We start from the raw sequence: 67,028 nt of genomic DNA, 5'->3' as shown, positions 1-67,028 counted from the left end.
TTGCGCTTTTGGCTCCATCCTTTCCCTCCCTCTGCCAGGCTGCGTGAGGCAGGGCAGTATGAAGAGGACCAATAGATAGCTTCGGGAGCGGGAGGGGCTGGTGGTGGCAGATAGTAAGAGTATGTGTGCGCACAGTGTGTGGGTGTGTGCATAAGAGCAGAACATGAGAGAGCTTGGGCAGCAGGCCAGGTCCTAAAGCCCTGGAGCTGGATTGAACCTGGTGTGGGGGAGCAGTGCTGAAGAGTCTGTTTGTGGGTGGGTCTAAAGGTGAAACACAGAATGATCCTCAGAGGTGCCCGCTGGAGAGTTTTACAATAATAAAGATAACAGATCTTAGATGGGAGAGTTAGCACAACCCACAACAGGCCTCAGCAGGAGGGCTACTCCAAGTTCGAGGCCAAGCCTGCTCTGCTGTCTGAGTTGTCCAGGCCAGCCTAGGGTATAGACGGAGATCTTAGCAGGAATGCAATGGTAGAAAGGAGTGGGAAAGAATTAGCCGCCGAAGTAAACGAGACTAAGGTCATAGCCTGGGTGTGGGGTGCAGGCAGAGGGGCGGCTCCTCTCCAGGCAACCCAAGAGGTAGTTAATGGCAGGGGCGCGTCCCTGGGGGTGGGGTCTATCGAGAAAGGGTAGCATTCATTACAGGGCAGCAGGATTCCAGTGCCCACTGCCCTGTGAGGGTGGGAGGATAGTCCAGCTTTGGTGGTCTCCCTGGCAGGAGGAAGGGAAGGATGACTATGTGAAGGCCCTGCCTGGACACCTGAAACCTTTCGAGACCCTGCTGTCCCAGAACCAAGGAGGCAAAGCCTTCATCGTGGGTGACCAGGTGAGCAGCTGCTTCATTGCCTTATAGATAAAGCCAGTTGTAAAATGGAGCAGAACCACCGGAGGAGGGGTGAGGTGGGGTGGGGTGGGGTGGGTCGGCTCTCTGCTCCCCAGCCCCAGACTGCTCCCACCTGTTGATATCAGCACCCTCCACCCTTACAGATCTCCTTCGCCGATTACAACTTGCTAGATCTGCTGCTGATCCACCAGGTCCTGGCCCCTGGCTGCCTGGACAACTTCCCCCTGCTCAGTGCCTATGTGGCACGCCTCAGTGCCCGGCCCAAGATCAAGGCCTTCCTGTCCTCCCCTGACCATTTGAACCGTCCCATCAATGGCAACGGCAAGCAGTAATGTAGGGAGAGACCGGAGCTGCCTGTCCTCCTTTCCCCAGCACTAATAAAGTTTGTAAGACAGAAGAGGTGCTGCAGGTGCTGTTTCCTGGGCAGGGGACTCTGTTAGACTGGCAAAGGGCAGAGGACCAGGAAGCTTGCACCCTAGAGTGGGACCAGGGCATATTCCTGCATAATGTTTGCTGATCTTTAAAACAGGAAAAAGGGAGAATAGGAGGAGGGATAATGTAACTTCTAGTGAGGAGAGCCTTGTGCTAATTGGCCAGTCAGTCCCAGTAGCAGGCAACAGAGTCCTTGACTGCTAGCCAGAGTCAGTTCCCTGGCCTGGGACAGGCTGAGGCACATGACCCCCAGACTGGCCTGGGAGGGGTCACGGACTCTGCAGCAGGGCTTTGCTTGGCTTGCTGGTGATGCGTGAGTTTTGTTGCACACTATACATATTTACAAGCCAAGGTGTGTTAGCAAGAGTTCTCAGGCTAAGTCAGAGACCAAGGAGAAGGTCAACTTGATCTCCAAACACCTCCAAAAACCTTTTAGTGGTTTTTGTTTGTTTCTACTAGGCCTGACAGTCTTAGCAGGAACTGAGCCCTGTGTGGTAGCCCGTACCAGTAGTCACAACTCAGGCGCAAGATAACCTTGAGTTCAAGGCCAGCCTGGGCTACAGTGAAACCCCGACTCAAACAGGGGTCAGTGTGTACACGTGTGTGCTCATGCACGTGCAGAGGCAGGTGGGGGAAGGGAGTAACCTGCTCTACAGTTCTCTGCCTTATTCGCTTGAGACAGGATCTCTCTAAAATAAAGCTCGGCTGGTAGCCAGCAAGCCCCTGTCTCTGCCACCCTCCTACCCTGCACTGCAGTTACTGAGGATTCAAACTCAGATCCTCATGTTCAGCAAGTGCTCTCATCCCCGCAGCCATCTCCCCAGCTCCAGTACTGATCTCTTGTATCCCAGCTGGCTTCGAGCTCCATGTAACCAGGACTGACTTAAGCTCCCAGGCTCCTGCCTCCACTTCCCAGTGCTGTGATACAGGGGTGGACCTTCGTGCTCAGACTGTTCGTGCAGATTTCCCTTGGCCTCAGCATTCTGTACTTGGTGATGAAAAGGACATTTTCTCCTTTTTAGTCTTTGTTGTTGTTGTTGCTATAACATAACGACCAGCGGTAGGTACTCGAGATTGGTGCCATACTCCAACTGTTGAGTCACTACTATGTTCTGACTTGTTTGAGACAGTGGCTTTCAGGTGGGGAGGTTCCACTTGGAGTGTAATTGCAGATTCAGGATGACTTGGCATTTCCTTTGTTCTTATAAACATGCCAAAGATCCCAGAACAAGGAAAAGTGCAATACTGTCACCAGACTCCTTAAAAAGAAGCACAACTGTCATGGGAATGACCTCACCAACCTGTCATCAAACATCTGGTGTGGGCATCCAGGGACCAACTGGCAGAAAACCTCCGTGTCCCCTGAGCTCCATGGCCCCATCCCCACTGCCTGACGAGGTCCATTTCAGAAGTTTTCCCCCCTTCTGGACCCTGGGTCCTCACCTTGGGGATCCTGCACTTGGGTAGCTGAGCCCTACAGTCCTCTTCAATGGGCTCTGTTAAGCCACCTGTTTGTCACTCTGCGACTGTGCTAGCTCTTAGCTGGTCCTTCAGTAATTCCTCTTTGACGTCCACAGCCTCTAAGGAGCATTCTGAGAATCCATATTATTAATTAGGACAAAAAGGAAAGAGGCTATTGCCAACTGTCGCAGGAATCTGGGATTGCCAGGTAAATCACAGCAGGGACAACGCTGGGTATGAACCATTATTTCCAGATGTAACGCCTGCCTGCCTTACTCTTGATATAGTTTGCACCACTGTACTTTATGTGAGCCGGGCAAGGGCCTGGAGATTGAAAGAATGCGTGAGACCTAGGTCATTGGAAAGGAGATCAGCCGAATGCTGTTTATTCAAGCTTAGAATAATCCTTATACACCTAGCTGCTGCACAAGGAATTTCCCCCAGGCAGGTCGGAAATTGCCACACCCAAGATGGAGTAAACTGCCCTATAGCTAATCACCAGGCCCGGCAGAGGGAACACAAGAACAAACAGGAAACTGGCTGGCCAGAAACTTCTCAAAATGAACCCTGGGAGCAGGGGTAGACCCATGGGCCCTACAACTGGATACACTCTAACACCTTGAAGAAACTCATGTCTGTCTACAGGAAAGAGGCTTGTTTCATTATTTGATACACTCTAACACTGAAAGAACACACATCCATCTACAGGAAAGAGGCTTGTTTGGGCTCAGAGTTCTGGAGTTGGGAAAACAGTATCTGATTTCTCTCAGCTTCCAGCAAAGAAGGTGTACACCCGAGCAAGGACACTAGTTTCATGGGAGTCCAGAAAACTAATCCCCACAGAAAAAGCATTCCTGAAGGGTCTGTCCCAACACCTCTTATTGGCCCCAGTACTTCTTTTTCTTTCCTTTTTCTTTTTTCTTTTTTTATTTTTCAAGACAGGGTTTCTGTATAGCCCGGACTGGCCTGGAGCTCTCTGTAGACCACGTTGGCTTCAAACTCTGAGATTCTCCTGCCTCTGCCTTCTGAATGCTGGGATTAAAGACGTGTGCCACCACTAACCTATTTCCTGATACCGTCATATTGGCAATTGGATGTGATTGTGAGTTTTAGTGGGAGAAACCACATCAAGCCACAGGGTCTTCCATAAAGGGATTTCATGGCCTTTTTCTTTTCCTTTCCTTTCTCTTTTCCTTTCTTTTCTTTCTTTCTTTTTTTAATAAAAGATTTACCTTTATTTTATGTGTAGGAGTATTTTCTCAAGTGCTGGTGCCCATGGAGGACAGCAGAGGGTGATGGCTCTCCTAGAAATGGAGGTACAGGTAGTTAGAGCTGTCCCATGGTGCTGGAACTGAACCTGTATAGAAAAGTGCGATGGTGGCGAACGCCTTTAATCCCAGCACTTGGGAGGCAGAGGCAGGCGGATCTCTGTGAGTTTGAGACCAGCCTGGTCTACAGAGCTAGTTCCAGGACAGGCTCCAAAGCCACAGAGAAACCCTGTCTTGAAAAACCAAAAAAAAAAAAAAAAAAAAAAAAAAAAAAAGAAAAAGAAAGAAAAAAAAGAAAAGCAGCCAGTGCTCTAAGCCGCCTCTCCAGATCCTTAAAATGATTGTAGCGCAAAATAGTCAACGGGCCTGAGTTGTGTCTGGGCACATGCAAAGCTCCTTTATCCCCTGTGCAAAATTTCCTCAGAAATCTCAAATTAAAAGCTGAATTGTTCCTGGTAGTGGTGGTGTAGCACGCCTATAATCGAGCACTTGGGTAGCAGAGGCAGGTAGATCAAGACCAGCCTGGCCTACATAATAAGTTCCAGGACAGAGCCATACAGAGAGACCCTGTCTCAACAAAAAAAAAAACACAAAAACAATGACAAAAAGCTGAGCTGTGCTGAAGGGAGGGCAGAGTCTGGTGAGGTGGAGTAGCATGAGGATGAGTGAAAGGGAGCTCTGGGAAAGTGACTCTCCTCCCTGGGATCTGGTCAGTCCTATGGAGCCCCGGGAAACCCACCCTTAGCTCCTGGGAGCTGGTCCATCCTACTAAGCTGAACTTCTTATGAGAAGGCGAGTGTTTATCCTGTCCCTCCAAACATACGGATCAGAAGTTGGAGACAGTGTGAACACTTGGCTCCACACCCATGAGGACCAGAATTTGGATCTCTGCTGTTAGGAGGTGAGCCAGGCATGACCTATATGCACTTGTAACCCTAGTTAGAGAGGGCTTGAGGTCAGGAGGATTGCTGTGGCTCTCTGGTTTCCAGCCTAGCCTAAGAACTCCGAACTCTAGCTTCAAGGAGAGACCCTGCCTCAAAGGAATAGAGTGACGGAGGAGGAAGCATAATGCCCCTTTTCTGGCCTGTTTGTGAACACAGGCTCCCTTCCTCAGATACATTTGTGTACACACACACACACACACACACACACACACACACACACACATACACACACACTTACTTTTCTAGTTGTTTTAGTTTTCAACACAGGGTTTCTCTGTGTAACCCTGGATGCCCTCGAACTAGCTCTGTAGACCAGGCTGTCCTCAAACTCACTGAACTCTACCTGCCTCTGCCTCCCCAGTGCTGGGATTAAAGCCTTACACCACCACCACTCTGTGATTTATTCATTTTTATTGTATGTGCACTGGTGTTTTACCTGCATATGTGTGTGAGGATGTTAGACATCCTGGAACTGGAGTTACAGACAGTTGTGATCCACCATGTGGGTGCTGGGAATTAAATCTAGTCCTCTAGGAGAGCAGCCAGTGCTCTTAACCACTGAGCCATCTCTCCAATCCTACTTATTTTATATGTATGGGTGTTTAGCCATATGTATGTCTGTGGAAACCAGAACAGGGCATTGGATTTCCTGGCTCTGTAGTTTAGGATGATTGTGAGCTGCCATGTGAATGTTGAGAATTGAACCCAAGCCTCCAGCTCCTGTACATAAGTAAATAAAATAAAATTTTAAAATTCAGACTACTTCAAATAGAAGAATGAGGTTACATTACATTTTTCTTTTTTGTTTTAATTATATTTGACTTGGGACTGCAGAAATGGTTTGATAGTTAAGAGTACTGGTCCCAAATTCTGGGACTACAGATGTGTGTCAGCCACGAGCTGCTAGGAAAGCTCTTTCCTATGTCGGGGAGGAGGCAAAGGCATTCCTGAGGCAGATGCAGAGGACACAGTTCCCACTATCTAAGAGGTCATCTCAAAGGCAGCCCAAGAAAGCAAACACCATGGTACCACATGCCACAAAAACACCATTTGGGAGACTGAAAGCGTCCAAGTTAGGGATGGGTCAATTTCCAGCACCAGATGGGGGTAGGAGGAGCCAGTGAAGACAAAGATGAGATGGGCGTAGGAGCCAGTGAAGCCTGAGACTGACCCTTCAGACGGGGGCATCGCCTCATGACAAACTCCCCAGAGACTTGACACAGGTGAATATATTATCCCTGGACCCAGGTTGTTCTGCTGGCCATATGACCTGGGCCAACTACTTCTCCTCTTTGAATGACAGCTCTACATGTGAACTAAGGGAAACAGAAACCCACTCCGATTCATTTTATTGGTGGACCACAGCAAAACTTGTCCACACAGATGGAGGCCAGGCAAGAAGCCCGGCTTTTTAGTCTATTGTAGACATAGTTTCCTATGGGCTGCCTGCCAGTCTGCAAATAATGACATGGAGACTTCTTATCAATTATGAAAGCTAAGCGTGTCTTAACTAGCTCTTATAACTTAATTAACCCATTTATATTAATCTACATTCTATCACGTGGCGTTACCTCGCTTTCATCTTGCACCTCCTGTTTCCTCTCTGGCGTCTCCCATACCCCTAGATTCATCTCCTACTTCCCCTCTCTCTGTCCAGAAGTCCCAGCTATACCTCCTGCCTAGCTATCGGCTGTTCAATTCTTTATTAAACCCAACCACAGCAATATGTCTTCACAGAGTGTACAAATACCCCACAACCGTCTACGTGGGCTGGAGCCACAAGCTCTTGGGATCACTCCTGATTCTACCCTGTGATTCCCCTCCGCGTGACCAGTGACACAGAAGACAAAGAACAATGACCACATCTGTATGAAAAGGACCAACAGAAGCAAGAGTCCTCATGACAGAGTCACCCAAATTCTCCCAGCAACCTAAATTTAGAAAGAGAGAGACAAGGAGAGCTTTGTGTATGTGTGTGTGTGCGTCTGAATGAGTGTGTGCATGTGTGTGTAGCCCAGAGATTGGCACTTGTACCTTATCTTTCTCACTCTCCACTGTTTGGGTTTTTGTTGTTGTTGCTGCTGTTATTGTTTGTTTGTTTGAGGCAGGGTCTCATCAGATAGCCCTAGAAATCCCGGAACTCAGAAATCTGTCTGTCTGCATCTACTCCCCAAGTATTGTGATTCAAGTGTGTGCCACCATGCCCTGCTATCTATCACCTTACAGTTCGAGACAGGGTCTCTCAGTGAATCTAGAGCTCACTGAGTCAGTTAGCCTGGCTGGCCAGTGAGCCCCAGGGTGCCCAGGTTGCTGTGCACCGTGCTGGGATTATGGGCATGTTTGGCCACACCTGACTTTTACAGGACACTGGAGATTGAGCTCAGGTCCTCATGCTTACAGTGAAAGGACTTACTGACTGTCTGGAACATGACATGCCGGCCCATAAAACAGTACGGTGTTTTAAAAGGGGGGTGTGATGTAGCTCAGCGGTAGAGCCCTTGTCTAGCATGTGCCTGAGGCAAACTGACTGCTGCCCCCACTTGCCTTGCTAGGTGTGACTGATACCCGGGGACCACAATGAATTCTCCACATAAATTCCTGACCTCAGCTTTCTGAAATGGGAATATACAGTGAATACTCTAAGTTCAGTAACTGTTTTTTATGTCTAAAAATGTTGGGTCCTGGTCTTGCACAGGTGACAGAGAGTGAAACATAGAGGTCTAGAAACGGAAACAGCTTCTGTTCTAACTGGTCAGGGCTACAGAAAATAATTTGACTTTATAGTCCCGAGAAAGAGCTACAAGTTTCCTTTTATGGTCTAGAGTGACACGCAGGACAGAAAGTACATTTGAGACTTAAAGCGCTATTGGTGTCAACTTGGGACGCATCAACTGAGCTGATGCTACAAGATTTACAGTAGCTCAGGAATATTGACCTGAGCCCTAACTAGAGAATTTACAACACCCCCAGTGTGTGTGTGTGTGTGTCTGTCTGTCTGTCTAAAGTGCGGCTTTCTCTGAGTCCGTGATAACCTGGAATTTATGACTCTTTATTATGTTATCCCTGGAATGTTAGTCCAAAATGTTTATATAGTTGTGGGTTAGTTTAAAATTGCCTTTTTCCCCTGCTTAGAAAAATACAGAGCTAAAGGAGAAAACGGCCATCAGTCCTAACTTCTCGCAGAAGCACCGGTTACAGTACGCAACTTTCTGACTTCTTAGACTCCTCAGTGGTTTATGACTCCTTTAAAAGTCCTAATAAGAGCACCTCTCAAACTAGATAACACAGTGATTAATTCCTCCTTTACTACCGCCATCTGCAGCCTGCTGATGAGACAGCTAACTGAGAAGAGCTCCTTCCTTGTTCTGTGACAGTTACTGAGATGGATTGCATGGGAGATCTCAGGGTGGAAGGTAACCCTTTGTGACTCCTGCTTTGCCTAAGAGCTTTTGCTGGGGTATTTAAGCTGGGGGGGGGGGGGAGAACAGAAGGAGAAAAACACGGAAGAAAAAGAAGGAATCCATCAGGACAGTGTTTGTGTGTCTTCTTTCCCCAAACCCTAAGACAGAAAGGTGCAGCAAAGCAGTGGAGTTCTTTCTAACCTGGGTGGTCTGGGTCTGGTTCCTCTAGGCTGCAGTACCTGGCTGTCCTGGAATTGGCTCTGTAGACCAGGCTGGCCTTAAACTCACCTGCCTCTACCTCCTGAATGCTGGGATTAAAGGTGTGTGCCACCACTGCCCAGCACAAGCAAATATTTTTAAATAGTTGTGTTGGGGATTTGGAGCTAGCCCAAGAAATAAACTGGCATGGCACCAATGAGCAAGAGACAAGCATTCACACTTGAGGCAAGTTCTTCACGGCACGTGACACTTGATGAGGAAATGAAGATCTGAGGAAGCTGTATTGAGCAGCCATGTAGTGCAGCTGCACTGACCAGCAAGCTGCAGAAGCAGGACAAAACCCAGGAGCTTGGGGAGTGGCAGTTACTACGCTGGGGAAGTAGCTAGAAGATGAGGCTAGTGAGGGAGCCTTTGTGCAGATTTCCCTGGGTCTCAGTATTTCCCCTTCACTTAACCTTAGCCAAACCTCAGCCTAAAAATAGCTCTCAGATACCACGCCCACCTCCGTTTCTAAGAGAACTCACTGCTGTTCAGACCTTGTAAGTGGAGTTAAGAAAGGAGCATTAGTGTCTACTGTAGGAAGGCCACTTGTTTGTTCCGGCTGCTCAGCCCCAAAATAACCACACTATATTATTTAAAACTATATCATTTAAAACACTGCTTGGTCAATGACTCTAGCATATTCCTAGCAAGCTCTATTATATTAAATTAACCAATTTCTTTTTTTAATTAATTGATTAATTAATTAATTTATTAAAGATTTCTGCCTCCTCCCTGCCACCGCCTCCCATTTCCCTCCCCCTCCCTAAATTAACCCATTTCTATTAATCTGTGTAGTGCCACGTGGCAGTGGCTTACCAGCAAGGTTCCATCCAGCATCTATCTCTGGCGGGACTGCATGGCATCTCACTGACTCTGCCTTCTTTCTCCCAGCATTCAGTTTAGCTTTCCCTGCCTAGCCCTACTCTTTTGCCCTATTACAGGACAAGAGAGTTCTTTATTAACCAATGGTATTCACAGCATACAGAAGGGAATCCCACATCAAGTGTCCTGGCTGAGATGGCACCATGGAGTGGTGAGATTGGTGTGAAATGGCAGTGTATGGTTCCACGTGTTGGGGACAATTTTTGGAACCATTGATGGTATCAGAGCAAACCTAGATTGTGTTTTGTGAGTCCCAGGACATGGAGCAGCTGGGAGTAGTGCTGGGCATCATTTAGAAGCACAAGGAAATGGGCTAGCAGATCTTCTGTCCTTGATGAGAAAAGGCAGGTGGTGGTGTACACCTTAATCCCAGCACTCGCACTCAGGAGACAGAGGCAGGCAGATCTCTGTGGATTCAAGGTCAACCTGGTCTACAGAGTGAGTTCCAGGACAGCCAGGGCTACACAGAGAAATCCTGTCTCAAAAAACAAAACCAAAAACAAATAACAGGAAAAAAAAGTCCACTCTGATGTAGGGAGGGCATTGTCTTATGGGAATTTCATCTCCTACTTTTGCAATGAGGAGAAAAGAAAAAGCAATAAGGGCTGGAGAGATGGCTCAGAAGTTAAGAGCATTGCCTGCTCTTCCAAAGATCCTGAGTTTAATTCCCAGCAACCACATGTTGGCTCACAGCCATCTGTAATGGGGTCTGGTGCCCTTTTCTGGCCTGCAGGCATACACACACAGACAGAATATTGTATACATAATAAATAAATAAATAAATATTTAAATTAAAAAAAGAAAAGAAAAAGCAATAAATAAAGCAAGGCTAGCGTGGTCTTTCTTGCCCCTGCTATTATTCAAAAGTTCTTTAGCTCAAAACAGTCAATGTGCCAGAGAGGCACAATTGGAAATGGCATCTTAGATCTTTTCATATGTAAAGAGATTTATTATATGATCTGGGTTCCAAGGAGCCTTAACAAGGTGGCCATGGGTGCTTTGCAATAATCCTCTTGTACACTATAAAGATTTGTCACTTGAATTGGTTTAATAAAACACTAAGGGGCCAATAGCCAGGCAGAAAGTATACTGGGACAACCAAATTAAGGATGATGGGAAGAAGGGCAGAGCCAGGAGTTCATCTGCATCCAGATGCAGAGGGAACAGGAGATGAATGTGCCATGTTAATAAAGGTACCACCATGTGGCAGAGTGTAAATACAGAATATGGGTTAACTTAAAATGTAAGAGTTAGCTAGTAACAAGCCTGAGCTATTGGACAAGCATTTATAATTAATATAAGCCTCTGTATGATAATTTGGGAAGTAACTGCCATATATTTGGGAACAGGCAAGTGGAAGACAAACCTCCGATTACATATGAGTAAGCTGGAGATCCCTGGAAGCTGGAGGGCAGAGTAATTCCTTTGGATTTCAGACACCAGTTGCTCAGGAGCAACAGTCAGGCATAGTCACTGCAACACTTCAACCTTTTTGTTCTATTCAAGTGGACGCTGTCCATCCACATTGGAGAGGCCTGTCTGTAGCAGGAGTTCCTGCAGAGCTTTGCAGCTGGTTTGATTCTGGAGTCTTAGCACCTGGCTTTGATCTGCCTTTTGTAACTGTTCTCTCTTGTGGCCACTACCTTCTGTTTAAAGCATGTAAATTTTATCTGAGTGCTTCCCAAAAGGTGCAAAACTTGGTTGTAGAAGACCTGAGAAATTTTGAAGCTGAGAAGCTTTGGCATTTATCTCCTTTGGGGAACTTCAGATAAGAAGTTTTGATGTGCTGAAATTGACTTGCTAAGGTGAAAATTATATAACAATAAAAAAAAAACCTTTTGCAAAGCTACAGGTAGTCAGTTCACCAGAAGCTGACTCCCCTGTGGCTGCAAAGGCTAAAAGCATCCTAGAGTGACTCTGTTTCTTCCACAGACCCACGTGAACCCAACACCCGACACATATGGTGACCAACGTGAGGCTGGAAGAAAAAAAGGGATCTGAACACTCTTAACAATGTGCTCTCAAGGTAAGAGGACTCCAGATTTTGGCAGGGTCATGGGGAACTTAAACTCCCATCTCAGGAGCAATGAAATGTGCAGTTTCTAAAATGCTTGTTAAAAGGAAAAGTTAGTAACTGCACAATTATTGCAAATATAAAAAAAAAATAGGCTCTGAGACAAAGAATCAATCAAGAAAAAGAGGGAAGGAAAGGAAATTTGAAAAGGAAATTTCTCAATGGGAAAGGGAGAAATGTTCAAATCAAGAAAAAAGGGTTTTCTTGGTTGAAAAGAATGGAAAATGTTAAATTAAGGTCTAAAGATTAAAGGACCTCATAAACAAAAAATAAAGGAAAGAAAAATGCCTCTTCCTAGTAGAAATAGACGAAGACAGGGTGGGTAGCTGGACCTCAGAGCTCCCTGCCTGCACTCTGCCTCTCAGCTCTCTCAGGGATCAGCAGCTGGAGAGAGCTGCAGCACTGAAGTACAAAGAATGATGAGTGGGCTCCCTGCCTCAGCCTGAGCTGGCACAGCTGGCCCAGAGCTTAGAATTTTCTTGTTGTTTGTTTGTTTAACTTTGGTTTAAATGTTTTTTCCCTCAGAGCAGGGATAACTCAATATTAAAGGTCCCTTCAGGGCATAAAGTACTAAAGCCAATGCTGTTTGAATTTCCAGAGGTATTAGTCATCCATTATGTGGAGGATGTCTAGATTGTCTAATTAATGTTTAGTTTTCATAGTAAATAAACTAAAAAAACAAAATTCATGATTTTAAACTAGATTATTGGCTATGCTCATGTCTGTTTATTATTGCTAAGAATTTGACTCTGTTCTTTTTTTAAGATTTATTCATTTATTACATATATAGCATTCCTTCCATGTATGCCTGCACACCAGAAGGGGGCACCCAGATCTCATTATAGATGGCTGTGAGCCACTATGTGGTTGCTGGGAATTGAACTCAGGACCTCTGGAAGAACAGTCAGTGCTCTTAACCACTGAGCCATCTTTCCAGCCCCTTGGCTCTGTTCTTTAAGTTGTTTTCTGCAAATTCTTGGTTAAATTCTATAAAAATGTAATACCTGAAACAGATCAGGCTTTTAGCTTATTAGCTACTGTGGCTACCAAGGCAAAAGCTCATAAAAAAATACTCTCTTTCTGATAAAGAACCTACAAAAATTATTTTCCAATAAATAAAATCCAGGTAAATTGTTTATTCCACACTATTAATAATTATCAAATGTATATAGCCCAAAGGACAAGAAGGGATATTAAAGCCTTATGTGACTGATATAGCCATGAATTTATGGGGGAGAGATTTATTACAAGCTCAAATTAACATTCCTACAATTTCAAAAACAGCTCATAAAGATTTTAAAAATGGGATATGGGGTGGTGGTGGCACACTCCTTTAATCCCTCCCAGCACTCTGGAGGCAGAAGCAGGCAGATCTCCATGAGTTCGAAGTCAGCCTGGTCTGCAAGAGCTAGTTCCAGGACAGGCTCCAAAGCTACAGAGAAACCCTCTCTCAACCCCCCCACCCCCAAAATGGGATATGTTCCTGAAAAAGGTATTAGAAAAAAATTATGAAGGAAAATCATAGGCTATACAGGTTGTCCAATGGCAAGACGAAATAGAAATTGCCTCTCTAAACTTGGGATAAGGGCCACTGCCAATAACCCAACTACTCTGCTCTGGAAACGTCAATTTTAATTGTTTTAGTTTTTTTTTTTTTTTTTTGGTTTTTCGAGACAGGGTTTCTCTGTGGTTTTGGAGCCTGTCCTGGAACTAGCTCTGTAGACCAGGCTGGTCTCGAACTCACAGAGATCCGCCTGCCTCTGCCTCCCGAGTGCTGGGATTAAAGGCATGCGCCACCATCGCCCAGCTAATAACAGAGTTTTTTAAACTAATAAGCCTGTATGGGTGGATCAATAGCCCTTGACTAAAGAAAAATGACAGGCGCTTGAACAACTAATAAGAGAATAGTTAGGTTCTAAGCACATTGAGAAAACTACTAGTCCTTGGAATTCTCCTGTTTGTAATAAACAAGAAACTTGGAAAATGGAGAATGCTAACTTATTTGAGAGTTGTAGTAAGGTAATTCAACCTATGGGATCTTTCCAGCCTGGAAGTCCTTTACCTTCTTTATTACCTAAAGCTTGGCCTAGTATTGTTATTGATTTGCAGGATTATTTCTTCACTATCCCTTTACAAGAAAAAGACAGAGAAAAATTTTCTTTTACAGTCTTTATAATAATCCCAGCCTGCAAAGAGATATCAATGGAAATAATTCCTCAAGGAATGTGAAATAGTCCAACTTTATGTCAATATTCTGTGCAAGCAATTTTCTCAATCTGTTATTTACCATTATATGGATGATGTTTTTTTGGTAGCTTCTGATACAGGTACCTTAGAAAGAATGTTTAATATAGTACAAAAACTTTACACTGTTGAGGATTACAACTTCCTCCTGAAAAAAAATACAAAAAGGAGATTCTCTTATTATTTAGTATTTAAATTAAGTAAATAGAATTCATCCACAAAGCATACCAATTAGAAGAGATCAGTTACACACTCTTAATGATTGATTCTCAATATTTTGGGGTGATAGTAACTAGTTACACACTACCATTGGATTATCTACTCAAGAGTTAAGTAATTTGTTTCAAATTTTGCAGGCCAGAAGAGGGCACCAGACCTCATTACAGATGGTTGTGAGCCACCATGTGGTTGCTGGGAATTGAACTCAGGACCTTCGGAAGAGCAGGCAGTGCTCTTAACCACTGAGCCATTTCTCCAGCCCCTAGTAATTTCTTAGAAATTAACAACAAATGTCTGAAAGTTAGTGACTTCCATTTATAAAAAGAACTGAATGGATTCTTCCCATTTCTGGGGCTTTTACATTTTTACATTTGCTGATGCAAATAAAGTAGGAATGTCTGGTTATAAAGCAGGAAACATCAAAGTAGTTCAAAGTCCATATGCTTTAGTCAAAAACTCATAGTTATAGCCGGGCGGTGGTGGCGCAAGCCTTTAATCCCAGCACTCGGGAGGCAGAGGCAGGCGGATCTCTGTGAGTTCGAGACCAGCCTGGTCTACTGAGCTAGTTCCAGGACAGGCTCCAAAACCACAGAGAAACCCTGTCTCGAAAAAACCAAAAAAAAAAAAAAAAAAAAAAAAAAAAAAAAAAAAAAAAAACCTCATAGTTATATGCCATTCTAATGGTTTTATTGTAGGGTAAAGGGGCCAAGAAAAGAACACCCTACCACTGACTAAACCTAAGACCTGTACTATGAAAAACACCCTGACCTTGACTTGACCCCAGGACCAGAATCAGGCTGTAGAATTTTACCAGTCCCTGAGCAAAGAGTCCCACCAACCTTGAGGTCCCTGAACACAGAATCCCACCAACCCCTGAGCATGAAATCCCACCAATCCCTGAGCTTGCCCCAGAATCAAGCTATAAAAGTCCACCAATCCCAAACCACCCTGGAAAGCCACACACACACACACACACACACACACACACACACACACACACTCCTATATAAGTTTAGTCTGCGCTGTTTCTCACCTGAGGCAGTCACCCTCCAGGATTCTTCCTTCCCAATAAATCTCTTGAGTGAGGTTTGTTGTGTGGTGTGGCACTTTTGCCAGAGCAGAGCCCAGCTGTAACAATTTTTGCTGGAGTCAGAGCAGAGGGGAGAAGAGCAGAACTGTAAAGCTTTGCTGGGGGAAGCTTTCCCTTAGAGGAGCAGAGTTGTTACCATCTAGGGGCCCTAAGCAGAGCTGTAACACTTCTCCTGAACTGTAACAAGTTTGCTGGGGAAACCTTCCCCTGCTGGAACAGAGTTGTTACACTGGCATTGGGAACCCTCCTATGGAGCAGAGCTGTAAGCTGCTAAACTTACAGTGACTTTGTGATATTCCTTGGCTCCCGACTGCCAGGATACCTTTCCATCCTAGCTGCAATGCTTACATTTATTAAACTTTAATGAATCTCTTAATATAACTACTGATTGTTAATCTCCATGTCTCAATCCCAGCACCCCCCGCCAGTCTCGGCTATCCAGGCTGTGCTGGCTGCAGCAACTGAATTTATTCCTGATAATTCAGAATTAACTTTGCTATTCATGCAACTTCAGCAAACAATATGGACAGAAATTATCCACTTTATATCACACATATTCCATCTCATACTGGATTTCCTGGGCCATTAACAAAAGGAAATTAAGAAATTGATCAATGGGGCTGGAGAAATGGCTCAGTGGTTAAGAGCACTGGCAGCTTTTTCAGAGGTACTGAGTTCAATTCCCAGCAACCACATGGTGGATTTGTAATGAGATATGGTGCCCTCTTCTGGTCTGTAGGCAAATATGCAGACAGAACACTGTATATATAAATAAATCTTTTAAAAAAGAAAGACATTGATTGATTACTGATAGGAAATGTGTTGGAAGCTTCAGAATTTCATAAGGAACATCATGTTAATAGTAAAGGCTTAAAGAACAAAATTTCCATTATCTGGCAACAGGCTAAGGAAATGACTAAAAAGCTGTCCTGCTTGTTCTTTGTATAATCAAGTTCTGTTACCTGCAGAAAATAATCCTAAAGGTACACAAAAATAATTAAAATTTAGCAAATGGACATATTTCACTTAACAGAATTTGGAAAATTAAAACTTATTCATCATACCACTGATGCATATTCTGGATTTCAATGGGCATCTGCCTTAAGTTCTGAAAAGGATGATTTTGTAATTACACATTTATTAGAAACAATAGCCATAATGGGCATACTGATAGAAATTAAAACTGATAATGTCCCAGTTTATGTTTCCAGTAAAATGAAGAAACAATTTTTTTGCACATTACAGCATAAAACACATTACAGGCATACCATATAATTCTAAAGGACAAGCAGTTATTGAAAGATCTATTCCCACCCTAACAGAGATGCTTTCTAAACAGAAGGGGGATATAAGGACCCCTCAGGGATAGACTGCATAATACTTTATTAACTTTGCAATTTTTAAATGCTAATAAAGGAGGAACAACAGCTGCTGAAAGGCCTTGAATTGTGGAATAGACTACTGAGTTGAGTCGGTCTGTGTATTTAAAGATGTTTTAACAGCAAAATGGAAACCAGGAAAAGTGTTAAGATGGGGCTGAGGATATGCTTGTGTTTCGACAGGAGACAAGAAGTTAGGATACCAACAAAATTGGTAAAATGAGCAAAAGGAGACTCTTGGAAGCTCTGGCTGCTGAGATGTCTGGTGTGGCTCTGGGAATAAAGAAAAGCAAAAAGTCTTTGAAACAGACAGATAATCCTTCCAGGTAAGGGCAGCTTGAGAATCTGTGTGAGAAAGGGGAGGCAGCAGTGTGACCTGCTCAGAAACCTTTGAGCACTACAAACCTGTTCCTTGCTATGCTGTTTGTGGTAGGGTGAATTAAAACCAAAATAATACCAGGATGGGGAGGTGGCTGAGCAGTAAAGAGCACTGGCTGCTCTCCCAGAGGACCCGGGTTGAATTCCCAGCACCCATGTAGTGGCTTAAAAACTGCAACTCTAGTTCCAAGGGATCTGATGCCCTCTTCTGGCCCCCTGAAGGCACCAGACACACAAGTGGTGCACAGACATACATGTGGAGAAAACACCCATGCAAATAAAATTAAAGTTAGAAAAGAAAGAAAGAACCTGACTTTCCTATATGCTCTCAAGCTGACAAATGACAGCCGACACAAGAGCAATCTGTGGAAGGAGGGAAAGTGAGCAGGAGAAAAAAGAGAGATAGTGGAGTCAAACCTCCAGGTCAACACTAACCATTGCGGTGGGGGTGATGATGTACAAAGACACTCCTACATCCGGGACATGAGTATGAGAAGAGGACGAGTTTGGGGGTCTAATACAGGGCAGCACATGAGAAATACTGGGAGGAAAAGTTGAGAATGTGTGTGAAATGGAGCAGATGAAGCTGTGGTAACATAAGAAAGGGGAGTGTTGTTTGATGAAGTCCAGAGAGAGGGAGAGAGGCGCAGGCAGGACTGAGCACACAGTTGGGTTCTCAGGGCTGAAGAGCAAAGACACACAGCACCCAGGATAATGAAGTACCGAGAAACAACCAAGACTGACAAGGACGGTCCGATGGCCTCCAGCCCTCTCAGGAGTGAAGACCCAGCATTTTCGTTTCCTTTCCTGTTGCTATTACAAAAGCGACTTAAGGAAGGAAGGGTTTATTTTGACTTTACTGTTCAAGGGTGCACAGTCTGTCACGTGGGGAAGTCACGGTGTCAGGGGCAAGAGGCATTTGGTCAGATTGTGTCTGCAGTGTCCTGTGATCTCTGCACCAGGGAGGTAGACACAGGAGGATTCCAAGATCAAGGCCAGCCTGAGCTACATAGAGAGACCCTGTCTCAAAATAAATAAAGAAACAGTAACAGTGAAAAACAATGTCCTTGTGACCTTAGACCTGGGGTGTGTTTCTTAAACAGGGCCCCAAACGAACGCCCTTACATTGAGGATTTCCTCTGCACCGGGCTCATTGTGCTGTATCAGATTATCAGAGCCCCATTAGCTCAGAGGAAATGCCTGCGCTCTCCCACACAGGAGGCTGACCTCCCACTGAACTGTCAGAATCCTTCCAAACCACAAAGACCACAAAAACAAAAGCCCTCTTCAGCTTCTCACACGAAAGTAAAATTTGAAGCAAAGCAATTGAAAGCTTCTAGCACCAATCAACTTGCCTGGAATTCACAACCCAGAGGCTCAAAGGGAAGCTGGGTGTTCTGGAACACTCCTAGTATTCACCAGGCTGACTATGGGAGAGGGTGAGGGCTACAAAGAATGGTCTAATCTCAAACAAATGAGAACAAACAGGGCCAGGGTAAAGGTGCTTGCTGACAAGTCTGCCGCCTGGGTTCAACCCTTAGGACTCATGTGGTAGAAGGAAAGAACTGACTGCTCTAAGTTGTCCTCTGACCTCCACACATATGCCATAACATTCACATACCACAGATAGACATATAGATAGACAGACAGACAGATAGATAGATAGATAGATACATACATACATACATACATACACACGCACATGCATAGATACATAGATACATAAATGTAATATAAACTGATAGAGAGACTTTGAAGTTTAAACACAGGTTTCAAAATAGGATGGGAAAATCAACATCCTTTCCACTGCTCTAGAACATTCTTTACAATAATCTTCTCTCATGCCTCTATGAGAGTTGTAGAATATTCAGCAAGCCAAAGAGAGTGCAGGCAACAACAATGTAACTGAAAATAAAAACAACAAAGCCAGGCAATAAATCATTCTAGCATCTTTACCTTTATAAAATAACTTTTTTTAAAAAAGATTTATTTATTTATTATGTATACAACATTCTGCCTCTGCCCGCATGCCAGAGGAGGGCGCCAGATGTCAGTACAGATGGTTGTGAGCCACCATGTGGTTGCTAGGAATTGAACTCAGGACCTCTGGAAGAGCAGCCAGTGCTCTTAACCTCTGAGCCATCTCTCCAGCCCCTATAAAATAACTTTTAAGAATGACACCGGCAGCTGGAGAGATGGCTCAGTGGTTAAGAACATGGAGTGCTCTTTAATCAAACCCTGGTTCCATTTCCTGTACCCACATGGCAGCTCACAACTGTCTGTAACTTCAGTTCCTGGGGATCTGACATCTTCACACAGACATGTAGACAAAACACCAATTCACATAAAATAAAAATAAATCATTAAAAAAAAAGAGCTGGATAGAGGTGGCACGTGCTTTAATCCCAGCACTCAGGAGGCAGAAGAAGCATTCTCTGAGTTCAAGACCAGCTTGGTCTATAGAGTGAGTACTGACTCCAAGGGTCACAGACCAAATCATGCAAGAAAAAAGCCATGAACACCACCTGGGGCCTCGTGACCCAGTGCAGCAACAGAGGCCCTTCCTCCTTGTTTTAAGATTTTGTTACGGGGAGAAACTGCTTTTCCAAGGTACAGAGTGACCTCAGGAGAAGTCTGGGGGAAGCTGAGCATTTTCGCCTGTGTCTAGCTACAAAGACCTGCAGGCTGTTCTCCTTCCTTCAAGTTCAGTGGTTCTCAACCTTCCCAGTGCTGTGACTCTTTAACACAGTTCTTCATGCTGTGGTGACCCCAACTGTGAAATTATTTTGTTACTGCTTCATAACTGTAATTTTTGCACTGTTATGAGTTTAATGTAAATATCTGTATTTTCTGATGGTCTTAGGCAACCCCTGTGAAAAGGTTGTTCAAACCCCCTCCAAGGGGTTGTGACCCACAGGTTGAGAACTACAGATTCATAAATCAATGCCATTCTAGAAACTGCATCCTTTGTTATAGGTTTTCTGTGCCCCAACAATAGGTTTCTCCACTGATACTGTAAGCCAGGCCAGGCCGAACTGAAAGTGAAAAAATAGGTTTATTTAGCGAAGCAACTCCTGGGTGAGTTCTCTAGTCCCAGAGATTGAGGCAGTCACATGTGAACTAAAGCAGTTTATATAGCCTGTGGGCGAGGGGTGAGGACGTGTCCTCCACAAACTGGGTTTGTGTCCAGGTAAGGTCAAAAGCTGAGCGCCTTAGGCGGGGTCTTGGACTTCGGGCAACTTCAGGGGAGGAGCTACTGACCGGGCCTTTTGGTGGCTTTGCTGGAGATTCTCTGAGAGGGTGGGGTTTGGAGAGTGGGGAGTGGGCTTTCTGGATCAAGCAGAAGTGAGCTGGAGGTTCCAGCCAAACACTTTGGAGTGGGTCAATGGTCTCTCATTTCTAACAGTTCCCAAGGAATGTACAGACACCTCCCACATCTGCCACCCCACACCATCATCAAGGGCCACGCTGGACAATAAAGAAATTAGAACTTTGTTTCAGGACAAAGAGTGGGCAGGATGCCAGGGACAACTCAGGGCTGGCAGAGGAGACATTGCAGAGAGTTGGCCCTGTCCTGCTGGGTGTCTGAACTCAGGTGGGCTGTAGGGACACAGCAGGAGTCGCTGAACGGCGATGTGACCTATGACCTGTCTCAGTTGAGACCTCAGTGTCACCACTGGACGGGACTGCAGATGATGTCCCTCGTGAAGGAGGTGGACAGTGCAGGTGCCCAGCCAGGTGCAGGCTGACACGGGGCTGGGACCTGGGTGGTGGGGCCTGGTGCTGGCTTCCATGACCCTCCCGGTTTGCAGGACTCAGACAGCTGCATTCCTTCTGTGTTCTGACTCATTGCATCTAGCTAGGCTGGAAATGAGATATAGTTATAACCCTTGGGAGACAGAGGCAGGCAATCTCTGGGAGTTCGAGGTCAGTCTGGTCTACGTAGTGAGTTCCAGGACGAAGTGAGGCCCACCTCAAACAAACAAACCCAGCTGTGTGGGGAGGCACACCTGCCATTTCAGCACTCAGAATGCAGGAAGGCCGCTCAGGGTCAGCCTAGGCAACATCAAGTCTGAGGTCAGCCGGAGGCACACGAAACCCTGTCCCAAAGCAAAAAACAAACAAAAAACTGAAATAAGAGAACAGTTAACAGATCTGTGCATATACTGTGTGCTAGTTCCTATTCAAAAACTTTACGGATGAAGACATTTAATGAATGCAATTACACCTCGGGGAATAAAGAGGTCAAAGAACTGTTCAAAGCCACAGAAGAGCGGAGGATTGAAACTAACCGGCTTCATACTGCTCTCAGCTGCCTCACTCAGAGCTCCCTTGGGTCAATGGTGGTTTACTTGATGGCAAAGTGACAGAGGGAATTAACCACAGATTATGAAAGTTACAAGACCATCTCAGACGCCAGCACCAAACATCCTTCAGGAGAAAGCTGTGATGCTAAGAGATGATCAAGACCTCTCTACCAAGGGGCAGATGAAGCTCAGTTGCCAGAGGACCCACCTAACATGAATGAAGCCCTGGGTTCAAACCCCAGGTCTGAAAAATCAGCTGTTGGGCTTGCATTTGTAAACCCAACAATCAGGAGGTAAGGACGGAAGAAAGAAAAGCCCAAAGCCTTCCTTGGTTTTGTAGTGAGTTTGAGGCCAGGCATTGACCCTGTCTCAAAAACAAAAGAGTCAGCAAGCTTCATAGTTACTGGCAGTCACAACATCAGTTTCAAAAGCATTTGGCTCTTGGATGGTGGGCAAGTCTTAGTCTTTTATGTTAAATGCTAAAATTTTTGGATCATTGAATTCATGAGCTATTGTAAAGTGGGTTTTTTGGGGAGGGTGGGGTGGTTTAAGATAGGGTTTCTCTCTGCAACTCTGGCTGTCCTGGAACTCGTTTTGTAGACTAGCCTGGTCTCAAACTACCTTCCTTTGCCTCCCAAGTGCTGGGATTCAAGGCATGCGCCGTCGTCCCTGCCCAGCCTTTTTTGTTGTTGTTGTTGTTTTTGTTTTCTTTTTGAGACAGGGTCTCATGAGTCCAGCCTCAAATTTGCTATGTAGCCAAGGATGATCTTGAACTCCTGAGCCTCTCGCCTCTGTCTTCCACCTCTTGAGTACAGAGATAAAAGGTGTGTACAATCAGGGCCTGGAGAGATGGTTCAGTGGTTACGCGCACTAGCTGTTCTTCCAGAGGTCCTGAGTTCAATTCCCAGCAACCACATGGTGGCTCACCTGTAATAAGATTTGGTGCCCTCTTCTGGCCTTCAGGGACAGGCAGGCAGAACGCTGTATAGGTAATAAATACACCTATATTATACTGTATAGATAATAAATACCTATATTACCTGTATAGGTAATAAATAAATCTTTAAAAAAAGAAAAGGTGGGGGCTGGAGAGATGGCTCAGAGGTTAAGAGCACTGACTGCTCTTCCACAGGTCCTGAGTTCAATTCCCAGCAACCACATGGTGGCTCACAACCATCTGTAATGAGATCTGGTGCCCTCTTCTGGGGTGAGGTTCACATGCAGGCAGAACACTGTATACATAATAAATAAATCTTAAAAAAAAAAAGAAAGAAAAGGTGTGTACAATCATACCTGGTTTAAAGAGTCATATAGCCCTTCCAAAATGTATATTTTGTACATTTATAACAAAAGAAGGCTTTAGGGCTGGAGAGATGGCTCAGAGATTAAGAGCACTGGCTGCTCTTCCAGAGGTCCAGAGTTCAATTCCCAGCAACCACATGGTGGCTCACAACCATCTGTAATGAGATCTGCTGCCCTCTTCTGGCCTGCAAGTGTACATGCAAGCAGAACATTGTATATGTAATAAATAAATAAATCTAAAAAAAAGAAGGCTTTATTTTTATTTTTTGAAATATAAAATAAGTTATGCTATTAAATAAACACTTTCTGTAATGCCATTCTGAGGGTCAAAGTAAAGAGAAGTTCCTGTAACACAGGCCTTCTTCCCCCTGGGGCCAGGACAGGGTTACTCTATGTAGTTGATCTTGGTGGATGAAGAAAGCTTCCTGGAAATGGTGACATCCACAGGGTTTCTCAGGAGGAGGAATAGGAAGAAAGGGGCCAAAGAGACTAACAGATCCCTGGTGTGTGCCAGCTCTGCAGACAGGGCAATTGGAGAGAGGACATGGAGTCTTGAATGCTGGAAATAGGAACCTTGAGTTTAGTCCTGAGTCAGTGGGAGACAAACAGGCCCGGGGCTCATACATTTCCGCTGGCTCCACACTTATAGAGAATGGTGGGGGGTCTTTAGGGAACGTGGAAATTTCCAGGTGGCAGGGGTGTAAGGCAAGCGTAGTGGGCGTGAAGCATGTGGGACAGCAGCTTCCCTCATGCCTCCTGGAGTGCAGACAGAAGCCAGAAACACAGGTAATGACACAGGCGGAACAGGCTGAGAAGGAGCGAGCACCCAGATGAGCTTGCTTAGGAGATGATACTACAGTGGACCTTGAAAAAGACTTATTTTTCTAGCCTGACTTGGCCTCAGACTCATGGTAATCCTCTTGCCTTAGTCTGCCAAGAGTTGGAATTACAGATGTGGGCCTGCAAAAGGCAGGGCCTTGAGCATGGTAGGCAGCTGCTTCCAAAACAAAACCAAACCCTGTTTTTGAAACAGGGTCTCGCTTTGTATCCCTGATTGGCCTGGAATTCACTACATGCACAAGGATAGTTTCGAATGTGCAGTAATCCTCCTGCCTCTGCCTCAGACCTTCTTTACTTGAGGAGCCTGGCCAGCAAGGACACTGGCAGCTGTACCTTGCTGAGTGGACCACTTGGCATCCTAGCTACACTGTCTGCTTCTGCAATCAGGTTCATCGGTTAGACTTTGGATGTGGGGGATTAGGGAATAAATAACACATGGCAAGCACTTGATGCTGAGCCTGGCACTAGATGAACATGAGACCTGCCCTTCATGTTCTATTTCCACCACTTCCATGACCATTGTCTCTTGTCTCTTTGTGGCGTGAGAAAGAGGGGTTGGGGAATCCTCTGACTCCATCCTGCTCCTCCTCCTCCTGTCCTCAGAGGATCGGCAGAGTTAAGTCTGAGTACTGGATTAGCTGTGTGGTCCCTACCTCTACTCAGGCTTTTTTTCTCTACCCAGAAGAGACCTAGACAGCCCGGCCAAGACCCATTCTTAAAAGAAAAACAAATGAAGCATTTTTTGGTTTTATTCTTTTTTTTTTTTTTTTTTTTTTTTTTTTGAGTCAGGGTTTCTCTGTGGTTTTGGAGCCTGTTCTGGAACTAGCTCTTGTAGACCAGGCTGGTCTCGAACTCACAGAGATCCGCCTGCCTCTGCCTCCCGAGTGCTGGGATTAAAGGCGTGCGCCACCACCGCCCGGCCTGGTTTTATTCTTTAAAAGTCACACTGGAACCAGAGCAAGGTCCCAAAAGGCTGAGTAAAACAAGCATTGGTTGATCAAGTGCCCAATACTTTCTGGAACTGAAAAGGACAGAGAAAATAAGGGGGAGGAGATAGCAACACTCATGCTAATGCCCAGCGAGGCCCAGAAAAGGGTCTTGGAAGAGACAACAGTGGCTTGGGCCATGCTGAAGGGATGGTGGAATCCTTAAGTGCCGATCTGGGGTTGGATTCTGAAGACAGGAGGCATCAGGCTGCAGTGTGGAGCCAGAGCACCAAGGGTAGATCCCCTGGAAAGGGAAGGGCAAGCCGTGCAGCATCTGTTGGAGCATGTGACACCCAGTGAAGGCCTGCAGACACACGGGCATCGAGAAGATCAAGGCAAAGAAGCAGAGTCAGCCTTGGGTGTGTGTGTGTGTGTGTCACCCGGTTCTGTGGTCAATGAGCACTTCCCCGGGCAGACGGATGTCCAGAGGGAGTGTGTAGGGTGTGTGTGTCACCTGGTTCTGTGGTTAATAAGCACTTCCCCCGGGCAGACGGATGTCCAGAGGGAACGCTTAGTCCAATAGCGTTCGACTGGGTAAGCATAATTACACCCGATCAGATCGATCCGGCTCTAGCACCACTGATTCTCTCCCCAGCGTCCATCCGTTCATACAGCTGGTGTCCACCAGGAAATGGAATACTCGGGATCCAGCAGAGGGCGACACCGGAGCCTTGTTTACTTGGGAAAGGAAATTGGTCTCCAAGGAAGGAGGGGCTGGGGCAGCTGGACTACATCTCCCAGAAGGCCCAGCACGAGAGTAAATTTACGGCCCTCGTGTCTACGCCCTCTTGGTAGGTGGGGCCAATGGCAGAGCGTGAAGGCGCGGGGACGGAGCGTGAACGCGCCGCTGGTTGACAGGCGTGTGACGCACTTCCTGTGCGCCCCCACCTGTGCGTTTCTCTCGCGCCTGTCCCGCGCCGGGAGCTGTGAAGGTGACAGTGGGAGGTGACCCGCCTGGGTCCCACGATGCTAGCGGCACGGCAAGTTCTCGGCGGGTCGCTTCCCGTGCGGGTATCTGTGCGTTTCAGCAGCAGCACGGTGAGGCCCTTCCTGGTTCAGGCCTGGGGTGTCCGCGCGGCGCGCTCTTTCTCTTCGGGCTGCAGCTCAGCCTGGATAAAAACGAACGGTCCCGACCCAGGGCTCTCCGGTCCAGCTTCCTTTATTTAGCAACCTCGTCCTAGCGTGAGGGTTTGCAGGGTTTGAGGCATCAAGGTCTGTTATTTCTTTCTCGCAGCCTTGCCGGGTATCGGGATCATTCCCCATTTGCAAATGCAGAAAACAGCGTTGGAGAGGATGGATATCTCCTCATCCCCCGCCAGTGTTCTGCTTCCTGTAGTGGCCAGGAAGCACTTTTGTGGTTTTTGTTTGCGTTATGAGATAGGGGCTCACTTTATAGCCCAAGCTGTAGTCGAACTAGTAATGATGCTCTTATCAGCGTCCCTGGGTGCTCCTAGGACCACAGGCATCCACCACAACACCTGAGAAGTACTTTTAAGGAGGCGAGACTGGAAGTCTGCCCACTTTCTACTGTCATGACTCATTCCAGCCCATACATCTCCACTTTATCCCAGGTAGTCCCCACATCCCTTTTGTGTCCCATCCCCAGTGAACACAGTTTGCTTCCTTAGCAGGGATGTCAGACCCCTCCAGACAAATACATGCTGGACTTGAAGCAGTGTTGATGCCATAGTTGAAGCATAACATGGGCTCAGCAGGGGCCATCTGCTTTTAGCTTTATGACCGTCCCTAAGTTCCTTTTGCTCTGGGCCTCTGATTCCTCCTTTGTAAAATGGAGGAAAGGATTCCTGCCTCAGGATTGTTACCTGGGTGAGTTGAGGTGAGGTGTGGAATGTTTAGCTCGGTAACTTCTAAGCAGGAAGCACTGAAAGAGGTAGCGTTGCAGCTACCTGTCACCATTAGAAGAGTCTGAAGCCTCGGCCCCCTCTGTGGCCCAGCCCCTCCTATTCTGAAGGGCCCAAAAAGCTGAAGCGTCTGCCCAACCCCTCATGGCCGCAGAGCTCTGCTGGGCCGCCTCCTGACCTTCTGTCTCTCCAGACAGCACCCAAGAAAACCTCATTTGGCTCACTGAAGGATGAAGACCGGATCTTCACCAACCTGTATGGTCGCCATGACTGGAGGTGAGACAGTGCCCTTGGACTGCTGGGTCCCTTCAAAGGGCCTCTTCCTTACATCCTTTCCTACTCCTTCCAGGTTGAAAGGGGCCCAGAGTCGGGGTGACTGGTACAAGACAAAAGAGATCCTGCTGAAAGGGCCTGACTGGATCTTGGGTGAGATCAAGACATCTGGCTTACGGGGCCGTGGTGGTGCCGGCTTTCCCACTGGCCTCAAGTGGAGCTTCATGAATAAGCCCTCAGATGGCAGGTTTGTGGGGAGTACCCTGAGATGTGGTTGTAGGACAGACTGGGGGCTGCTGGAGCACTGGACTCTGGGAGTGATTCTGGGGGACTTATCAGACTGTAAGCAGTTAGGCAGAACTTAAGAGCTCTCCGGATTTCCTCAGCAGGGACGCAAGAGTCTACAATCCTCACAAGATTTTGATTCAGGCAGGCCTTATTAGTAATTGTTGAGCTTCGCAGAATCTGCTCCTTTCGAATCTGAAGTTTCTTTTTTCATGCCTGAGTATGATATGTGGGAATTAGAAAGATAATGCTGGTTCAACTTTTGACCTGCAGCTTCAGTTGACACTTAGAGTGTAAATCATAGCAGTGAGCCATGGGCTCTCCAGACAGGGTTTTCCTGTATAGCTCTGGCTATCCTGGCACCTGCTTTGTAGACCAGACTGCCTCTGACTCAAGAGTACTGGGATAGCCAGTCATTGGTGGTGCACGCCTTTAATCCCAGCACTCAGGAGGCAGAGACAGGCGGATCTCTGTGAGTTCGAGGCCAGCCTGGTCTACAGAGTGAGTTCCAGGACAGGCTCCAAAGCTGCAGAGAAACCCTGTCTCAAAAAAATAAACAAAAAAAGAAGAGTACCAGGATTAAAGGTGTGGGCCACCGCACTCAACCAAATTTTTATTTTTCTTTTATTTATTTATTTTTTAAGTCAGCTGCTCTACCTCCTGTTGGTCTCTGGGCTGTGGTGGAGGTTGGAGAAGAGTTGTTATGACCAGGAGCTGACTCGGAAGGGAAGGCACAGGGAGAGCAAAGACTTTTCTTGTGGACATACCTGGCCAAAGATGACTGGGCTGTCATTGGAGTGAGGCAAAGAACATGAGCTGGGGCAGAGAGGATCAGCTTTTTTGAGGCTTCTCTGGGTATAGAAGGAATGGAGTTTGGTTGAGTGCTGGGTCCTGGTATGTCTGTAGCCTGACTGATGTTCAGGACCCCACAGGCCCAAGTACCTGGTGGTGAATGCTGATGAGGGGGAGCCAGGAACCTGTAAGGACCGAGAGATCATGCGCCATGACCCTCATAAGCTGGTGGAGGGCTGCCTGGTGGGAGGCCGAGCCATGGGCGCCCGGGCTGCCTACATCTACATCCGAGGGGAGTTCTACAACGAGGCCTCCAATCTGCAGGTGAGCACATGGGTATTGGCCGCAGTGCATGCGTCCCTCTCGTGCTTCCTTTCCGGGCACAGCCGTTCTTAGATGGCAGCACTAGTCTGTGGTCCAGCCTGGGCTGGGGTATCCATTTCTGCTTACATCAGCAACAGGACATGGCTCCAGATGTCTTCCTTTGTGCTCCAAAGGTTGATTTAGGAAGTCTTTAAGGGTTCCATGGCCCCTGGACTAGAGGCTGACTCTTGGAGTGTGGTGGGGCTGGGGAACTCACACTTTGTCCCACAGGTAGCTATCCGAGAGGCCTATGAAGCAGGTCTGATTGGCAAGAATGCCTGTGGCTCTGACTATGATTTTGACGTGTTTGTGGTGCGCGGGGCTGGGGCCTACATCTGTGGAGAGGAGACAGCACTCATTGAGTCCATTGAGGGCAAGCAGGGAAAGCCACGCCTGAAGCCACCCTTCCCAGCAGACGTGGGTAAGACCTTGTGAGATCCTGGATCTGACCAGGGACCCCCTGGATGGTTCTTACGATATTTCTCTGTGCCCTTTGGAAGGGAGGATGGATTGATAGAAGGTATCAGTAACACAGGCTCCACCAGTGCCACCATCAGACACCCATGTCCCCTGCTAGCTGTGGACTGCGTCTCACAGTACCTGCTGTAGGAGCTAGGAGTGTGGTGGTGAGCAGATGAGCTCCCCTGGACTGGAGAGCAGTGTGGGCAAGAGTGCTGAGTAGTTAAGAGTAGGAACTGCCACAAGACCAGGGCAGGAAACATCCCACTGCAAGAAACATGTTCCCAGCCAGGCAGTGGTGGCACACCAGAGGCAGGCGGGGATCTCTGAGTTCAAGGCCAACCTGGTCTCAGGACAGCTGAGGCTGCACAAAGAAACCCTGTCTTGGAAAAAAAAAATGTTCTATTTCCTGGGAAGCCACCAGTCACCAATCTCTTTTTATTTTCTTGAAGGGGTATTTGGATGCCCCACAACTGTGGCCAATGTGGAGACAGTGGCTGTGTCCCCCACCATCTGCCGTCGTGGGGGCACCTGGTTTGCTGGCTTTGGCCGAGAACGCAACTCAGGTACCAAACTGTTCAACATCTCTGGCCATGTCAACCACCCCTGCACTGTGGAGGAGGAGATGTCTGTGCCACTGAAGGAGCTGATTGAGAAGCATGCTGGTAAGCCTGAGGACCAGCCAGGAGGGGCAAGGTCCTAGGAGGTGGCACAGGGGGAAACTCAGGGGCGGGACTGGCTTCAGGGCTGACATTAGTCCTGTCTTAAGCCTAGGCGGGTGTGCCAGGCTTACCCATGGTAATTCTTTTGGGTATTGCACAGGTGGTGTCACCGGCGGCTGGGACAACCTCCTTGCTGTGATTCCTGGTGGCTCATCCACTCCACTGATCCCCAAATCTGTGTGTGAGACAGTGCTTATGGACTTTGATGCACTGGTGCAGGCACAGACAGGCCTGGGCACAGCTGCGGTGATTGTCATGGATCGCTCGGTAATAGCCCCATGCCCCACAATCCTCCTGCCAGCCTGGGCATTACTCTCTACCCTACCAATCCTTACAGCCTGAGATCCCAGTACAGTGGGAGAGTGGGCCAGAACACTGGAACCCAGGTTAAGGGTTTTGTGGGAGGCTAAGGTGTCTGCGCGTTGCTTCTTGTCTCCTAGACAGACATTGTGAAAGCCATTGCTCGTCTCATTGAGTTCTACAAGCATGAGAGCTGTGGCCAGTGTACCCCCTGCCGTGAGGGTGAGCTTCCCAGAAAGGCTGGGGTTTGGTTGCTGGGCTGTTCTTAATCTGCCATGAGGCCTGCACCCCTTGAGTGTTGCCCCCCTCCCTAGTGGGAGAGCCTTAGGCCCCTCTTGCTGCTCTGTTGCAGGTGTTGACTGGATGAACAAAGTGATGGCCCGCTTTGTGAAGGGGGATGCCCGGCCAGCTGAGATTGACTCCCTCTGGGAGATCAGCAAGCAGATAGAGGGCCACACCATTTGTGCTTTGGGTGATGGGGCCGCATGGCCAGTACAGGTACACACTACCCTGCTGTGCTACACTGTGGTGGGTGGCATTAGAGTCCAGAGCTTTGGGAATTTTGAATTCTGGTTCATACAGTGCCTCCCTCTCCTTCCCAGGGTCTGATCCGACACTTCCGGCCAGAGCTGGAGGAGCGAATGCAACGGTTTGCTCTGCAGCACCCGGCCTGGCAGGCAGCCTCCTGAGCTGTACCCTGGCCTCCGAATTTCACATCCCTCTGGGAAGCTGGACAATAAACAAGTGCTGCCTGCTCTCCGATCACAGCTTGTCTGTGCTTGTGCTTTTCACCCCTCCACCCGCATCCACTTGTGGCGTTTGCTCCCTCACTGGGCAAGAGAAGCAGGATGGGACAGGGAGGTGAAGGCTGGGCTTGACACTAGGGGATCCATCCCAGGCCTGAGGGCATGCTGGGTGAGCATGCTGCCGCTGAGCTGTGTGCCCAGTCGTGAACCTGGCCCATTGCAGCCTCTAAGGCAGTGCTTCTCATCCTGTGGGTCATGGCCCTCTTGGGGGTCACATATTAGAAATTTCCATTATGACTCATAACAGTAGCAAAGTTACAGTTAGAAGTTGGGGGTTATGAGAACATAAGGAACTATATTGAAGGGTTGCATTGTTAGGAAGGTTGAGAACCACTGCTCTAAATGCTAAGAGACAGGAGAGTATGGACCTGGTCTGCCCTGTGAAGCAGGCAGAGAAGAGGCAGGTGTTCCTAGAGCAAGGCCAGGCACCTGGCTAGCAGAAGCAGATGTTTATTTTGCATTGTGTTTGGAGGTAGGGTGACTGAAAGGAGACAGGAATGGGCACAGCAGGTAGGGCCAACCTACAGCTCTTTCCAGCTGCAGCAACATCTTGGCCCCTGAACAGGCTGCAAGCAGGGTTCTGTGCTGGCTAGTCGCCAAGTTGCGGGGGCACACTGTCCAGCAGGTGCCACAGTTCCAGCCGGCGGTCACTGCGGCTCAGACACTCACGCCAGTGGCGAAGGCATTCCCCACTGGCTCTGTTACTCAGCTGTACCCCACCTGCCGAGGGAGGGGTCAGTAGCCAGCAGAGGCTCGTGAGACACCCCCCTCAGCACCCTGTGTTGCTGCTCACCAATGAAGTCATCAGCTGTGCCCAGGTCGTAGTCCCACACCGACACCAGCAGTGTCTTCTGGGCCAACTCCTCCCTATGACCTGCGTAAAAGAATTCCTGTAGGGGAAGGGACAGGAAAGAGGTGAGTTCTTTGCCGCTTTAGAAACGGGCTCAAGCATGGCCTGGTTTGCTAAACCATGACCACACTTACTGGGTTCTCCCGGCTGTGACCCACCTCATTGAACTCAGGGTTCAGGGTCTTTCTCCGAACACTGGTCTTGTATTTGGATCTCTTCCCAGAACCTGGATGCAGGAAACTAGAAGGAGAGATGGGCTTGTCAGGTGTGCCCCTGCAGAACCAAAGGTTCTCTTTCTCATTCTCCATGCCCACCTGTCTGTTTCTACTCACAGGCGGACAAAGGGGTCCGAGTAGCCATTGGCATCCATGGGGGCCAGGTGGGCACAGCGCAGCACACCCACCAGCAGGCCACCACGCTGGGAGCTGTAGCATAGGGACAGGAGGATGCGTCCACGTTCTTCCCCAGACACTTCTGCCTCCATCTCCTCCTGGAGATGCAAGCTAAGTCAGACCCTGTCCTGTCTGAAGCCTGCCACCTGTCTCAAGTGGCCGGGCCCCACTGTGAGAGCACAGATGGCTATAGAAAAAAACAGGCCATCAACTTTATTTCCTTAAACAGCCATTTCCCCCGTTCTCAGAAGAGACCTTACAGTGGCACTCAGAGATCTGTATCCTCCAAAGCCCAAGAAAGGCAGGGGCTTGCTGCTCACCTCTCTGTCAGTAGGAGAACTGATGATTGTCACAGCCATGCATGTGACGTGTCAAAACCAGGAGCTTTCTAAGTGGCTTGTTCCCTTGCAATGGAAATAGCTCTGGGAGACTGTCACCAGAGAGAGAGACAGGTCTCTTACCTCTTAAGCCCACCTCCACAACCACTGCCTGGCTGACCATGTTATGAATATCCTTTGCCACATTCTTTAGACATTGGAGCCCCCGGCTAGGATGATGGCCTGGGTAATCAAGCCTTCTTTCCCATCTTTGGGGTAGAATTGATGGCAGAGATCTAGACTTTTGTCATTGGCAGTGCTTGGTAATGCAGGAGTGTATGGCCTCCGCTTCCGTGTGCCAGGGCACAACTGCACATGGGCTCTGGGATGGGCAGACTGTTTGGGGGTTCTTAGTGATGACCACTGTGTGGGACTCAAAGGCTTGGGGTTAGCTAATCAGCTGCTGCAGAAGCTGGGCCTCCTCTAGTGGGCAGGGCACCTACTCTGTTGACGGGAGCAGCTGGAAGGCCTGCCTCCAGCCTTGTAGATACCCTTCCTACCGGGCTGTGGGGTTACCGTCACTGCCTCCTGACAGGAACACCCAGAGGTATCCCCAGAGCGGACACTAGTGGTAGATAAGCTTGTTCCACCCTAGCCAGTCCTCCCACCTCTGGTCACAAATACCACCTTTCAGGCTCTGCCTCTAGATTGCTGGTTCTCTGCCTGCCTGTCTTCTGAGAACTCTGCAGGTCCTTCCTAGGGTTCCTCATCTCCAGGCTACCCTAGCAAAAGAGTCATTGTCACCCTGCCTAGCCAGTTCTTGAGGACTCAGAGAATTTATGAGAGAGATGGACTCAAATTCCTCCAAGCCTCTGATTCCAGCCTGGGCCGCCTGGGCCTGTCTGTCTCCATACCTGCTCGGTCAAGTTCTCCTACCTACCTCTTCATACAGAGACATCCCACGGGCTGTGTCCAGACTCTTGGGCCTCTTGGTCTGAAAAAGCAAAACCCTTGGTCACTTCAGGAGATATTGTCCAGGTCCCTTACCCCATTTTCATTACATGGAATTTGGCTCTGTGGGCCCAACCTGAGCCCCAACTCCACTCACCAGCCTCCGCTTCTCCAGACAAATGTCAAAGCTCCTGGCTTGGTTTGGCACTAGCTTCCTCAGGGGCACTCGTAGCTCCCCTAAGGGGGGTGCACGTCGCCGCCGCAGTCGTGAGTCTTCACACACACATAACCTAGTGGCCAACCAGGTCACTCCTGGTCATACGAGCCCCACCCCCTGCCTCCCTACCGGTGGCCTGATCTGGGTCCTCACCTCAGGGTCTTCCGTCCGGCATCCTGGTAAGTAAAGCCATGATAGGTGAGTGTCTCCTCCCAGACAGGTCCCCTGGTGCCTCGAACAGTGCGTGTCCGAAGCTGGCTGGCCTGGAGCCAGGCAGGGAGGTCAGGCATCCTCCTGACCTGCTGCCTTGACTCTTGAATCCTTGCAACTGAGACTTAGTTCTTGGAGTAGTGGTGAAGCAGGATCCATGGGTACCTAAGCTGGCCCTGCCATCTAAGGGGCCTAGATCTTACCCTTACCTTAATGGCCCCCGGCAGCAAGTTGGCTTTGACATAGGTGTCCACAGAGCCCGAGGCTGGTGGCTTGAGGCCCTGGAAAGAGAAAATGAATGGAGAGGCCTGTGGCTTGTCCCATCCCAGAACCGCTGCCTTCATCCTCACCTTGGCACGATGGACTGTGCAGTGCAGGGTGCTGTTGTCCGCATCAAAGAGAAGTGTGAACTCCAGGGTACCCAGGGCAGCTAAGGTGGCAAGTGGCAGGCATGGTCACCCCAATCCTGCACCCACCTATCCCACATGGCACAGTGCCACTTGCCTGGCCTCTGCCATGGTGCTAGAACACCGCATCCGGTCCTAGGGAGCATCCCCTCATTGTTTCCCCTACTCACTGCTGTCATCCGAGTCTCCTTCTGGCTCTGGGTTGGGTTGCGGCTGGGATGCAGAGTGGACGGCCGGGGCCAGCATAGCCTGCGAGCCTGGTGCACGCAGCACCGGCTCCAGGAATGGGTAGAAGTGTGGGAAGTAGTCAGAAATGAGGCGGATGGGCTGTATGGGGCCGGGACTCACATCAATGGCCATGTGTTCCTGCATGTTCACCCGCTGCCGCCCACCAGCTGGCCCTGCACACGCCATGGTGGCTCAGACATAGAGACTCAAGAGAAAGCTCTCACCTACCAGAGACACTGGGCACACACCTAGCCACCAAGATGAAATAAAGAAACATCAGCAAGGTTGCCCTAGGACAGACTGAAAGGAAGGGTTAGGAGCTCTACCTGGAGGTCAAGGCTGGAGTCAGCCCTTTGGGAGCCTTACCTCTGACAGCTGTGTCTCTGCTCTGCTGCTGCTGGCTCTGGTGTATGCTTAGGGCAACAGAACCCAAGATTAAAGTGACCCATCTGAGCAAGTGTGTGACCGAGCAGGGGAGGGGATCAGGTGCCCACATTGCCCAAGGGCCCTTCCCTAGCGCTGGCTGCCCAGCCGTCTCCTGCCATGCCCCTCCATTCACACTCTGTCAGATGGAGCTATTTTTGCCACCGTCATGTGGTCCTGCTGCTGGGTAAGAAGGCTGCAGGGCTAGAGGTGACAAAGGGGGTGTTGGGGGTAGGCTGGAGAGGAAATAGGTGAGAAGGGGGACAAAAGGGGTGAAGAGAAGGGACTGTGGAAGTGTGCAGAAATGGGGAGGCTTCTGTGGAAGAAGTGGGTACTGCAGCTGGGAAGGCCCTGCATTCTGGTTCCCTTGAGGAAACCAGCTGAAGATCACGCCACATTCCAGCCCTGTCCCCTGGCTGGGATACAGTCAAATCAGTCATGCCCCTTTGTCTCCCTACCACGTCTGTCCCTTGACCTTACGGTGGCCCTCTGTGTGGACTGGCCTATCACTTCATCTCCACAATTTCTTCTCTTCCACCGCCCAGGCGGTACCTTCTACTTAGACCGGCCTCTGCCCTGGCAATTGGTCACTTCTGTCCTGGCAATTGGTCACTTCTGTCCTGGCAATTGGTCACTTCTTTGAGGTGTTCCTGGCAAGGGAATCTCACTGACAGTAGCTCCAGCATCCCTTCCCCTTCTGCTACCCAACAATTTATTGGTTTCTGGGACAAAGTCTCAATATGTAACCCAAGTGCAAGGGAACCTTGAATTCTCCATCTGCCAGTTTCTGCCTCCACTCTGCAGGCATTACAAGGGTAAACCACATACTTTTCTTCTTCCATGTTTTAAACATGTATTCTGTGTATCTCTATCCATACACATACGTGAGCATGCATGTGGAGGTCAGAGGACAACTCGCAAGAGTTGGTTCTCTCCTTCCACCACGTGGGTCCCCAAGTTAGACAATGGTTGTCGGGCTTTGTGGCAGGTGCCTTTACCCACCCAGCCATCTCACCAGCCCCATCTTGGTTTTTTTTGAAACAGGGTCTTTTATTTGGTCTGGTTCTCACCAAGTAGCCTATCCGGGCTGGCCAGCAGCCCCAAGAGATCCACCTAACTGTTCCCCAGTGCTGGAATTCCAAGGGTGTGCCACCATGCCCTGCTTTTTCATCCTCCACACAGAGATGCTGAGAGAGAGTTGTCAAAGACTTTTAATCAGCTCTGGAGTAGCCTGGTCAAACGAAGGCAGAGGCACTTAAAGGCCAGGCCTCAACTCCTAGACAGCTCAGGGACAACTAGGTAGGGCTGGTAGATGTCAGGGGCCAGCAACTTCAGGGTGAACTCAGTGATGATAGCTGTGAGGCCCCAGACACGATGTGGTCCATTCAAGAAGACAGGCATTGTGTAGCGGAAGTGGCCGCCCTGGCAGAAGTGGGTATACCCCTGGTTCTGTGTCTGCAGCAAGTGGGCCAGAGACAGCTCAAACACTTCATCCACCTGTGGGCAGGAGACAAGGAGAGGGTGGACAGAGGACTGCCTCTGAATCCACCAGTAGGACATCCCAACTCCCCAGTACCCCCCATTCACCTCCTCAGGGTTGGGCCTGAGGCTCTGCAGATCCAATGGGCCCACGTTGGCAAGCACGGGGACTACAGTTGCCTTTGCCTGGGGTAGGAGGAGGGTGAGCAGTCAGGAGAAGCAAACCTCAGAGGCAGACTTGCTCTGCCATTCAGAGGCCTTGGGTAGTCATGGCCCAGACCTCCAGTCCTTTTCCTTGGCTTCTAGCAATGCTGCCTGATTACAAGTTCGAAGAGTTTTAACCCTCTGCCCTCACCGGTACTACCCTGAAATCACCCACTTGCCATTCAAGCCCAGAGCAACGCAGCCTACCCTGCACGCCTTCCTTGGACCCTGAGCAGGGCAGGCTCACCCTTGGGGTACACAGCGGGACAGGATGAGATGGCTCACCGGGTCATACACAGGCTGCAAGACACCCCACACGTGCTCCTTGGGCACTTCTAGACCCAGCTCCTCTTGCGTCTCCCGAAGGGCCGTATGTATTACATCTTGGTCGTCGGGGTCACACTTACCGCCTGGGAAACTGAATGAGTAAAGGGAGTCTTGGGACCACAGGCCTTCAGGGGACAGTTTACCTCCCTATATCATTAGAGTTAGGGGGTGAGGGGAGGCACTGGAGATGCAGGTTAGGGCATGAGGACGGCAGCAGGGCAAGACTATCCTGTTGCTCCGACACCCCAAGTCTGCCTGTTGTATCCCAGCGATACAGACTTTGACCCTGCAGTGTTCTCAATTCTGCTGTGGGAGAAGCCAAAGAAGAGAAACCCCGGACGGGCTCCCTCCAGTTCCCGGTAAGGAGCAGAGTCCAGTTTTTGAAGGGAAAAATTCAGCGGGCTGTACGGGCCGCAGGAGGTGCGCCGGCGGCCGGCGTACCTGACTTGCCCCTTGTGCCTCCCGCGCAGGCGGCTGGAGCGCAGCGTGTAGAGCAGCGCTGGGACACCGCGCACCAAGCACAGCGGCACGAGCACTGCGGCCGCCGCAGGCCGCGAGCGTAGCCGGGCAGTGGTCCCAGCTAGCAGCTGCCGGCAGCGCTGCTCGCCCTCGGCGGACAGGCAATCAGGCAGCATGTCTCAGATGACCGGGACACGGAGGGCACCGGCCCGCGCGGAGCCGGGAACCAAGCGGGACCCGGAAGGGGGCGTTGCTGGGGACTGAGGGGCGGAGACTCAGGGCCGGTCGGAAGCGTGTGTGCCTGCTGGGGCGGGGCCTCGGGTGGAGTCGGGAATCGGATCGGTCGGGGACGGCAGGTCCGGGACTGCCGGAACGGAACAAGGCTTCAGAGGCCGCCGGGACGGGGCCTGCTCCAGAGGGCTTCGGAGGCGGACGGGGCAGTGCCAGCTGGGGCGGGGCCTCGGAAGCCTTCGGGGGCGGGGCATACAGGGGCGAGAAGGCGGGATCAGCTGTTATTGGGCAGCAGAGGTGATTGGGGTGGGGCATCTGAGGAGGGGCTTGCTAGATGAGGGTAGAACCGGTTTTGTGTACCGGGACCAGAGCGCCGCCTTAGAGAAAGACCTTGCCTAGAGCCCGTGGAGGCGTGTCCGAAAAAGTGGCCCCCCCCTGACTTAAGTTTCTTTCCGGGGGCGTGACTTCCCTATCAGTGCAGCCGGGTTGTTTTGGTCTTTGTGTTTCCGGAACGCTTGGGTGACCTGAATTGACTTCAGATTCGGGAGTTGAGATGTCTGGCTGGTGAAGATCTGCTGGGCTCCTTGTCTCTCGCTCCTGCAGGTGTCCGTGCTTTCCAGAAGGTCTCACAGGAAGAGCTCCGGGATAAGCAAAGTCGGAGTCTTCCGGTTCCCCGGGGCGCCCACCCCAAGAGAATGAAGGATACGCGCCTCTCCCAGCCTTATCCCACCAGTGTCTGTCGAGCAGGAATCCAGCCCCTGTCCACCTGAACTTTACTCTCCGGCCTTGATTGGCTCTCCAGTCTACACGCGTCCCTACTCTGGCCTGTGTGATCCCTACCAGTCATATTAAGCACCCCTCTATGGCCCCTAGCCTTCAGAACCAGCCTTGGGGCACAGCTTTTAAATGGAGTAACAGGTGTCGGATGTACTTGGCTGTGTGACTGTGAGCAGAAGCCTCTCCGAGCCGGTTACGTCCTTATATGGGTGCACAAAGTAGGGGACACACCAGGTTAAGTGCAGCCTTGCTGGTGTCATTAGTGTTACCATCACCCTGTGCTCCTGGGTCCAGCTTTTGGATACCTACAAAGGTGATGGGACCGTCTTGTCTGGGAGTTCCTGTGGACAGAGTGCTCTGACTCCCGGTGTCAAGCAGTTTAATGTGGGGGAAGGACAATTGAAACAGGATTTAGAGAAGTCGTCTTCGAGGCAGGGGTCAGGATTCAGGGCTTCTGAGTAGGAGTCCTGATTCCAAGATTGGAGGCCCAGACTGACTTTGAGGCAGGAACCACTGCCATCAGGGCTTCCTTAGAAGATGTCTTACAAGAGGAGGATGGGAGAGGTGGGGCACAGGGTAAAAGTGCTTCCAAAGCACTTGGCCATCACTGGGAGTGTTGGCTAGGTTCCAAGCACAAGGCAGAGGAGGACAGGAGCCCCAGCTTGGCTGGGAGGGTTGGGTCTTCCTGATCTCCATCAGGGCCGATGTTGGGGAGAGGGTACGGTGCCAGCCGAGCCCTTGGGATTCCAATGTGGCCAGGGGCTCCAGGGTACAGGTCCTGGTAAGGGAAAGGCCTGTAGGTGGCAGGGGCCAGCAGGACCTCTGGGGCAGGCAGCAGCTGATGGTGCGGCTGGGTAGGGGTCCTGCAGTCGGAAGCTGAAGCTTTACTGGCTTCTGAGGGAGGAAATGGTTTAAGTGGCTCACAGATTTTCCCTTGTAAGCCCAGTCCTAATACTGAGACCTGTCCTGTCTGCCTTGTCCCTGGTCACCCATCTTGACCTGCTTCAGTATTTCTTCTTGTTCTCGTCTCTGCTTGGACTTTCTTCCTTAGCTTCTCCTCTATCCAAAAACCCTCTCCCAGTCCCAAGATGGGCTTCCATCTCCGATGCCCAGCTTGGGATCCACCTCCTCCAGGAAGCCCACCAGGCATCCCTCCTGTGCTCTATACTTTGTCCCTGCCCTGGACCTTTCTGCCTAGGGGGTGAGGGTGGGCTATTGCTGATCACGGTGAAGCCCCTTCCTGGAGACCTGTGTGCCTGGCATAGTGTTTGGGCTGGGTCCTCACCTTTCTCTCGTTCTGCCGAACCCTTAAGGAGGCAGGGACCAAAGTTGTTACGACTCCGGGCTGTGATGCTGAGCAGTGGCCTTGGGGACACAGGCCTGAAGATAGGACAAGCAGGAATGGGGTAGGAGGTCAAGGGGAGCCCCACCCCAGATATTATGGTCAGAGTCAGATAGAGATCCCATGGCAAACCAGAACACATAACAGTGAAACAGGTCAGGAGTGAAGGCCTTAGGAGCTGCCTGGGTGGAGCCTGGGGCCAGGGCTGGGCTTAGAGCAAGAAGACATGTGTGAGACAGTACCATGAGTCCAGGTCGCTCTCTCTGAAGCCTTTGGCAAAGGGGTTGCTGGCAATTTTCAGCTGTGTGATCTACAGAGAGAAAGTTTAGTTACTGGCTGGCCTCCAGCCATTTGGGCCCCGAAGAGCCCACACTTCGGCATTTTGTCCCTTGGGAACTCCCAGTCACCCACCCAGACCCCCTTGGCCCAGGATCTCCAGAGCCACCATGCAGGCAGATGCCCAGTGGGCAGGAGGAATCTCCAGCCTCAGTCTCCACCCCTCAGAGGAGGGCTGGTCCGCGTGAGCTCTGGCGTGACCCACCCTGTGGTTCTGATAGGCTGTCACTGCTGTGAACTGGGTCTCTGTGAAGACAAAGGATTTGAAGTTTTCCTGGGCGTAGCGGGCGCTGTCCTTGCGTGGGTCCACGAAGACCACGTGGAAACGGGGCTGGTAACGGTGCATGGAGTTGAGAATGATCTGTAGGAGGCGGGAGCCAAGTGCAGGGCCAGAGCTAGTACACCGCCCTCCTGGGCCCACCTGTTCTTTGCCTTCAAACTACCTCTCCAGCCTGCCATCGTGCTACCCAGCCCTGCTCATCTTTCAGCTGCACGCTGACTGGCCTCCCTGCCTCCCCATCCTGTCCTGCCCCATCTCCACACAGAAGCTGGGCAAGACACATGAACTCGCTTTAAATCCTCTATAGCTCCCATCCACAGAGAGGAGAAGCCAGGGTTCTCACTCGGCACCTGGCCCCGTGTGACAGCCTACCCGCCACTTCCCTTAGCATCTTTTCACTTCAGCCCCACTGGGAGTCTCCTGACTCACTCCATATTGTCTGGCCTCAGGACCTGTGCTCAGGCTGTCTCCTAGGCTTCAAACACCTTCCTTTCGCACCTTCCCTTCCTCCCTCTCTTCCTTCAGATACCCGTTCAAATACCACATCAGCCCTGCTAGCTCCAGGCTCTCCCCAATCCGAGTGCCACCCTGCCACAGCTGCCACAGTCCCCCCCAGATGGCTTAGTGGCTTGCGCCTCACGTGGCCGTTGTCGTCCATCAGGTTGTTGGTCAGCTTGAGTTTGTCAAAGGACACGATCTGACGCATCCACTGGGCGCCCTTGGCTGGTGAGTCAGGGTGGAAGTGCACTCTGCCAGGTGTGGCAGGATCGGCCTTGCCTGCCACCAGCCAGGCAGAGCTGTGGAAGGCGTACCTGGGGGAGCAGATTGAGAGGTCAGGGGCTGTCCCTATCCTGGTCGGTGCCAAGTCTGACCAAGACAATGGTGAAGAGGATGATCCTGACCCCACATGCTCAGTCTGCCTGGTAAGTATCCTCCATTTTTAATTAATTCTGTACGTGTGTGCATGCTTGTGCCTGCCTCAGGCTAGCCCACTCCCTCTGTGCTAGGCTAGCCCACTCCCTCTGTGGTAAGCTTCCTTCTGCCTAAAGGCTGTTGCCCCGGGCTAGGTTTCCCTGGCAGGAACTCAGAAGGGCTCCATATCACCCTGTCCCCAGGGGCCCAGACCTGTATCTTTTGTCATCCAGAGGGATGAAGTCCATGAGCAGAGCATAGTCAGCCAAGGTGTCCATGCCCAAGATCTTCACCTGGAAGGTGGGGAACATCCTCCTGCGGGAGGGAGGTGCTCAGCCTCGCTGTGGCCCCACCCCCTGCCCAGCCCCCACCGGCCACTCCCATACCGTCCAGCTTTGGTGACAATCATTTCTGTGCCCAGCTGGTTGAATTCTTCCCACAGGGGCTTCATCTCCAGCTGGACCATCACGCTGGACACCCGTGGGTTCTTGGGGCCCTGCTCCGTGGCCTCCACCATGGCTTGGGCTTCCGAACCTGATGGGTATGACATCCCCAGCCGGGGCTCTGGGGGAGCAAGTACCCCGAGGCCAGCAGACAGGAAGACTGTGGAGAGAGGATGAATCTGTGAGTCCTGCCCTTGGCAGCTCACTGTCCATCCAGCCTCATCCTTCAGGGAGTGGCCACTGCCTCTTCCTCTGGGAGGTCTCCCTGCCTGCCAGGCTTCTGTTCCCAGTGCTGTCCGAAAGCATCACCCCGTAAGCGTTCAGTTACAGTGAACTTTGTTTGTTTGTCTCCCCCCCCCCCCCGAGACTTTAGCCCAGGCTGGTGTCAAACTCCAAAGATGTCCTTGAACTTTGGAACCTCTTGTCTCCACTTCCCAGGGCCTGGGGTTACGAGCCTGTGTCATCATGAATCTCTGGATGGGACTGTTGAAGCATGGTAGTATTCGGTAGCCAAGGCTAGCCATAAGCTAGAGGGAATCCTCCTGCCTCAGCCTTTCAAGTCCCAGGATTACAGCCACTGTTTCTAATTTAAAGCCTTTCCCTCAGCGAGATCCTAGAGGGCAGAGACGAGAGCTACATGGCCTTGGACAGGTTGCCTCACCTCTGAATCCCCAGTTTCCGTGTCTCCTAGGGCAGACACACACACTGGTGTGGGGAGCGGAGTGACAGTGGAGGCTCTTCATAGGTGACATGCGCACAGACGGCGGGAAAGGGAGCAAGTGTGTCACAGGAGCACAAAGCTCCGTGGAGCCCCCACCCCCCAGTGCTGTTTACGGGGAAGGGGGCTGAAGGCGGATCCAGTTCATCCAAATTACCTAAACTATCTTCCTTCGACTTTCCTATGCCCCGGCGAAACCTTTAAATTGTAGCTAGGGTATACCTAAGGCAAACTTTACCGAGTCAGCCGTGTCTAATCACACAGCTCACGGCATTAGGACTGAAAACAATACACGCGGGTGGTGAGGTGGCTCCGCGCGTGAAGGAGCTAACACGCCCGAGCAGCCGAGTTCAGTTCCCAGGACTCACGTGGTAAAGAGGAAACTGACTTCCACTTGTGCTCACTGCTAGTTCGCTGTCTGTTGACGTCATAGACAGCAGGATTGGAAGCAGCTTGGGGAGGAAGGGTTTATGTGGCTTAGAGCTCTCAGTCCATCACTGAGGGAAGCCAGGGCAGGAACTCAAGCAGGAGCTTGGCGGTAGGAACTGAAGCCATGGAAGAATTGCTCACTGGCTTTCTCCTTGTGGCATGTTCAACTTTGTTTGTTTGTTTGTTTGTTGTTATTTGTCTCTGTGTACCCCTGGCTGTCTGGGAACTTGCTCTGTAGACCAGGCTGACCTTGAGCTCAGAGATCCACCTGCCTCTCTGCTGGGACTGAAGGTGTGCGCCACCACCCTCTGGCTCAGCTTGCTTAACCGCCTGCTTGAGGAGGCACTACGCCAGTGGGCTGCATCCTCCACATTAATCTTTGCCCTATAGACAAGCCCACAGGCCAGTTTGATGCAAGCAATTCCTCGGGTGAATTCCCTCTACCAAAGTGACTCCAGTTTGTGTGAAGTTGACAACTAGCGGGCACACTTACAAAATAAATATTAACATAAAATACTGACACTAGGCCGGGAACACAGCTCAGTTGGTAGATTGCTTTTCTGGTGTCCACAGAATGCTAGGTTTGATCCCCAGCGCCATGTTAAAAACACTGCAACATGGTCGTACATGCCTGTAATGCTAGGACTTGAAGGTAGAGGATCGGAAGTTCAAGGCTCGTCTTAGTTATGTAGTGAGTTTGAGGCCAGCCTGGGCTATATGAAACCCTGTCTCGAAACAAAACAAAGAAAAGAAAAGGGAAGAAGAAATAAAAATAACAAGCAAATAAAATAGGACTCCGATTCAAAAACCACAAATAAAGAAAACAGTAGCACGGTTCTCAGTGAGATGCAGGTCCAGCTGTCAAGATGGCTGCTAGGGCAAGAAAAGAAGGCAGAACTTAACCAGTGTGGGTGGAATTATGGAGAAACTGGAATCCTAAGGTGGGTGGGATTTTAAAATGGTGTAGCCTTTGAGGAAATCAAAGGCTTCTTACAAAACTAAACGTGGAATCACCAAAGAAACCTACATAAAGATGTCGGTACACCCGCCTGGGGACCACACTGCTTATAAGAGCCAAAAGGCAGAAGCAATCGAGTGTCCACTTACAGATGAGCAGATAAACAAAATGTAGCTCACGATTACAATAATAATTATAGTAATTAGCCCTCAAAGGAAAGGACTTTCTGAGACTGTGTGTGAACATTCTCTCAGTGAGATAAACCAGAAGCACTGGGTCAAACCGTATAAATTCTGTTCACAGAAGGTAAAAAGTTACAGAAACACAGAGAGTTCAGTGGGGATGCCAGGGCCCAGGAGAAGGAATGTTCCGTGGGGATGAGAGTTTCAGCTTTCTAAGACACTGAAAGCAGACTGATGAGGGGCACACAGCCAAGGGTATCCTAATGCCCGACGCTGTAAGCTTAACCATGGTTAACACGGTTAAGTTTTACATGATATACCCTTGCTGCAGTTTAAAGGTTTTGTTGGGGATATACCACGGCAGTTGAGCCCTTGCCTAGCATGTACTTGTTTTCAATGCCCAGCACTGAATTTTAAAGAAGGTTATTTTGAGCCAGATGTGGTGGTGCACACCTGTACACCCAGCGCCTGGAAGCTGAAGTTACCCTAAGCTACATACTGAATTTAAGGTCAGCCTCAGCTACATGATACCCCTGCTCAATGCGGAAACAGAAATTGGTGAAGAACAACATTCCAGTAAGGGACTGAGGACAGGAGGGTCCACAGAATCCTTGGTGGCCAGGTCTCCATTCCCAGCAGCACCACCAGGTCAGCCTGAGAAAGGGGGCTGCTGGACGGATAGAGATGAAGAGAAGGGGAGGGCTGGTGAGCTGGCTCAGCAGGTAAAATGGTTGCCATGAAAGCCAGACAACCTGAGCTTCATTTCTAGAATCCACCAGGCTGGAAAGAGAACCACAAAAGTTGTCCTTGAACTCGCACAAGTCCCACGGCTGCCCCACCCTACCGTGCAGGAAATCACAGCTTGTTCAACAATTATAAACAATGAGAAAGACAGACGCTGGAGGTGTCTAACACACCAGGTGGGCAGTGCCACTGTTTACAGAGCCTGTCTGGATGGGGCTTTGCAGCAACCCTGACTGCCCCTGACCCATGAAGGGGTCATAAGATCCTGGGATCGCAGAGGGAATGGAGGCTTTTGGGCAGGATCTGAGGTTGTAGCTTAGGGAGCCTCCTATCCAGTTGTCCAAGCCCCTGAACCCCATCCACTTATGAGGCCACCTCTACTGCCTGAACCATACCTACCTGCCATGCAGACAGCAGGATCTCAGCTCAGGCGGGGCTGCAGCCTCGCCCAGGAGGAGTAGCCAGCAACGCTGGGTTGTCCTATCTGCTCAGCAACAGAACTCACTCTCGAGCGTGCACAAGTCCTCAGTTCTCAGCACTGTCCTTCCCTCTTCAATTGTCCTCTGTCCACGTCCCTGGCTAAGACTTTTCCTCCTGAGATGGCACTTGGTCAGGATGTTCATAAAGTCTGGCTCTAGGATGTCCAGGGTGGGGGGTCTCCAAACCACCTCTGACTGTAGTGTCTGGAGCTGGGCCACTGGCTGGGTTTAGCTCCAGGGGCAGGCACATGTGGAAGGGGGCAGGTGGGGAGGTTGTGACGTTGCAAAGCTCCCCCTCTCCTCTCCTGGTCCTCTCTCCCTTCTCCAGCTGAGGGCCCCCCAGCTATTTCTGATCAATGGTCCCAGTGCAGGTGGGGGTGGAGTGCCATCTTGAGGACAGCCTGGTGTCCACAGGGGCCAGGATCCGGCTAGATGGAAGAGCTGAAAGGGGGGGGAGAGCAGCAGGAGAGGTGGCAGATGAGAGCTAAGTGCAGAGGTGATGCCCTCCCTCACAGCCGAAGACCCCAGCCTGCTAGTATTGAATGGGATAAGGGACTAGCAGGAAACACAAGAGAGGCAGGAAGAGCTCCAGACTGGGTAGTCAGATATTCGGATCTTCCTGCCAGTCTCGACTGCCTCGGTTTCCCTGACTTCCGTGAATAATCAGCTCTGCCTGGGATGTTCTGGCCTTAGCTGAAAACAGCATAGCAGGGGTCAAGCCCTCACCTGATGATCATCTGTCATCTCCCTTAGGGTAAACTGAGGCAGTCTGTGCATCCACTCTAACCACTGGTCCCTCTCCAGCCTTGCCAGGCACCTCCTCCAAGCTTCCCCATCTGTCCTGAGGGAAACCTAGTCACCACCCAGGGATGGGGCTTGGAAGCCTGCACTTCCTTAGCTGAGGGCACCCTTTGACTAGTGGCCTGTGCTAAATGACCCACAGAAATTCACCTGGCCAGATCCCCTCAGCCCACCCTGGGAAGGAATAGCCAAGCCTCTTTAGAGTCTGGTGCTGCTGGGGACAAACAGGCAGGACCCAAACCCATGGCTGGAGGAGTGCTTTTCTCCGAGTGTGGTGCACTCAGATTAGCTAGCCCTGCCTCCTGCCGCCACTCAATGTCCCTCAGCCTCAGATTCCAGCCTGAAGCTGGATGGGCACCTCCCCCCTCCATACACACATGGAGAGGGGTGCGGTGAGGATCCCACCCTGCCCATACACACATGGAGAGGGGTGCGGTAAGGGTCCCACCCTGCCCATACACACATAAAGAGGGGTGCGGTGAGGGTCCCACCCTGCCCATACACACGTGGAGAGGGGTGCGGTGAGGATCCCCCCATACACACGTGGAGGGGTGCGGTGAGGGTCCCACCCTGCCCATACACACCTGGAGGGGTTGCGGTGAGGGTCCCCCCCCTGCCCATACACACGTGGAGGGGTGCGGTGAGGGTCCCACCCTGCCCATACACACGTGGAGGGGTTGCGGTGAGGGTGCCCCCCTGCCCATACACACCTGGAGGGGTGCGGTGAGGGTCCCACCCCCCATACACACGTGGAGGGGTGCGGTGAGGGTCCCACCCTGCACTGATTCATACTCCACTGTGTGAGGACATTGACATTGGCTCTGGAGCTTTTGCCCAGGCAAGAAAGCAAGAAAGGGGTGCTGTCTTCAAGTCAAAGGGCACCAGAATCTCCCAGGGGCCTCTAGTGAAGTGTGCCCCAGCCCTCCTGCCTCAGGATTCACTGTGGTGGGTGGGAAGTGGGAGACAAAGGAGAGGTTTGAGAGATCTGTCCCAGTCTCTGCAGATCCTCCTCAGCCCAGGTTCCCAGAAGCGGGCCAGCCTGGGCGTCTGTTGGGTTGTGTGTGTGGTGTGTGTGTGTGTGCGCGCACTCGCGTGCTTGTCTTTGATACTTGTAATGGGAAACACACATAGCATAGACACGCTAACTCACAGCCTACATGCACACACATGAACTCAGAGGCCCACTCACGGCAGGACAGTGGATGAAGCTTTTGTGTGTGTGCGTACCGTCTCTCCATCCACACGGGGGACAAAGCCCGGCACATGAACACAGGCACCCCTCCCTAACTGGCCTGCCTGCCTGCCTGCCCCAGGCTCCTGCTGGCCCCCACTGCCCTCTCATCCATCTTGTCTGCCAGCTGGTCCCTGGCGCACCCGTATCCTTCACACCTTCTCATCTCTCAGCTCAATACCAGGAGGCGGCATGGCAGCCATGGCCGCAGGGAGATAGATGGGCCAGGCAGACTGCAGAGGTCCAGCGCGTGAGGCTGCAGAAGGACAGAGCTCTGGGCCCCAGCATCCTGACCTTTTTGCCTGCCCCAGAGGGAACCTGGGTAAGGGGACCAGGGGTTACCACCAGGACCTTGTGCTGGTGGAGGTGGAGGTCAATCCAGCAGGGCAGACACAGAGACCTGCTCAGATTCCAGGTTGTGCTCACTCCCCTGATGCTACTGGGTGGGGGGAGGTAGAGAAGGTGGTGGTAACTGAACTTTGGCTTCCTTCTGCCCGACCCAAGCCATCTCCCCGCCCCCGCCCCAGTGCCCTGCAGCTGGACAGTTGTCCTGGTGACACCTCTTAGGCATCCTGAATCCCTTGAGTCACCTGGAAATTTGCATCTAGGCCATGTGCCTAGCTACATACAGATCACCCCAAAAGAACACTTGTGGGCCCAGGACCCTTGGTAACACATACACACGCTAGGAACCCTTGGGTAGGCACAGCTGTGCATACTTACACGGGTACATGTCTGTAGGGGGCTGGGGATCCCTCCTGGGCTCTTGAAAGTCCCTCTCCAGATTGGTCTCCACATATAGGATCTCTCCCTATTTCCAGGATGTGTGGCCAGATGTGGGCACAGAGATGGTTGTCACTGGTCCCAGGTCCAAGGCTACACTTACTGGCCCTTCCCTCAGTTTCCCCTTCAATGTGCTGTGCCCACATGTCCAGGTCCTTGCATGGTCCTGTGGGCATTCTTCTGCTCCTCCACCCACCTCCCCAAAGAGAGGCCATGCTGGGCAGAGAACAAGAACCATGGTTTCCAGGTACATTTTATTTTATATCGTGGGATTGGTTGTCTGACAAGGGGCATGGTGCCCAGAGTAGGACAGAGGACCCTGGGCTTGGAAATGTTCCTTATCCTCAGATATGGAAACTGAGACCAGGCAGGTATGACTTGGGTTAGGGAGCCAGGGTGGAGCTGGAGGTCAGTTCGGGCAGAGCAGGCACAGAGACCCGGATCCTCTCAGATTTCATGAAAGCCACGTGTTTCTCGTAGTAGGCAGCCTCATTAATGAACACGGGGTACACAGTGGAGTTCCCCTCGTATAGCACGTCCTCACCACTGAACAGCTTGAAGATGGGTTCACCGGGCCTCAGTGGCTCAAAGTCATGGTCCTGGGAGAAGAGCCAAGGCCAAGGTAGCTGGGGCCATGATCTCTGCCCCCATCCTCCCTCTCCCAGGAAGGAGTAACTCTAGCCTTGCCAAGGAACACTGTCTAAAAACAGGGTTAGTTCTGAGAAATATGTCATCAGGCGCAAGAACATCATGGAGTATACTATGCAAATTAGGACAGCAATGACATCATCAGGAAATACCCTCTCACCAGAACTGCTTCTGCCTACAGTCTCCTCTTGGACAAAGTATAGAACAAGCTTATATTTTTTAAAGTAAACTCCCTAAAGTAACTGTTATTACATATCATTAGCAAAGCTTATGGGCAGACCTGGTGTACAATGCTCTGCCAGGTGTCAGATACTCTAGAAAATACTAAGACTGCTGCAGGAAAGGCCACAGGACTGCACAAGACCCTGTTCAACAACGACCCCGTGTGGAGAGTCAGCTCACAGACACGAGGTTGCTTGCATATCCATGAAAAAGAACATTTGCACTTCCAATCAGGTGACAACGTCTGGTCCCCATTGCTCTTCAGTTAAACAGCCACCCAGGGGCCTCCCTCCACTCCAAGTGTGAAGATTTGTGCTGCTCCAAATGCCGGGTACAAGGCGGGGCTTCAGCTGCAGGCTTGGACGGGATCAGCCTCTGGTCCACTAGGATTCTAAGGTACTGGGGGCTCTAAGGATTCTAAGGGGTAGGGTACCACCCCCAACCCTCGTTTCCCGCAGGACTGACCTGGAGCTGAGGGTGCACAGTGCCAGCCAGGTCGCCGTCTGCGGTGCGTGGAAAGTCCACTCTACCCAAGATCCTGTAGATGTCTATCTCAAAGGCCGGAAAGGCCTTGCCTGTGTAGAGTGTGACTGCCTATTTCTCCGTTTTCCAGGAGCCAGCCCTCCCCCCCACCTCAGTTTCCCTAAAAGCTACTGTGGGGTCTCACCTTGGTTGAAGAGTTCAATGAAGTCCAGAGTGGAGGCCACCAGAGTTCTCATCTGTGAGAACAGGTCGGCCAGCAGCACGCCCTGAGGCTGGGGGCCCAGCTCTAGACCTGGGGACCAGGAAGGGAAAAGTCAGGCAGGTGCCCCAGGCCCAGACACCTACAGGAGGTCCCGCCCCTCTGGGTGCTGATTCTGCCCTCCAAGCGTCTGTCCTACCCCTTCCAACTCAGCCTCTCCAGGCCCTGACTCCATCCACCCTTCGGCCCTCTTCTCCCTGCCTATTTCTCCTACCCCACCTGCTCACCGATTCCATTCTTGGACACAGATTCCACGCTGTAGGTCTCTGCTCCTGGTGGCTCATACTGCAAGAGGCGGCAGGGCAGCCCCGGGTTCTGCAGCTGTAGAGTGAGGGGGGCCAATCAGAATCCAGGCCTTCTTGAGAGGGGAAACTGAGGCACTGAGACTGGGAAGAGCAGTGTACAGGAAGCACAGTGTCATTTGCCCTGTCCCACCTCTCTCCCTTGGTTGGAAGGTTCCAGAGACTCTGGAGTACCTGCAGGTGGCAGGCCTCTGGGAACAGGGGACAAGCAGAGGTGACTCTGGTCCCTTGGCCCTGCTCCCTGCCCTCCCTCTCCCTGCTCTCTAGGGACCACCTGTAGGTAGCGGCACAGGTGCAGGTTGAAGGAGCTGTGGGAGGCTTCAGAGATGAGGCAGACCCCAGTGTTGGCCGTGGTGTTGTGCAGGTCCAGGATAAAGTCGAAAGCCTGGTCTGTGCCCTTGGGACCCAGTAGCTGGTTCAGCTCTCGGGCTCTTGTCACCTCATATGGGTCATTAGGAGTGGCTGTGGAACTGTGGGGAAAGTCGGGCACACCAGTCCCCATCATCTCAGCCTCCTCTTGGCTAGCTTCTCACCTTTGAGGGCTTGACTGAGATGCCACCTCCTACAAGAAGCTTTCCCAGACTGCTCTTGGCCAGGTTGGATGCTTCATGTAGCAAGTGGTACACACACACACACACACACACACACACACACACACACACACACACTCTTCCTCTGTGTCTCCTGGAACCTGAGGTTCACACCTCCTATTCCCCATGTGAATCTCACTCCAACTGGTAAGAGTCTGGTCTAAGGATCAGTGGCTGATCCAGGTTGCTGTCAGGACAGACTTACTGGAAGAGGTAACGTTGATCTGAATCTCTCTAAACCAGAGGGTCAATGAGCAAAGGCAGGGGTAGCTTGCTAGTCACAGAGGCGGGGGTGCAGGGATGCGGGGATGCGAGCCACAGAGGCGGGGGTGCGGGGATGCCAGCCACAGAGGCGGGGGGTGCGGGGATGTGAGCCACAGAGGCGGTGTGCAGGATGCTAGTACCCGGCTGTGGACCAGCCACCTTGGCCAAGCCTACTCACTTGAGGAAGGTGAGGGTGCAAGCGCGGTTGAGATCACAGCCCAGGTAACGGCGACAGGCAGCTGTGGCTGCTGGGTTGGCCAGAACTGGCATGGCTGAGAAGCTGGGTCTCTGCAGCTCCCCTGGAGCCTGCAGCCAGTGCTTGACCAGGTAGACACCACACATCTCATTCCCGTGGGTGCCCCCAGTCACAGCCACTCGGCGCAGGGGCTGCCGGGAGACAGGCAGGGAGCACATCCTGGTGTAGGGCAGGAGTTCACCAGACACAGAGCTCCCAGGTCCTGAGAAGTCTGAGGCAGAGGGCTGCTCGTGAAGAGGTAGCTGGGTGGTAGTGTCGGCTGTCTCCCACCTGTACCCAGAAGCCAAGCTCTAGGACACTTTCAGCTAAATTTTTGTTCCACTTGGAACCTCAGTCCTGCTTCTGGAACTTTCTTGGAGGGTGTGTTGCGCTCTCCACTTTTCTCTCAGAGGAGACAATTTTCCTTGATGTCTTTAGAAGGAAGGTCCCTTCACCTGTGCAACCAAGACAGGACCATGTTGTTCCTGAGAAGCCACATTGCCATTGTTACATTGTTACTAAGTCTCCATACCTTGCCAGGAGGTGGCTGAGAAATGCCTTTAACCTCAACACTCAGGAGACAGAGGCTAGAGGAGCTCTGTGAGTTCAAGGCCAGCTTGGTCTACAAAGCCAGTTCCAGGTCAGGCTTCAAAGCTACACAGAGAAACCCTATCTCCAAAAACCAAAACAAAACAAAAAAGAAAAAGAAAGAAAGAAAAGAAAAGAAAGTCTCCATACCTTATACCTTACAAGAATAATTTTCTTTTTCCCTAAAGCAAACGTGTCCTGCAAACCATGTTTTTCAACCTATGCTGAACTGGTAACCCCATAATATATGCCCAGCCCCTTGCCTTGTTGGACTCCCGAACAACTGTGGTGACCCCCCTTCCATGTATGCGTTCTTGTACTCATCTACCCCCAGACAGCCTTGAGCGCTGAGCCCCCATCCTTCTGCCCAGATGCTAACAGCCAATTATCTCAACAGCTCTTTCTGTCAACCTAACCCTTCCTCTCAAAAGCCAGTGAGGGGCTGGTCTCTGAAACCCTGACTTAGGGGGAGGCTGTTGTCTGGCCAGTCCGTTGTGCAGCTCTAAATGCAGCTTGCATTAATCAGGCAGCCGTAGGAATGGCTTTTTCTCAGGTCTAACACACATAAGCTGAGAAGAGGGAGTCAGACAGTCGGAAGGATGGACTGGTCCCACCCACACAATCTTCACCATAGAACTACACTCATTTTATAGATGGTAAAACCAATGCCAAATTTTCCAGGGAGAGAAGACTGCCACGCCATTAGCTGCAGCAAGCAGCTGGGCTCCAGGCCTCCTGCACCCTCCTCTGAACTGGCAGGAAGCCTCTGACAATCCTCTTACCTGCTGGGACGTGGCTGGGCTTCACTAGGCACAGGCCTGATGTGTCCACTCCTACCCGCTGTATTTGCAGGCCTGGAGCCCCCAGGCAGGAAGCATTTGTGCCCAGTTATTGGAGAACTGGGGGCGGGTGGCTGGGCTGAGAGCCAGGCAGCCAAAGTTCTTAGGGCCCCACCCCCAGCTCCTATAAGCTCCACCTGCCCTCACCCTCCACAGCCTACTGGGTCCAGGTCCCCCGGGGCCAGTTCCTGTCCTTGCCCTCTGCTCCTCCTCCGGGAACAGGGACAGTTCTGTGTGCCAGGGCCTCTGAGGACTCCTGCTGGAAGCTGCCCTTAACCCTTGGAAAATTAACTGTTGAGATTCCTGACCTGGAGGATTCCCAGTCCTCAGAGAGGATTTGGCTTTACTGACTGGCAAGGTAGTCAGGGCCTGGTCCCTGGTGGGTGGACAGGCCTGCCTGGAGTCCCGCCCAGATCCACCCAGAAAGGTGTTTTCCTTGCCGCTACTTAAGGCAGACAGCAGTGGGTTGTTACTCGTTTGTAGCCCCATCAGCCCTGTACCTTGAGGACCATCAGAAAAGAAGTCCCCTTCCCTCTGCCTTCCCTCTGTCCTTGCAGCTCTCCCCACTTCCTTAAGGCTGTGACCCATGGGGTTCAAATCTTACAGCTCATTGATGCTTCAAACAAAATTGCAAATTGTCTTGCCTAGTCTTTGTGGTCTTCAAGGGCGCTGTGACCAAAATGGATTTGTTTGCTCTGCTCTGGGAACAAACCCTTAGACCCAGTTTACAGATGTGGAAACTGAGGCTTAGGCAGAGTAGCTACGGATGCACTGAGCACTGGGGACAGTTGGACCTGGAAGGCAGGGTCTGGGCCCTTTCCACTCCCTGCTGTCTCCGTGGGGTCCAGGGGAAAGGCAAAGGAGAAGTCCTTGTCCCCTGACACAGGGCTGTCCCTCCCACTGAGCTCAGCTGTTCAGAGGTCTCTGAGGAGAGAGGCAAGATGGAGGCCGTGAACCATGCTGCGTGCAGCCGATTACCTCTGTCACTGTCCGTGCGGGGGCACCTGTGTCCCAGGGTGCCTTCCCTCTAAGACTGCTCCTGCTTTAGGTCCAAGATGACCAGATAGTTTGGGGCTTCTTGGTGGCGAGGGTTCTCTGGGCTAACTTTCCTCAAAGATGACTCAGGTGGCCCGAGCCTGTCCTCTGACCCTTCCCCACCCTGTTCACCTTTGTTCTCATCAGGGCTGCTGTCCTTTGGCGGGGAGCCGGAGTCGGTGAACTGTGGTTCTGAGCACCCTTTCTGGAGTCTGAGGCCTCAGCTGAGGGACGGCAGACACCTCCAGAAGGCCTCTGCAGAGGGTCACCGACCCTTCTGCCACCAGTCCCTAGGCTGTTCCCCAAGTCCTTCCCCTGTGGGGAGGGGAGGGGAGGTGGTTGGAGGGGATGAGCCTCCTTCCCAGTCCCCACTGTGCTTCAGCCCAAAGCCTTGGTGTTCAGTCTGAAGGCCACCCAGCTGATGGGTGCTGCTGACTGCTGCAGGCACTCTGAAGTCGGAATTGTTAGGCAATTTGGCTGTTTGGGGGGGGGGCAGTGTCCAGGGTTCTTCCTGCCAGGAGGCCCTGGGCTCCCAGCTATGGGGAGGGCAGCAGTGAAGAATGAATGCCTCATGTCCTTAGCCTCTCTGTTTCTGTGAGTCTCTCTCTCTCTTTCTCCCCCCTCCCCCATCACCAGACACAGCTGTGAACAGAATGAGGGGCAGGTCTGATGAGTTACCCCAAACCCCAGCAAAGAGGGGGCCCCCTGATAAGCTGTGCGGCCTGGAGGGAGGCGGTGCCCACCCTGGGTCTGGCATCCTGCTTGGGAAATGAGGGTGAGGCAGCTCTGAGCCTGAGGCAGCTGTGGGGAGTGGGGGCAAAGCAAGTGCAAGCCTGGAAAACTGGCATGGGCAAGAGCACCCCCAGATGAACAAGCACTAGAGCGATGGCCAGCAGGGGATCCACATCTCTTTAGTTAGGGAAACTGAGGCTCAGGAATGTATCAAAACTAAGCTCACCTCTCTTCCCAAGTTGTAAATCTTGATCCAAGATGGCCTTGTGGCCTGGGATCCATGCCTGAGGATCAGGGACCCAGTGACTTTGCAGGCCCTGCCTGACCCTCCACTCTTCTGACCAGGCTATGGTTCCTTTGTCACTGCTCAGCTCCTCTGGCCTGCCTGTCACATCTTGGTCAGGGTCCCTCAGCCTTGTTCCCTGTGTCCTAAGAGTGACATTGGCCACCCCCTACCAGCTTCTCCAGATTGCTGTGTCCTGTCAACTCTTCTCAATGACCTCCCATCTCCCTGCCAGTGACTCCCAAGGTGACATCTGAGACACAGCGTTTGTCAGCAGCCGTTCCACCATTTTCCTTCTGGGACTGAATCTTCCTGGAGTGCTCAGGCCACTCCGAGAGGGAGGCTGTTGTCTTGCAGGGCTTGTGGCATTGGCCTGGTGTTTTCCCCTAATGACAAGGGGATGACAGATGGCTTTGTCTTTCTTTGAAAGGGCTCTGGATGCCAGTCTTGGGGAATGAGCCAGGAAAGGACCTGAAAAGCCTTGCCAGGGTCCAAGCCAGAGACCACAAGGCCTCCACTGGGGGAAGGAGGGGAAGAAGTGGACAGAGAGGGCCTGGGAATGTGGGGAAGGGAGTGTAGGCAGCACCGCAGCTGAGAAAGGAGAAGGCCCAGCTAGGGTAAAAGGTTCATTGAGTCAGGTTTAATTTTCAGCTCGCTGAAGTGGAAAGCTGGAAGGGCAGCCATGTGGGCACTGACCAGTGGGCACTGACCAGCAACCTTGTGCCAGGCCACCATCACTGTTTCTCAAGGCCAGGACCTGGGGATGCCCAGGTGGGGACTCTTGGCCCCTTCTCAAAGACAAGTTAGGGGGAGGGAGAGGAAGGAGGCAGCTGAGGGGTGCCTTTGTTTCCTGTCCCTCAGCCCTCCTCCACCTGCCTTATTAATTCTATTTAGGTACCAGGCAGGGCCAGCTCTGACTGGGTACTGGGGACATGGCAACCAGCCAGAGCTGGCTTCTGCCCCCTAAAGTCTGCTTTGCAGAGAACAGGGAATAGAAGGCAGGACTCTGGTGACCGTGCTGGGACAGAAGGACATGAGAAGTCTCTTTGTATTCCTCAGGGGGCATTGAGAACCCTCTGAGGTCCACGGACACAGCCCCGGGGAAACAGCTCTGTCCTCTGGCCCCGGCACGGTGCCAGTGCCACAGCTCAAGGGACAGCGCCCTGCTTCTGTGGCTGTGATTAAAGACTCCATGAACAGAGGGCTGCTGCGGAAAAAAGTGTACAGGTCTGCACAAATCCATCATTTAAGGGAGTCAGGACAGGAAGTCACGGCTGGAACCTGAAAACAGGAACTGAAACAGAGGCCATGAAGAACCGCTGCTTCCTGGCTTGCTCCCGTGACTTGCTCAGTCTGCTCTTCCTTTCACACCCCTGGACCACCTGCCTAGGAATGGCTCCACCCACAATGAGCTGGGTCCTCCCCATCATCACACATTGATTAAGAAAATGACTCACAGACTTGCCTGCAGGCCAAGTTGATGGAGACATTTTCTTTTATTTATTTATTATGTATACAGCATTCAGTCTGCATGTATGTCTGCAGGTCAGAAGAGGGCACCAGATCTCATTGCAAATGGTTGTGAGCCACCATGTAGCTGCTGGGAATTGAACTCAGGACCTTTGGAAGAGCAGCCAGTGTACTTAACCTCTGAGCCATCTCTCCAGCCCCTGGGGACATTTTCTTAATTGAGGTTCCCTCTTTCCAAATGACTCTAGCTTGTGTCAGGTTGTCAAAACACTAACCGGCACAGCCCACACAAGGGCAGGGGGCCCTTGCTATGGCCACACACAGATATAGCCCTTACCTTAGTCCTTCCTCCCAGACCTGACCTCCCAAAGCCATTTATGCTCCAGGCCTGGGGTCCTGCTGCTCTCTCTGCTACCCCGCCACTTTCCCTGGGACCAGTCCCTTCGGCTGCCCCTCCAGCGCTGTGCAGCTGGCTTCTTGCTAACCTGATGTCCTGGGTTCGGACCTGTAGTATTGGTTTTCCTATGGACACTCTCAGTTGAGGCAGTGGGCAGTTGAGACCACTGTGGACCCAGAACCTGTGGCTAGATTTCACCAACTCCCAAGCCTGCCACTCACCTGCCCACCTACTCAAGAACCCATCAGTCTTGACATCCCTCCATCATCCACACACCATCTGTTCCTCTTCTCATCCATTCGTCCATTCTCTCCTTTATCCACCCATAAGCCTGTTAAGGGCCTCTGCTGTGTCCCCCACCTACCATTCTGGAGATGCCACCACCCGGACTTTCTAAGACCACACTTCTTTTAATTTCTCAGACTCAGGCCATTAGCTCAGATTTCCTGTGACTCTAAGGAGCCAGCAAGCCAAGGCTGGGAATTGGTGTGGCTCTGCTCCTGGGTGTAGGGGGAATTGGGGAAGAACAAGGAACCAACTCCAAGGTCACGCATTCTGTCTACTCAGACTCCAGCTCCACAATCCCCAACGAAGCCCTCTGTCTCTAGACTCTACCCCTGGTCTTTCCTCGGTGAACTCAGGTCAACCCTGTCTTGATTAAGACCTCAGTTTCCCATGTTCAGATGAAGTCTCCAGTTTTTTGTTTGTTTTTTGAGACAGGGTCTCTCTCTACACACCCGACTGTCCTGGAGCTCCTTCTGTAGCCCAGGACAGCATTACAAAGATCACAGATATCCACCAGCCTCTGCCTCCCGAGTGCTGCGATTAAAGCTGTGCACCACCAAACTTGGTTTCAAGCCTCCATTTTTAAATTTTATTTTCCATGTATGAGCATTTTGCCTATGTATATCTGGGCATCATATGTGTGCTTGGTACCTGCTGAGGCCCTATGAAGAAGATGGATCTTTTTTAAGTGGAGTTAAAGATGACTATGACCTGCTATGTGGGTTCTGAGGTCTGAACTCAGTCTTCTGGAAGAACAACCAGTGCTCTTAATCACTGAGCCATCTCTTTATCCCCAAGTCCCCAATTTCATATTCTACCTCTATTACCTCTGTCTAGGAGTGGAGAAGTAGCCAACACTTGCACACACCCCTGCCTGGGCCCAGAACAGACTTGACTAATCAACCATGCTTTTCTTGTTATTCATGATGTTTCCTGGCTTGCCATTCTAAGAACTAAACTGTATTCTGTGATGTCTGCTGAGTCATGGGGATAGACCCTTCTGAAGCTGTGAGCTATGAGAGTCTTCCCCCTTGAACTTGCCTATCAGGTCATTGGATCAAAGCAACGGAAAAGTAAATAATAAACACCCTTCAGGCAGATTCCACCAATAAATCTGATCAGTGTTCAAGATCATGTCACTTCAGGTGGGACAAAGCCACCCTCTGGGTGTGGATGCAGCTGGGAGCCACTGCTCTGTCTTCTGGGACCCTGTCTAGGATCTGACAAAGGAAGTCCCCCTCAGTCACTGGATCTGCTCAACCTTGGGGAGGGGGTTTCTCTGTCAGCAGATCTGCCTAAGGAGAGGGTCAGGGGGCTGCAAGGGGCCATGCTCTGGGAAGGGACTGGACCAGCCACCCGCAGGTCTAGCCTGGCTGCAGGTCTGTTCAGGAAAAGTTCCGGAAGTGGGGTGTGCACAGGCTGGGCCAGACACCTGCCTTTCGGAACCACTGGGGATGGGAGTGCAGCTGAAAGCTCAGGTGGGGCAGGGTCTGGGCAGCAGGAGGGAGTGGGGGTGGCGTTCATAGGAGGGTGCAGCTCTGGGAGCCCATGGCCCAGCTTATAAACTGCTGGTTCCAGGGACCATAAGGCGGGTATCGGAGGTCGTTAAGCTTTTCCATCCCAGGGCTGCGCAGCAGACAGGCACGCTGGTGGGAGAAGGTGTCGAAGGAGAACTTGCCGTGATACCTGCCCATCCCACTGTTGCCTGCAAGGACACAGAGAACAAGAGTGTGAAGGCAGCACCTGTGTAACCCTGCTTGCCAGCCTAGGTGACCCCCACCTACCTGGGTCAGAAGCCCAAAGCTTGCAAGGGAACACAGAAAGGCAGCACAATCAAATACCCATTTTTCAGATAGGAAAACCAAGGCTGTAAGAGGCCCAGGGCCCACATTCAGGTGGAATAGCAAAGACTTTCTGGGGTTGGGGCTGGATTGTGGAGGGGGCCAGAAACTCACCAACTCCCCCCATGGGCATAGAAGGTAGAGTCAGGTAGAGGAAACCGTCATTGCCCCCAAAGCCACCACTGCTGGTACGTTCCAACATCTGGTTCACCACCTGAGGGAGGCAGAAGCACACAGGAAGGGGGTGAGCCCTGACAGTCCCACTGGGGGAACAAAGAGCTCTCACCTCTGCATCACCTCTCCCGCGTCCTCCCTCTGCTGACAGTCCCTTATTCCAAGCACCCACTGGGGGCACACTTCATAGGAATAGGTAGGGCAGAGGTCCATGCCCATCACTGTGACCATGAGGAGGTTAGGACTTGGCGAGGGTGTGGTGGACCCTCACTGTAACCAACCAAGCTTTGCCCATGCGGTCCTGGTTGGTATCGTCTTTCAGTCTCATAGGAACTTTGCACAGCTCAGAAGTGAGGAGGGGCCTCCCTCTCTGGCACGGCCCTTACTGCGAGTGGAGGCTGCCTCAGTCAGGACAGACAGCTGGCCAGTCATGCTGCTGGGACCCGTGGCCCTGCTTGTGTCCTGTTCTCAGGTGTCTTTGTGCGGAAATCGGGGACCCAGGCTGGTGGCTCAAAGTTGCAGCACCTGTCTAAAGCCCCCAGCAGGAGGTGTGGCCAATCGTCCCCTTGTCACCTTTTCTGTGGCCCCAGCCCCGGCAGGCCTACCTGGCTGTTATTGGAGAAGGCATACAAGGCCAGCGGCTTCTCCCGCTGGTTAATGAAGTTGATGGCCTCATCCAGGCTCCTCACGGTCACCAGGGGCAGAATGGGCCCAAAGATCTCCTCCTGCATCACGGGCTCCGACTCCTGCACGTCCGCTAACACCGTGGGTGCTGTGGACAAAGGGAGGAACAGCCTCTCTTTTTCTCAGGGCTTGGTAGAAACAAGGCTCCAGACTGGAGAAAGTAAGGATCTGACCTCTCAGAACTTCAGGGTTTGAGTGTCTAGGGACCAGGAATTTAGGAGTTACAGGCTCACTCACAGTTAAGGCACCAGAAGCAGTGAACTTAAGGATCCAAGATGAAGCTCGCATTCAGGGTCAAACACAGCACTCTTCAGTATGGAAGGGACTCAGCCCAGGGGGGCTGTGTGCCACTGATGGAAACAGGACACTCACCAATGTAGCGTTCTCCCTCATCGCTCTGGCCACCAATGACAACGCGGCCACAGCCCAGCAAGCCCTGGAGCCGCTTGAAATGTTTCTGGTTGATGATTCTGCCCAGGCTGGGGGAGGTCTGTGGGTTGTCCCCATAGAAACGTGTGATGGCATTCTGCAGGGCAGGTACCAGCCGCTCCTGCATCTCCTGGCTACACAGGATGTAATCAGGGGCCACACAGGTCTGGCCAGCATTGAAGTAGCGAAACCAGGCCACGCGGTTGGCCACAGTCTGGGGGTCGCAGTCATCGTCCACGTAGCAGGGGTTCTTACCCCCCAGCTCCAGGGTGATGGGCGTCAGGTATTTGGCAGCAGCGGTCATCACGATCTTGCCTACTTGAGGGCTCCCTGAGAACAGGGTCAAGAGACACCATCTTCACCTGGACAACTGGTCTAGGCATGAACTTTGGCCTCCCCTCTCCACAGACACCTTTCTCAGCCCAAGTTCTGGGCTGTTCCACCTATCCTGACCACCCAGGATCCAATCTCCAAGATTCTCAGAGGTCCTGGACAGCCACCCTCAGGGACACCTCCACCTCTTGATTTGTTCTCTACGCCGTGTTCTCTGCTGTCCCCATGCCCAGGATCCTGGCCAGGGCCATCCTCACCCGTGAAGAAGATGTAGTCAAACTTGTGTTTCAGCAGCTGCCCAGTCTCCTCGGGCCCGCCCAGCACCACAGCAAAACAACTCTGCAAAACAGGATGGCAGCTCAGGAGGCAGATGCAAGGACAGCGGGGACCTCCCCACTGGCCAGGACAGGGATATGGGAATGCCGGGTGCTGCCAGGCAGAGCCATACCCACCTGGTCCAGATACTGGGGCAGCAGCTCGGCCAGCACCTTCTCTGTGTTCTTGCTTATCTCTGATGGCTTCAGCACCACACAGTTCCCTGAAGGAGCCAATGGGGAAGTAGAGGAGTGAGGCCTGCGCCTGCACCCTCCAGGAAACTCTGGATGCCCTCTTTGGGAAGACTGTCCGACTAGGGGGTTCCCAAACCCCACTCACCTGCAGCGATGGCCCCCACTAGGGGCATGATCATCAAGTTCAATGGATAATTCCAGGGTGCCATGATGAGCACCACGCCAAAGGGCTCCTTCCGGATGAAGGCTGAGCTCAGCTTCGTGAGCTAGGATGCAGGGTGGTAGTGAGGTGCCAAATGAGTAACAGCCTCCCCCACTCCCATGGGTCCTCACCTCCCTGGGTGATGGGTCCCCAATGTAAAGACTGGCTTACTTTGGTTTCAAGGGCAGGAAGGGGCCTGGAGCAAGCACCATCACCTCCACCACCATCCCCTAGACAACGGTGCTCACCAAGTTGGTGGACACAGACTCATCCTTCATCCAGGTCTGCAGGTTCTTGAGGGCCAGGTCCACCTCATTCTGGCACAGGATGATCTCACTCATGTCTGACTCGAAGGCTGACTGTGGGGTGGGGAGGTCTGGTTCAAGGCTGGGCTGGGGTCTACCATTTGGGAAGGGTGTGAGGTAGTGACCTTGAGCCTATAGACGCAGTGTATGGTTCCATGGGGACTAATTCTGGACTGCTACTGCCTGGCTTTGAGACTTTGGGCAAACAATTTAAAACTGAGTGCCTCAGTTTCCCTAATTGTGACCTGAGAACAACCATCCAGCTGGCCTCTCAGTGGCGCTCTGCATGTTCTCAAGTCAATGTTGCATAGAGCAAGGGTTAAAGACACCAGGACATTCTCTCCTCGTCGAGGGCACAGGATCTCACGGAGCATTTGGCCCAGCTTGGGAAGGACCGTTGCACCTGTCTAGATCCCACACTCATGCCCCCACAGCACCTTGCCCACGTCCTTGGCCAGTGCATCCTGCAGCCGCGGCTTGTTGTCCTGAAAGAAGCGGCTCAGGCCCTGCAGCTGTGCTGTCCGGAACTCCGCAGGTCGAGTCCGTCCTGCAGCGAAAGCCTCCCGCAGCCTCCGCAGTGTGTCCTCAGTGAGGTCCACCCTGCAGGATGTGACAGCGTTGAGTGGAGCTTGTGCTCCATTCAACCCTTGGGAAGAGCTTCAGCTGCTCCAGAGCACAATGCAGCCCCCCCCCCAAATGCCCATGCCCCGCCTTCCCATCCTCCCAAGTTCCTACCCTGAGCTTCAGAGCCCTCAGAGGATTCCCCCCGGAGCAGCTGTTACAGAATGGTGTTGGGTGTTACTGTGTCTGTTTTTTTTTTTAATGACTTTTTGTTGTTGTTGGAAATAAGCATTTTCATAGCTTCTTTCTTTTTTTTTCTTTTAAATTGTATTTATTATTGGATGTGAAGAGAGGCACTCCCACTATGTGTGTGAAGTCACAGGACAGATTTGTGGAGTCAGTTCTCTCCTTCCACCGTTCTTGAGGTCCCAACACACACAAGTCACCAAGCTCGTGTGGGATGTGTCTGCCTTGCCAAGGCATCTCACCTGCCCTTCTGTCTCTGTCTGTCTGTCTCTGTCTGACTCTTTGTTTCTCTGTCTCTGTGTGTCTGTGTGTCTTTCTCTCTCTCTATGTCTCTGTCTCTCTCTCTCTCTCTCTCTGTGTGTGTGTGAGAGAGAGAGAGTAAGAGAGAGAGAGAGAGAAAGAGAGAGAGAGAGAGAGAAAGAGAGAGAGAGAGAGAGAGAGAGAGAGAGAGACTAGGCCCCTCCCTGCAAAAGCAGAGCTGCCTGGAAGACACTGTCCAAAGAGTTGAGCTGCTTGCAGGCTGTACAGTGACCTCCAGGTTCCCAGCTTTGTGGCTGTCACTTTGCTGGGCTGGGCCTTAGTGATGCAGCTGTCACTGAGTTGTTTCTGCTCCTGCAAGCAACCCCTCTTCCACACTCCTGTAAGTGACCTGGAATTAAAGTCACTGGTTCACCAAGTTGGACTTTGGTGGTGTCTGTACTTTGGCCTGTCATGGGATTCCCTATCTGGGGTGAGAAGATCTTTGTGTTCTGCCTCTGCAGTAAAAGTTTTGCCACACAACAGTAGCCCCGGCTTGCCTCCAACTATGAAGATGATATGTATATGTTTGTGTGTGCATGTGCGCTTGTATACACGTGTGCCTATTTTCAAGTGTCTTCATATAAGGAGTGTCTGTCAGTGGGTTTATCTTGGTGTGCACACCTGAGGGACCTGAGGGCCCGTTCACATGACTTGTGCGGTGAGTTGGGTGGGAATGGGTGTTGCTTTGCGTCGGTGTGGACAGGAACAGCACATGTTGGGACTTGTTCACAGCCCTGAGAGGGAGCAGAAGCAATCCCTGTGGTGCCCTAGAAGTCCTGCCCCATCAGCACCTACATCCTCCCTGGACTTCACAGGTCACCATTCCAGTCAATGACATCCAGACACATATGCCTCACTCTCGGGACATACGGCAACACACGCCCAACTATGACAGTGAACAGAAACTTACAACAGCGCCCCCTGTGGATAGAACCCTCAGGACAGCGCCCCCTGTGGACAGAGCTCTCAGGACAGCACCTACTGTGGACAGAGCTCTCAGGACAGTGCCCCCTGTGGACAGAACTCTCAGGACAGCGCCCCCTGTGGACAGAACACTCAGGACAGCACCCCCTGTGGACAGAGCTCTCAGGACAGCGCCCCCTGTGGACAGAGCTCTCAGGACAGCGCCCCCTGTGGACAGAACTCTCAGGACAGTACCCCCTGTGGACAGAACACTCAGGACAGCACCCCCTGTGGACAGAACACTCAGGACAGCACCCCCTGTGGACAGAGCTCTCAGGACAGCGCCCCCTGTGGACAGAGCTCTCAGGACAGCGCCCCCTGTGGACAGAACTCTCAGGACAGCACCCCCTGTGGACAGAACACTCAGGACAGCGCCCCCTGTGGACAGAACTCTCAGGACAGCACCCCCTGTGGACAGAACTCTCAGGACAGCACCCCCTGTGGACAGAGTTCTCAGGACAGTACCTACTGTGGACAGAGCTCTCAGGACAGCGCCCCCTGTGGACAGAACTCTCAGGACAGCGCCCCCTGTGGACAGAACTCTCAGGAAAGCGCCCCCTGTGGACAGAACTCTCAGGACAGTGCCCCTGTAGGTAGAACTCTCAGGACAGCACTCCCTATAGACAGAGCTCTCAGGACAGCGCCCCCTGTGGACAGAACTTTCAGGACAGTGCCCCCTGTGGATAGAGCTCTCAGGACAGCATCCCCTGTAGGTAGAATTCTCAAGACAGTGCCTGAAGCAAGTTGAGCAGCCACTGCAGGCTCTGAGGGACTGTCCCAGATGACAAATGTGGGGAGACAGGAGAATGCAGACTTGCCCTCTGCCTTCAGACAGTGCTGCTGATTTCCTGGCTGAGTCTTCCACATTCACATCCCCCTTGTCTGGGACTGGCAGGAGACAGCTCACACAGGCTCAACTCCTGCCAGGGCTTCATGGGGACCCAGACCCTCCTTCATTACACTCAGGCCTGAGGGAGCCCCCACCTAGACCCCTTCCCAGAGGACAAAGGGCCTTTCCCTGCAGGGGCTCCCTGGAGGAACCGGGCCTGGCTGGGCAGCCTGCTTGGTTGGCTCGGCGGGCACAGCTGGCACAGTTGGCTTAGATTCTAGGCCCTAGCGCCTTTCAGGCCTCTTCCTGAGCATTCCTTCTGGGGTGTCAATGTCACCAGCCCTCCCCAGTGCTCCCTGCCTGGGCTCTGCGGGCTCCTGGTCACACTGGCCTTGTTCTGACATTGTCCATGGCCTCCTACTGCCTTCATGGGCTGAGCCTGGGATGTGCTGAGGCCCCCAGGGCTCCTTAGTGTGGGGCAGCCTCCTTCACTCAGCCTGGCTATAATCCGTAGGATTACTGTTGTACATCTGACTGTCACTGGCTGACGTGTCAGTTATGTGACACGAGATGGTAATTATACAGGATCAGCACACAGACACCTCCAGAGGCAGCTCTGGGAGTCACCCTGGCTCTGACTGCAATGGAGACACAGGGGCATTGGACGCTGTGGACGTGGGGCAGCAGGGCAAAGGCCCTGTGATGCCGATGGTCAGCAATGAGCGGTGCAGAGCAGCTGTCCTGGCGGGACCTGCTGCACAGGAAGCTGCGACGGATTCTGTGGCCATCAAAAACAACATGGAAGGGAGCTGGAAGGAGCCAGAGCTGGCGATTGGATAGAAGGGTGGCAAGTGCCATCTCATTCAGTCCAGAAGAGATCATCCATCACCCCATACTAAAGAACAGAAAGTGAGGCTCAGAGAGACTAGCTGATTTGTTCCAATTAGCGTTGACTGTCATCCTGACTTAGGTCACCTGAGAAGAGGATCACCATGTATGTGATGGGTTTGAGGCATAGTCTTACCATGCAGCCTTAGTCAGCCTGGTATTCTTTTTGCAACCTTGAACTTGAAGCAATGCTCCTGCCTCTGCGTATGGAGGTGACATGGGCCTGTCAGCCACCACACTAAGCTTTTAGTTACATACTTTTTTCTCATCTCCTCAAGGCCTGTTGGAAGCTTCCCCTTTTTATGTATACAATATTCTGTCTGCTTGTATTCCTGCAGGCCAGAAGAGGGCACCAGACCTTATTACAGATGGTTGTGAGCCACCATGTGGTTGCTGGGAATTGAACTCAGGACCTTTGGAAGAGCAGGCAATGCTCTTAACCGCTGAGCCATCTCTCCAGCCCCCTAGCTTCCCGTTTTCTAAGAGAATGTGACATTTTCAGAGCTACAGTAACCAGGGATTTTTTATTTTGGAACCACTAGGTCTCACTAGGAAGCTCTTACTAGCCTGACACTCTCTACATAGATCAGGCTGGCCTCAGAGTCACAGAGATTCACCTACCCTCCACCTCTGCCTCAAAGTGAAAGGATTAAAGGCATGTGCCATTCAGCACAATAATATGATCTCTTTTTTAAAAAAAAAACTATTTTTATTTTATGTGTATTGGTGTTTTGTCTGTTTGTAGGTCTGTGTGAGAGTATCATGTTCCTGGAACTGGAGTTACAGACAGTTGTGAGCTACCATATGGGTGCTTGGAACTGAACCCTGCTTCCCTGGAAGAGCAGCCAGTGCTCTTAGCCACCGAGCCATCTCTCCAGCTCCCGACAGGACCTTGTGTAGCTCAAGCTAGCCTCAAGTTTGTTATCTAGCTAAGGATGACCTGGAACCCCTGATTCTCATGCTTGGGCTACTGCCTCCCAATTGCCAGGATTACATACATGTGCCACTACATGCAGTGTATGCTGTCCTGGGGCACAGCCATAGAGCTTCATGCCCTCCAGGCAAGCACCCTGCCATCCCCAGCCCCATTGTTTTCTTTCCTTTTTAAAAAATTTTCTTCCTTCCTTTCTTTTTTTGAAACAACTCTGGCTGGAGAGATGGCTCAGTGGTTAGGAGCACTAGCTGTTCTTCCAAAGGTCCTGAGTTCAATTCCCAGCATCCACATGGTGTGTGGGCATACATGGAGGCAGAATGTTGTATACTTAATAAATAAATAAATCTTTTAAAAAAATAAAATAAAAATTTTAAAAATGAAACAACTAGGCTGTCCTTGAATCATGATCCTACTACCTCAGCATCTAGAGAGCTGAGATGACCCCTTTGCTAATGTGGCTTTTTAATCCTAAACCTGGATTGGGTGTGGTAGCACACGCCTTTAACTTCAGCTCAAGACTCAGAGGTGAGTGGATCTCTGTGAGTTTGAGGACAGCCTGGTCTAAATTGTGAATTCCAGGGTAGTCAGAACTACACAGTAAGACCCTACCTCAAACAAATAAAACCCTGAGTTCTGACCTTGCCTCCCAAGAAGTCCCTCCTTTTTGACACCCTAATCACAGCTCTGGTGTCCCTAGCCAGGTCTCCATTAACTCACATGGCTGTCCCTTCGGCAGTATGGAGCTCCTCCAGACAGGATGGCTTTGTCCCCAGGCCTAGGGGACTTGAGCGCTTCCTATCTGTCACAGAAACGTGAAGAAGGAGAAAGCAGAAGGCTGTACCTCTGCTCTCCACCCCTGGTCCTGTTGTCACTTTGCCGTCCTAGGCTCCTTGGTGATCTCAACCCCTTGACTCCCAGCCCTGCCTCTCACCCAATTCCACCAGCAACTGTCCCCCACCCAAGGCCTTTTGTACTAAGACCCTTTGCCACCAGTAGCAGTGACGCTACCTACCCCAATGAGGGCTCCGCGCCTGCGTCCGTAGCAGACATTCTGGTTCCAGATGTGTGGCTCCTTACTTAGCCAGACTCTCTCTTACCTCTGACTACACTACCTTGCCCTACCTGGAAGTGCAGGTAGGAGCGCTAACAGATGGTGGGTGGGGCGGCCACCTCCTAAAGCCCTCGCCCTGGCTCCGCACTGCCTCCTGGGCACAGCTATAGGGAACCGGAATGGCAGGCTGTGCAGGCTTCTTTGCTGGTCTGAGTGTTCTGGAGAGGATGACAGGAAGTTAGCTAGTGGGGAGAAAAGTCATGGGAGTGGGGGTGAAGACAAACCACATCAGGTCCCTGACAGCAATACCACCTCCTCCAGGAAGTCATCTCCATCCTCACACACAGGCACAGCCAAGGTGTCACTGTCTAGAAGAAAAATTGTGGCACTTTTATTTCCACCCTCCTGTGACCAAATGACACACAGGGGACAGAGGACGGAAGGGAACTGACAGTCATAGAGGGGACTCTGAAGGCAGAGGAGTTGCTGTAATGGGCAAATGTCACTCACATCTTTCTTTTCTATTTGTTCTGTGATCCCAGTCAAGTTGCTTACTCTCTCTGAGCCTAATGTCATAATTTAAACAAACAAACAAATGTTTATTTTTATTTTTTGTGTATGGGTGTTTTGCCTGCATGTATATATGTGTACCATATCATATTCATGGTGTCCACAGAGGCCAGAAGATGGCATCAGATACCCTGGAATTGGAGTTACAGAAATGGAGATGCCATCTGAGAGTTAGAAACTAGACCCAGGTCCTCTGGAAGAGCAGCCAGTGCTGGAAACCCCTGAACCATCTCTCTAGTCCCTTACTAGCATGATTTTTTTTGTTTTTTTTTTTTTGTTTTTTCGAGACAGGG

General features: G+C 51.2%; 7 protein-coding genes across 9 annotated transcripts in view; 2 read left to right on the top strand and 5 right to left on the bottom strand.

The window, feature by feature from the left end:
* The window catches only part of LOC142850002 (glutathione S-transferase P), a 5,517-nt gene extending 1,544 nt beyond the window's left edge, over positions 1–3,973 (top strand). For both annotated transcript variants that reach the window (XM_075972996.1, XM_075972997.1), the window contains exons 6-7: positions 719–826; positions 988–3,973. In XM_075972996.1, coding sequence (XP_075829111.1) covers positions 719–826; positions 988–1,176 — 297 coding nt within the window. In that variant the 3' untranslated portion in view covers positions 1,177–3,973. The remainder of the gene's footprint in view (positions 1–718; positions 827–987) is intronic.
* Positions 3,974–25,184: 21,211 nt separating this feature from the next.
* Positions 25,185–30,130, top strand: Ndufv1 (NADH:ubiquinone oxidoreductase core subunit V1). The gene is made up of 10 exons (XM_075972991.1): positions 25,185–25,350; positions 26,368–26,450; positions 26,524–26,694; positions 27,665–27,848; positions 28,119–28,308; positions 28,799–29,011; positions 29,169–29,335; positions 29,509–29,590; positions 29,721–29,866; positions 29,971–30,130. Exons 1-10 carry the CDS (start codon positions 25,279–25,281, stop codon positions 30,055–30,057), a joined length of 1,395 nt encoding a protein of 464 aa, XP_075829106.1. The 5' UTR covers positions 25,185–25,278; the 3' UTR covers positions 30,058–30,130.
* A 486-nt stretch (positions 30,131–30,616) lies between these two features.
* LOC142849996 (double C2-like domain-containing protein gamma) lies at positions 30,617–35,219 on the bottom strand. The gene is made up of 10 exons (XM_075972989.1): positions 33,689–35,219; positions 33,462–33,541; positions 33,321–33,392; positions 33,055–33,164; positions 32,842–32,974; positions 32,674–32,727; positions 31,357–31,514; positions 31,183–31,264; positions 30,968–31,064; positions 30,617–30,894 (listed from the first exon to the last, which is right to left on the bottom strand). Exons 1-10 carry the CDS (start codon positions 33,930–33,932, stop codon positions 30,764–30,766), a joined length of 1,161 nt encoding a protein of 386 aa, XP_075829104.1. The 5' UTR covers positions 33,933–35,219; the 3' UTR covers positions 30,617–30,763.
* A 143-nt stretch (positions 35,220–35,362) lies between these two features.
* Positions 35,363–37,052, bottom strand: Nudt8 (nudix hydrolase 8). The gene is made up of 4 exons (XM_075972990.1): positions 36,621–37,052; positions 36,138–36,270; positions 35,757–35,834; positions 35,363–35,666 (listed from the first exon to the last, which is right to left on the bottom strand). The coding sequence occupies exons 1-4, from the start codon at positions 36,812–36,814 to the stop codon at positions 35,439–35,441; spliced, it is 633 nt and encodes a 210-aa protein (XP_075829105.1). The 5' UTR covers positions 36,815–37,052; the 3' UTR covers positions 35,363–35,438.
* Positions 37,053–38,238: 1,186 nt separating this feature from the next.
* On the bottom strand, positions 38,239–41,094 carry Tbx10 (T-box transcription factor 10). The gene is made up of 7 exons (XM_075974946.1): positions 40,903–41,094; positions 40,730–40,831; positions 40,245–40,416; positions 39,530–39,685; positions 39,231–39,298; positions 38,932–39,026; positions 38,239–38,540 (listed from the first exon to the last, which is right to left on the bottom strand). The coding sequence occupies exons 1-7, from the start codon at positions 41,064–41,066 to the stop codon at positions 38,251–38,253; spliced, it is 1,047 nt and encodes a 348-aa protein (XP_075831061.1). The 5' UTR covers positions 41,067–41,094; the 3' UTR covers positions 38,239–38,250.
* Positions 41,095–47,532: 6,438 nt separating this feature from the next.
* Acy3 (aminoacylase 3) lies at positions 47,533–53,188 on the bottom strand. 2 transcript variants are annotated; one of them, XM_075972988.1, is made up of 7 exons: positions 52,882–53,188; positions 50,231–50,742; positions 49,473–49,668; positions 49,124–49,217; positions 48,822–48,929; positions 48,620–48,729; positions 47,533–47,883 (listed from the first exon to the last, which is right to left on the bottom strand). In XM_075972988.1, the coding sequence occupies exons 2-7, from the start codon at positions 50,464–50,466 to the stop codon at positions 47,668–47,670; spliced, it is 960 nt and encodes a 319-aa protein (XP_075829103.1). In that variant the 5' UTR covers positions 50,467–50,742; positions 52,882–53,188; the 3' UTR covers positions 47,533–47,667. The 2 variants fall into 2 exon arrangements, with proteins under 2 accessions (XP_075829103.1, XP_075829102.1); XM_075972987.1 differs by lacking the exon at positions 52,882–53,188 and adding an exon at positions 51,658–51,950.
* A 3,307-nt stretch (positions 53,189–56,495) lies between these two features.
* On the bottom strand, positions 56,496–66,218 carry LOC142850000 (aldehyde dehydrogenase family 3 member B2). The gene is made up of 10 exons (XM_075972992.1): positions 66,127–66,218; positions 60,831–60,993; positions 60,337–60,447; positions 60,032–60,152; positions 59,830–59,915; positions 59,635–59,716; positions 58,988–59,374; positions 58,537–58,703; positions 57,872–57,971; positions 56,496–57,621 (listed from the first exon to the last, which is right to left on the bottom strand). The coding sequence occupies exons 1-10, from the start codon at positions 66,162–66,164 to the stop codon at positions 57,437–57,439; spliced, it is 1,440 nt and encodes a 479-aa protein (XP_075829107.1). The 5' UTR covers positions 66,165–66,218; the 3' UTR covers positions 56,496–57,436.
* Between the last annotated feature and the right edge of the window lie 810 nt (positions 66,219–67,028).

The sequence above is a fragment of the Microtus pennsylvanicus genome, chromosome 5, assembly GCF_037038515.1.
Source record: "Microtus pennsylvanicus isolate mMicPen1 chromosome 5, mMicPen1.hap1, whole genome shotgun sequence".
NCBI classification, from domain to species: domain Eukaryota; kingdom Metazoa; phylum Chordata; class Mammalia; order Rodentia; family Cricetidae; genus Microtus; species Microtus pennsylvanicus.
The sequence above is the reverse complement of the archived record's forward strand: the minus strand, read 5'-3'. Positions and strand labels throughout refer to the sequence as shown.

Bases quoted from the DNA above. Each gene is read 5' to 3' on its own strand.
- LOC142849996 (XM_075972989.1), bottom strand. From the start codon at position 33,932: ATGGCGTGTGCAGGGCCAGCTGGTGGGCGGCAGCGGGTGAACATGCAG. The intron at 33,165-33,320 runs GTAAGGGTAAGA...GCCTGGCTCCAG, and splicing joins TGCTGCCGGGGGCCATTAAG to GCCAGCCAGCTTCGGACACG. The intron at 32,975-33,054 runs GTGAGGACCCAG...GTTGGCCACTAG, and splicing joins GCCGGACGGAAGACCCTGAG to GTTATGTGTGTGTGAAGACT.
- Nudt8 (XM_075972990.1), bottom strand. From the start codon at position 36,814: ATGCTGCCTGATTGCCTGTCCGCCGAGGGCGAGCAGCGCTGCCGGCAG. The intron at 36,271-36,620 runs GTACGCCGGCCG...TTACTCATTCAG, and splicing joins AGGCACAAGGGGCAAGTCAG to TTTCCCAGGCGGTAAGTGTG. The intron at 35,667-35,756 runs GTGAATGGGGGG...TCCTGCCCACAG, and splicing joins TCAGGCCCAACCCTGAGGAG to GTGGATGAAGTGTTTGAGCT.
- Ndufv1 (XM_075972991.1), top strand. From the start codon at position 25,279: ATGCTAGCGGCACGGCAAGTTCTCGGCGGGTCGCTTCCCGTGCGGGTA. The intron at 28,309-28,798 runs GTAAGACCTTGT...ATTTTCTTGAAG, and splicing joins ACCCTTCCCAGCAGACGTGG to GGGTATTTGGATGCCCCACA. The intron at 29,591-29,720 runs GTGAGCTTCCCA...GCTCTGTTGCAG, and splicing joins GTGTACCCCCTGCCGTGAGG to GTGTTGACTGGATGAACAAA.
- Tbx10 (XM_075974946.1), bottom strand. From the start codon at position 41,066: ATGTCATACCCATCAGGTTCGGAAGCCCAAGCCATGGTGGAGGCCACG. The intron at 40,417-40,729 runs GTCTGGGCCCCT...CTGCTCCCCCAG, and splicing joins CTGGATGACAAAAGATACAG to GTACGCCTTCCACAGCTCTG. The intron at 38,541-38,931 runs GTGAGGACCCAG...TTCCTCCCTCAG, and splicing joins TTCGGCAGAACGAGAGAAAG to AAGCCAGTAAAGCTTCAGCT.
- LOC142850000 (XM_075972992.1), bottom strand. From the start codon at position 66,164: ATGTCTGCTACGGACGCAGGCGCGGAGCCCTCATTGGG. The intron at 59,717-59,829 runs GTGGGTATGGCT...CCTGTTTTGCAG, and splicing joins TGCCCCAGTATCTGGACCAG to AGTTGTTTTGCTGTGGTGCT. The intron at 58,704-58,987 runs GTGAGTGTCCTG...CTTTGTCCACAG, and splicing joins TGAGGGAGAACGCTACATTG to CACCCACGGTGTTAGCGGAC.
- Acy3 (XM_075972988.1), bottom strand. From the start codon at position 50,466: ATGTGCTCCCTGCCTGTCTCCCGGCAGCCCCTGCGCCGAGTGGCTGTG. The intron at 49,218-49,472 runs GTGGTCCCTAGA...CTCACTCTACAG, and splicing joins ACCTGTGCCGCTACCTACAG to CTGCAGAACCCGGGGCTGCC. The intron at 48,930-49,123 runs GTGAGCAGGTGG...CCTGGTCCCCAG, and splicing joins TGTGTCCAAGAATGGAATCG to GTCTAGAGCTGGGCCCCCAG.